Below are 52,267 nucleotides of genomic sequence, written 5' to 3' on the forward strand. Positions count from 1 at the left end.
TAGATTTTTCAAGAATTCTTCCCATACATTTGGTCTTCTAATGTTGCCTTGCCCTACCCCAGGGGACATAAAATCTACACTACCTGAGGTTGCTTCTGAATTAATATTAGATTAAAAGCTCTCCATTGACTAGCGCCAGGACTTGTAACGCCCCTGCCCGGTCCCTGCGTTCAGAAACTTCAATCATCCTCGATTTAAAAAAAAACGTATGGTGAACAGTGGTTTGCTACAGCAGCTCCTGTGCTCTCAAACTCAATCCCATTCCGTATAAGGGACTCAAAACAATATACAAAGACTATAAAGAAATCTTAAAACATATATAAGTGAACGTGATTTTAATTTCTGATCCTACTTCAATAATGAAATCATGCTTCAATTTTTTTTCTTGCTCTATGTTTTAGTCTTCTTAGCGATTACACATTTCTCTATGTCTTTTTAACCTTCCATCTGTAATTTATATGTCTGTTCATAGTATATGTATTTCACTTTTTATGATGTTAATTAAGCGCCATAAGGTATAACATTGTTAAATTTTGGCGCTATATATATGACATGTGAAACGTTGCAATATTCGACTTTTTCCATTTGCATTGTATAATTTTCCATTTGTATTGTATAATTTTTATTTGTTTTGCATAATTTTCTATTTGAATTATATAATTTTTCATTTGTATTATATAATCGTTATTTGTATAGTATAATTTTCTATTTGTATTGTATGATTTTTCATTTGTATTGCATAATTTTTATTTGTATTTTATTTTTTAGTTTGTACTGGATAATTTTTATTCGTATTCTATAATTGTTCATTTGTGTTGTATAATTTTCCATTTGCATTGTATAATTTCTTATTTGTATTGTAAAATTTCTTATTTATTCGCGATAATTTTCATTTGTATTGTATATGAGAATTTGTTTCGTTACGAAGGATTTCATTGGTCAAGTTTTAGCCTGTATAGTGTTGAAAGAGCGAGATGTTCCGGGTGCTCAAAGCATTTGCGTGCATTAGAGGACGGTCATTTGATTCTGAAAAGGGAGCGCTGGCAGATGGCAAAGAAATAATCTGTCCTTAGAAATGTTGAATGAGAAAATAAGTAATTTGACCTTGAGTGGTGGTATCTAGTATCAACCCCCATCCCCCAAGAAATTGAATTGTCGGGTTTGGGATTTTCTTCTTTTCCTTTTTCTTCTTGTCTCTAGTCATACATAAATATTCTCTCCTGCCCCCCCCCCCCCCGGGAGAATCAAATGATCGTCCCTTAGCATGCACGCAAGTAGAGGAATCTAGAGAGTGCACGAACGGAATTGTGGGAGGGTACCAGACATCTCGCTCTACAGACTAAAACTTGACCAATGAAATCCTTTGTAACGAAATAAACAATCCTCGGTTACAATACAAATGAAAAATTATCGCATACAAATAAGAAATTATATAATACAAATAAGGAATGCAAATATAGAATAAATATAGAATAATATAATACAAATAATATATACAAAAATATAGAATACAAATAAAAAATCATACAATTCAAATGATTTTTTTTTTACAATACAAATGGAAAATATAGAATACAAATAAATCTTATAGAATCCAAATGAAAAATTATACAAAACAAATAGAAAATAATAGAATATAAATAAAAATTATACAATACAAATGAAAAATTATACAATACAAATGGTAAATTATAGAATATAAATGAAAAATTAAACAATACAGATATATATATATATATATATATATATATATATATATATATATATATATATATATATATATATATATATATATATATATATATAGATATATATATATAAATATATATTTTTATACATTTGCTGTGTTTTTCTACTAAGCCAACTGTGAAATTGATTTGAAAGTCATTGTTTGTGTATACTCACGCGTAGAAATATACATGGTGAAACACGCGCTAAAGTGACGTCACAATAAGGCTAAAGAGACGTTAATAAAAATGTAACTATATAGGGCAGCAAGGAATTTGAATATTGAGTATATCATTGGTTCTTTTAAACTTGTAAAACGTAAATATAAGGAATTTTTATAAGTTTAGTGTGAATTATTGGTGTGTAAATCACACAGACTTGCACGTAGGCATATTTTTCATGAAGCGCGCTAGCGCGCTTCATGAAATATGCCTACGTGACAAGTCTGTGTGATTTACACACCAATAACTCACACAAAACTTAAAAACATTCCTTAAATATATATATATATATATATATATATATATATATATATATATATATATATATATATATATATATATATATATATATATATATATAAATACTTAAATAAATGAAAACAGAATGCTACAGTCCAAGTTAAATAAAATCTTTGCTGTTAGCGCTTTCAGCCATGTTGGCTCTTCAGACAGTTATGAAATGTCAATAACGTTACTAATGACGTCGTAAAAATCTTAGGTATTATGACGTCACAATGAAGTTTGTGGTAGCGGCTACATGAACTTTTTCAACGCAGTTAAAATACAATATTTACATTTGCTATGTTTTTCTACTAAGCCAACTGTGCAATTGATTTGAAGTTCATTTTTGTGTATACTTACGCGTAGAAATATACACGGTGAAACTCTCGTGTAAATTGACGTCACAATGAGGCAACAGAGACGTTAATAAAAATGTAACGATATAGGGCAGCAAGAAATTCAAATACTGAGCATAATATTGTTGCTTTTGAACTTGTAAAATGTAAATATAAGGAATGTTTTTCAATTTAGTGTGAATTATTGGTGTGTAAATCACACAGACTTGCACGTAGGCATATTTTTCATGAAGCGCTAGCGCGCTTCATGAAATATGCCTACGTGACAAGTCTGTGTGTTTTACACACCAATTACTCACACAAAACTTAAAAACATTCCTAAAATGTATAATTAAAGCATAGAAATAATATAAAATCTCTGAACATATAATCTATCATTTGCGATTTAGTTTTGGATTAAATAGTCTTATAAAATAGCCCTCTTTGGTAACGCGGGCGCTTTCATCCGATGTCCACATTTTGTAGAACGGGAAAATCTTAAATTTTCCTTTACCACACTCAGCAAAATGTTCTGAACATATATATATATAGTATTATTTTATTTTATTGTATTGTAATTATTATTATATATTCATTCATGCATGCTTTTATTAAAAGCTAGACTAGGAGCATCAATTAAAACAAGAGGCCCAAGAGCCTTAACGGTCGACTGATTATACTCAACACTGTAAAGGATCCATGGAAGTATAAAACAAAATTAACGGATAGACGAAGCAATGTTGCCCAAGAATTTCAAAAATCTGGTAAAAATACCCTTGTTTATCGTAACGTGCTAGACCCGAGTGATCTCCTTGGGATCATACTTGGTTTTCCCAAGTCTTACAGGGATGATAATGATTGGAAAATATACAAATACAATGGACACTTGCCTGTTGTGTAAGGTATTCAAATTATACAGATATGTTTTTGTCACTTGGCTAGTTCTACAATTCAGTACATACAGACTTGGGTATACATCGTGGCTATTTGCCACCTGTCACTAATTACAATAAGTCACCCTGGCTCTCTCTCTCTATATATATATAACATTCTTTTTTGTATTCTCATTCAATCAAATAACCTGTTAATTAAATTATATATAAGGTTTTCTTGATCACCAACATTTAGCAAAGGGGAGTAACTCTCATTTGCTTCACTAATCACAATAATTGTGTACTCTGCCTCCTAGATACCCATAAGCAAAGACACATTTACTTATAATTATATTTAATACATTTACATTGATATTATTGGATTTAGTTTGTTTGCTTAGTACTCATGGTGAGAGGAGAAGATTTTCAAAGCATGAATGCATTTTGCTAATTAATCAATAGAACCCACCCAAGCACAAGAACCCCTGACTTAGGGTTTAGTTTGTTTAATCAATACCAAGGGGCAGAGGAGAAGATTTTCAAAGCATTAATTTATTTTCAGTGTATGATAAATAGGCCCCTCCTCTCCACATGGAACCCCTAACCCCGGGGCCATGAAATTCACAATTTTGGAAGAGGCACTCCTGCTCATCATAACTATATAATAAGTTTATCAGCTTAATACCCAGGAGCAGAGAAGATTTTCAAAGCATTAATTTATTTTCAATATATATTAAAAAAAAAATAAGCCCCCCCCCCCCCCCACAGAACAGAACCCCAGACCCAGGGGCCATGAAATTCACAATTTCACAAGGAGAAGGTTTTCAAAGAATTGATGAACTTTCACTATATAATTAATAGAGCCTCGCCCTAACACGAGAACCCCTAACCCAGGGGCCATGAAATTCACTATATTGGAAGAGACACTCTTCTTCATCATAACTATGTACTTAATTCATCGGCTTAATACCCAGGAGCAGAGGAGATTTTCAAGAAATTGATGCATTTTCAATATATAATCATTAGAGCCCCGCCCTAACACTGGAACACCTGACCCTGGGGCCATGAAATTCACAATTTTGGAAGAGGCATTCTTCCTCATTATATCTATAAACTTAGTTCATAGGCTTAATACCCAGAAGCAGAGGAGAAGATTTTCAAAGAATTAATGCATTTTCACCATATAATCATTAGAGTCCCACCTTGACACCTGAACCCCTGCCCCAGGGGCCATGAATTTCACAATTTTGGTAGAGGGCTCAATGTTTATTACAATCATGCCAACAGTTTGACTGCCTGATGTCCAGGAGTAAAGAAGATTTTAAAGATTGCATTAATTTTTATGGTTTTAGTCCCACCCCTCAGGCCCCAGGAGGGCAGGGGCCATGGATTTCACAAAATTTACTCCCCTTTACTCTTAGATGCTATATGCCAAAATTGGTTGAAATTGGTTCTGTGGTTCTAGAGAAGAAGCTAAAAATGCTCAAAAGTTTTAACCGATTGACGACGAACGAAGTACGACGACAGACGAAAACAGATAGCAATAGTGACTCAGGTGACCTAAAAATTGAATTTTCCCCAGAATAAAAACGTTTAATTTCTGGTGACTTTTCACCTTAACGATTTCTGATATTTACATGTACACTGTAAGTAGTTTTCGTCGATTGGTTAGAAATCTAGTGGAACTTGTGGATTCTGCGCAGTAAAAATATATCGTATAATTGAAAAAAATATATATATTTGAAGAAAAACAAAACAAAACAAACACAAAAATAAGTAGAAATAAAAAAAATTAAAGTTCATTATGCAGACAAGAATCGAAGTTAAAAAGTGTTTACTATGTAAGGAAATTAAAACAAAAATGCATACAATAATTTCCTGTTTTTGAATTTTAAAATGATTGTTTAACGCTAAAAACCTTTGACAATACGGCGCACATTCTAACATTTTGATCTTTATCAGAAGATTTCTTTCCCTGCCCATCGGTTTGCCAGTATTGTTGCTAATAACTAATGTTGGCTAGAACTCGAACAATTACTGCAATTATGTCTTTCAAAGTTTTGTTGTCTCCGAGCGAGTAGTGAATTTAACCACACGAATTTTCCCCGTGTCCTGCCCAATCAGTAACGTGTTGCCTTTGAAAATACACAAAGTTTTTAAATTAGGACTCGTTGAATTGTCACCAAAAGGACTCATCAACCTCAAAAAAGTTCCATTCAGGTCAATGATGTGAATAGCGTTACTATTTGAGTCCAGGGATAAGATATTATTATCACAATCTATACAAACGGAAGTGGGACGGAAAGAGTTTTGTCTTCCTTCTCCGCCATCGTAAGCAAATCGGAAGTTGACTGATTGGTCAAATACAGCAATGAAGTGAGACAAGCCCTTCACGGCTGCAATACATATGTCGCCGTTTCCATTACAAATCATGTCTAGCGAACTATCAAATATAACTGTTCCTTTGTTTTTAGGAATGTTTTCTTCGATGCATTTGCCATTATAAGAATATTTCCTGATAGAGGTTCGAACACGTTTAAAAAAGAGGAACCCTCTGTTAATTAAAATGCTTACTACAATTTCTCTGGTTTTTGTGTTGATACATACATTCTTAGGGGTATCTGGGGATACGTTGTCAAAAATTGTTATCACCGGTTCTCCAGTTTCGATCTTCAGGAATCGAATGGTCTTACTTTGAGACTCTACAAGAAATACGGAATTGGAACCAAGTACAGCGAAATCATCGACAAGAACTTCAAAGGCCTGCCTAAAAATAACTTTTCCTGTGGGGTCAACTTGACATATTTCTTTTTTGAAATTTGCCCATACATGTCCGTTATCTGCTGTTTGAAGCACATCTACGCTTTCAAGTCCACTTTCAACATCCGTACCTTCTTTAAAGTATATATCCTCACAAGTCTCTGTTACGGGGGTGTTTACTGGTACCTCTTTCCCTGTCAAACCGGCATGGTTTAGGATTGGCGTCTTTATCGTTGGAGAAACTGATCCGTGTTCTGTAGCAATTCCTGTATCTTTGCATTGTGCAGCAGCATCTTTTTGTTCTGAATTTTCTGCTTCCGCAGAAATACAAGAAGCAGGACTAGGTTTTGAACCATCTAATTCGCCAATCTGTGTACCTACGCTATCTTCATCACTCTCTTCCTGTTCTGTGTCGTTTGATGTTACTCTTTCTGTGTCGTCTGATCTTAAATCTTCCAGAGCGCTTTGCTCATTAACAGGCGAGTCCGGGGCAAGTTCTGAGCTAACCGATTCTCGGAGCGTGCAGATAGGTATGGAGTTATCTAGGGGATCTTTCGTGAAGAAGTCGTTAAAAGTTACAAACGTAGATTTGCCTTCCCTTTTCATTGAAATATTCCTGATGAGTTCTCTGGAGAGCCTTTCCTCACCCTCGCTGTCGGCGGCCATTTCAACAGAAACAGCCTCGTCCATTTTCCCTTATCTGTTAAAAAAAATATTTTACTTACAACTGAAAAAAATGTTCCGGGTTATTTGTATAATTTAAAAGATACAATGTACCACGTAATGGGTATTACTTAATATCCTGTCGTCACCAAACAGGGAACTCTTTCTTTTCAGCAATATACGGTTGTTTTAGTATGTATCATCTCACATTGCATTATAAGTCATTCATCCGTGATATTTTCAATTCGTGCAAATTGTGGCGTTTAATAACCCTAAAAACAAAGATGAGAGAAATATGGTTTTGTTTACCGTTTTCCGTCCGTCTATCTGTTACAAACTATTCCTATTATAAAACTTTGAAGCCTTTGATTTTAATATCGTTGTCCATGATTTATACGCATGGCCGTAGGAACCGGGGTGGGGGGGGGGCCACGCCCCCCCCCCCCCAAAAAAAATTGCCATATATAGAATACTATAGAAAACATAGCTACTACATGCTTGTGCCCCCTCAATAATAACGTCTGATGACCTTTTTTTTTTGTATGGTTGTGCCCCCTCGAAGTGAAATTGCTTCCTACGGGCCTGATACGTTTGTTGCAATTAAATTTCAACACTTTTTATCAATAAGGCGTTTGTTACTTGGCAGTGATTTGCTGAAAGTTCAAAGAGGGTGTTGCAGAAACTCGTGATTTTTCCCTAAATCGAGAAGGACATTTAAATACCCACGACGCATGAAGAGTTATCTCTAAATATAGATAATGCTACGTAGATGACTTTATTTATTCGACGGGTATGTCCAGCTTGTTATAACAAAACATTTCACATTTTACGTTTATTTCATGCTTAGTTTTTTCCTAGCATAGACTGGCGACCTCTAAATAAACTTTTTTCACATCTATGGTCACTGTCGCCATATTGCACGAGAAAAGTTAGAACGATAAAAAGCACAATTAATGCCATTTAATGGCAAGTGCACCTCGCACATCATTTTGAAAGATGTACTGTAGACAGCGTGCGTTTATCTTTTTCAATATATAAAAATGTGTCCAATAATCACGCTGTTGATGCAATATCCAAGAAATCCATTGAGCTGTTGAGTCATTTCAATTTAGTTGTTTCAAGTCAAAGCTGAGCCACTAATTAACAGAACAATAATGAAACGAAATGCGTATGAAAAAAATAAATTATTCAAAATGATAGTACTTTATTTTTTAAGACATCGCCACTAAATAATAACATCAAATATATGTCTTATTAGTTTTAGGTCACAATATCAAGGAAAACAATTTATTATGCATTAAAATAATACCCATTAACTTTCTGACATTCTCTCCTTCCCCCTTTCTCTCTCAAGAGAGATTTTACATTGTATTTCCATTTTATAAGAAAAAAATGTATATATATATATATATATATATATATATATATATATATATACCAGCCATTCCAGGATTCGAATCCATTCTCAAGCAAAAGAATCTTTGCATAAAGTCCACACGCTTTACCACTAGACCAGCTCCGACACTGAAGTATCATGTGCTATTTTATGTGCACATTTTGCATTTCGGGTGGATAATAATTTTATTCGATTTTTGTGATTTTCAAAAATATGCCTCTCTGAAACAAAAATCAGAAATGGCAGTTTTGAAGAAAAATCCTGTCTCTTTATGCGTATATCAAATTCATTCTGTTTCAAGGAGGCAGTTTTTCAGAACAATGGGGATTCCCTATGTGAAAAACAGAAAACGAGACTTATTTTGCTATGTGACTTATTTACCCTTCATTTGATGGCAAATTGGAAGTCGATATGCAGTTTCTAAATATCGCTCTACATTGTGCTGTATATACCGTTGTATCTCAAAAAATTTAAGACCGTTTTCTGATACTTTGAATTTTTCTTGTAAACTGCTACAACTTTAGGGAAAATAACAAAAGAACTGCAACACCCTCTTATATTCAAACTCCTTTTTTCTGCAACAGAAATTTGGGGAAACTTGACTAGAAATTCGTGAACAAATCCATCAGCAAATTCAGAGCTGTGTTTTACTGTTTTAAGAATTTTTGCACATGGAAAAATATGCTGCCTATTCCTAATGTTGACAATATTACATTTAAAACCCATTCCATGTTAAAGGTAATATTACAGGTATACAGAATCTATAACCTTAATGTATATATTCTAGTGAAGAAAAATGCAAATTATACCATGAAAGTCAAACTTACTGGTTAATGTTGAAAATTATACTTCCATTTTAAACTTGAATGTTAAATAGGGTTGCTGGTTTGCCCAGGAAGAAACTCCGGAAAATATCATTTCCTCAGTCTCATACTTACTCGGGAAGATGTCGTGTGCTGTTTTGTTCAGCGATCTCTGACATAATCCAGGAAGGGAAACAGTCACTTGTGACTTGCTTCAGTATTTAACCCCTGTTTAACTCACTGGATTACTAAGTACTGGGTATGGTGATGCAATACCAGTTCTTTTTCTACAAAACTGCATCCTCAGAACGTCAGGAGTCCTGAGTCTAATGGATTGGACTCAGGGCCGATGACATTGTGAGGAATAGACAAAAATGATTCCTGATATTTTCTTTTAAATTCGTTTTAACTCCAGGGAACTTTTACGACGACATATTATCAAATAACAATAGTTACTTCCATTCATATGTCGACTCGATATATCCCAGTGACCTTGAAATAAAAGACACCACAGAGTCTGACATATCTGTTTTATATTTGGATTTTTTTCCTAGAAAAAGACTTTTAATTGTTACCTAACAACAAAGCTTTATGATAAACGTGATGACTTCAATTTTTCAATCGTCAACTTCCCTTACTTATGTAGCAATATACTCTTATCATCTGCATATTGGGTTTTTGTCTCCTAGTTGATTCTAAAACCTATTGACAAACAAGTTGATGAAACAAAGATATCAACAATATCGTTTGCAGTCATCATTTCGCAAGTTTTTTTGGTCGATACAATGACCTTGTCCGAGAATACAACCAAAGCTGACTGACGTTTTTCATACTAATTGTTAGGCCATTATTTACTGAATTTTCTTTAGATATTTCCCTTTTTCTCGATCATGACAAGGAGCACAGGACGGGTGTGACCGGTCGGCAGGGGACCTTGGCATCAGGGGGTCGTAACATAAAGGGTACTTAAATCTAAGACCATGCTTAAATAGGACAGTCTTCGACTTAAGACCGTAACTAGAAGCGTGCTAAGATTTGATAATTTTAGCAAAACTTAGGCGGCCGGTAGAGCCGCTTTAAGTATGTCTCAACTTTCTTATACATATAGTTCGAACTGTTTAATGGTGACTCTCGGCGTTAATACATTCCTCTATTCATATTTTGCATTAAAGAAAATAATTATCTGTATTTAATACTGGTACAAGAATTTTAGTTTTTCAGTGCAGGGGGGGAGGGGGGGGGGTATTGATAACTGATTCTAATAGCACTCTCAACATGGCATAAATGTAAATGCAAAATTTTATTTTTGAACGCAACAAGCCCGGACTCAGACAGGGTTCACTACTGTTCGATCGATCGAGACAAAGAGAGAACTGTTGGTGGTAAGTTGGAGACATATGAAAAATTATCTTCTGAAAACAATTCTTTCTTTTCCTTGATTAAATTGTAAATAAGTATATCATAAAACGTCTACAGTCTTTGCTTGCTGAAATGGGCTTATACATCGGGGGGGGGGGGGGGGGGGTTAAAAAATGCCCCTATTGTTCATGGACCCATTCTAAAAAAAATTGTTATAACTTTCAAATGACTTTTTGCTTGTATAATTTTATTGCCAGAAAAATTACATTTTTTCAGTGCAGGAACATTAATTTGAGACTCTAAATAATTGACCATGCGAAATAATTTGTTGTCACAAATTCTAATGTGTCTATTCAAGATGAAATAAAACTTGTATTTGTTCCCATAATTTATTTGAATAAAAAAAAATATTGTAGGAAAAACTTTAAAAATTAATTTACGTGTTAGACGTAATTACAGTGTTTTGATGTTTTGAACATAATTTTTATTGACATAAGCAAATGGATCAGAAACAAGTTCTTACAGCTTACTGGTTTCTCTCCTTAAATATAACAATTGTTATATTACAGTGCAAAAAGCATTTCGACACTTACCAAGTTAACTGATCTGGCCAGTGACCTATATACAGTGTACTAATACATTATATATACTACCTAATACTAGTAAATGGGCCCCTGGTCTGGTCAAAAGTAACTGGAAAAGTACGTAAGGTTCAATCTAACTTAAGCGGATTCGGAACATCTAATTTTAATAAGATTGCGTTAGGTTTTGATAAGAATAAGATTTTATATTTCTATTTTTATTTCAATGACTTAAACAGACAGGGGAGGTGAATTTTGGGGTTATATTTTGAACACACTTAATTCAAGATCTGCTGCATGCGCGGATCTAGAAGGGGGGGGGTCGGACCCCCCCTCCTGGAATTTAAAAGTATATACTGATCAGAAGCAAATAAATAATGACTTTGAACCCCCCCCTCCCCCCTTAGAAAACCCCACCCTCACCACCACGAAATAGGTATTTTGCAGATTTGAGAAATGGAATTCCATAACTTTTAGCCTTTTTCTTTTCTTTTTTTTTTTGCTTGTCAAGAAATTTTTGGGATGGAAATGTTTTTTTGACTGAGGTACGTGGCCTCCTCCTCCTCCCCCCCCCCCCCCCCCCCCCCCCGGCCACCTCTGAAAAAATTCCTTGATTCGCGCCTGTGCTGTCCATAAAATTCTCATTTTGACCCCTTTTTATAGGGGTAAAATTTTTGTAGACAACCCATGACCAATTACGTTGAGAGATTGGACAGTGTATTGATATCGAGTTGTGCTGTAGTTTACCGGATTTACAGGTCAGAATAAAGTTGATTTTTATATATTTGTTTACATCCGATTTTCGAATTTTCTCGGTAAAGTTGGCGCGAAGGTACTGATGCTCAAATGCTTAATCAGAGCTAAAGAAGTTAACCTGGTTAATGCATACATAATTTGGAGGTAATTTTGTAAGCAAAATAAAGACCATAGATATGTATAGTCCATGATTTATTCCCATTGCCACACTTCATTGAGTTGTGACAAGTCAGCAACTTTCGTTTCATCCCTAAATTAAAATTTTATCCTGGTTCTTGATGACTCCCAAAGTAAACATGATGCAGTATTCATCATACTAATTTGACCATAACATGAACTAAACCAACTGAGAATATATTGTATTTAGAGACCTATGTCATTGTATGTCTCTGATGTAGCTGATGAACACAGATTTTTTTGTCTGTTGCAGTGGTTATATTACGTTTATTACACCAGAATGGCAGAGTCGAAGACAAATCATCCAACAAAGAACAAGAACAGGCAGGGAAATGGCTGGGAAGAAAGAGTAAGTGTTTTGTACACTGTCCTACGTATGCTTGTATAAATTATTTATTTTAATTCAGGGGGTAGGGGTGGGTGGTTGAGTGCCAGATTTATCTGTCCTCGACTTGCAAGAATAATTAATATGTCTTTGAATGGTGCTACCCCCATCCCCCTGAAATAGAATTTTTGAGTTTGGGCATTTTAACCCCCAACCCACTCTAACACCCATGCACGATATAGAATTTTGAGCGTGGGTGTTTTATCTTTTCTTTTCTTTCTTTTTAGGTCACCTGAGTCACTCATGGGTCAGATGTTCTGTTGTAAGGGTGGGGTTCTATTGATAATAAAGTGAAAATGCATTAATTCTATTAAAGAATCCCGTCTGTTCTTTGGTGTTGAGCAGATAAACAAAGTGCGTAGTTTTTATGAACAAGGGTGCTTACAAAATTTTTAAACCTTGTGGTCCCAGGGTCAGGGGTTTTGGTGTTTCTCGGGTGGGATAGGGCGTATTGATTATATAATGGAAATGTTAATTCTTTGAAAATCTTCCATTAAGTGCATAGTTATGATGATTAGGATATCTTCCAAATTTGTGAATTTCCTGACCCTGGGTCATGGGTTCTGGTGGTTGTGTTGATCGAATCTGTAGTGAAAATGCATTATTTCTTCGAAAATCTTCTCTGCTCCTAGGCCTGGACATATCGGAAGCAGAATAAAAGTTTTAATAAGCAAGGATATTTTTAACAGATTTTTGAGCATTTGGACTATTTGGTCAAGTGTTCTAGTCCTGGCCCCAAGATCATGAAACACTTAAGTCAAATTTTCAATCACCTGTAAAATATTTATTAATTATTTAATTAATCTCTAAATTTGCAGATAAAAACACTTTTGTAATGCAGTATTGAAAATTATTCTAATTTTGGTCTACTTTATAATGCCTACAATACTTTAGTACAACATAAAGATTTTGACTTAAGCTTAAGATCTTTCATGATCCCGGGGCCTGACCAAGGTTCTATTAATTTGTTTTCTACTGAGAGAAGTTATTCCCCTTTGCCATTCACTTTTGATAATTAATCACTGTAAATAATGTATTTGAAAGGTTAATAGAGAAAGAGAATTATGCAAGGATTTTTATTGTATAATAATTTATAAGAAGTACCGGTACTTTCATAGTTTTAATGATCATGTAGACTTGTAAATAATAGATAAATAAAAATGAGACAAAAACAAGCATTCTGAGAGTATTGCATTAGCAATACTAGTCCCCTACCGACAAGTGTAATCTGGTTCCCGTCAAAAATTGAAAATGTCATAATTCCGTTAAAAATCATTGAAGCAGAACGAAATGCAAACTTGGTCAATAAGTAATCAAGGTTAATTCACATACCAAAAATCAGCTCAATATCTGCAAGTGAGTAGAAGAAAATTGTGGAAAACCCTTAAAAATTGAAAAGGCCGTAATTCCATCAAAAATCAATGAAGCGGAATGAAATGCAAACTTGATCTGTAACTCATCAAGATACACTCACATACCAAAAATCAGCTCAATATCTGCAAGCGTTTAGGAAAAAAATGCGGAAAACCAAGTGGGACAGACAGAGGGTCAGACAGACAGACAGACGGACAGACAGATGGACGGACAGACACAGAGGAAACCTATAGTCCCCTCCGGCTTCACCGGTAGGGGACTAATAACTTATCAAATGTTCTTCAAAGATCAAGAAAGGCCAATGTGAGAGGTTATAATATTGGGTTTAAATAGTACAGAAGCACAAATAGTTTGTCAATAGTCTGCATTGTGATAGTATTAAATGGGGGACAGATTAAACTTAATTTATGAGTTGTTACTAAATGGTAGACTAATTATTTTGTTGATCCTGATCATCCTATTTCTCTTGCTTTTGGGCAACAAAGCTTCGTCTATCAGTTTATTTTATTCTCAGTATATGGATCCTCTAAATTGTTGTAACTTTTGATCAGTTGGTGCTAGGGCTTTCATACTTCACATATGTAATCCTTATGACAAGACCTTCCATTGGATACCAACCACTTTGACCCTTTGACCTTGACCTAAGAGTTTGACCTACTTTTAAAAAAACTTTAAGCTTGGCCATAACTTTTGAACGGTTAGGACTAGGGCTTTCATACTTCACATATGTTATCCTTGTGACAAGACCTTCCTTTAGATATCAACAACTTTGATCCTTTGACCTTGACCTTGGAGATTGACCTACTTTTAACAAACTTTAACCTTGGCCATAACATTTGAACAAGTGTTGCTAGGGCTTTCATATTTCACAAGTGTATTTCTTGTGAGAAGACTTTGGGTACCAAGATATTTGATTTGCATTTGAGAAAGTTTAACCTTCGCTATAAGTTGCCATACAGGGGCATCAGTGTTTTACAAACACATCTTGTTTTTTTTTTTTTTTGCTCATCAAACTTTTTTATTGAACAAGAAAGTAAAATAAACAAGAAGTGTTTGTGAAACACTGATGCCTCAGTAAGGCAACTTATAGCGACGGTTAAACTTTCTCAAATGCAAATCAAATTTGTTGGTACCCAAAGTAAGGTCTTGTCCCGAGGAATATACTTGTGAAATATGAAAGTCTTAGCAGCAACCATTGAAAGGATATGAAAAAGTTTTTCAAAAGTAAGTCAAACATCAAGGTCAAGGTCAAAATTAATTTTGGCCAAGGAAAGACCTTCTCACAAGAAATACACATGTGAAATATGAAAGCCCTAGCAACAACCGTTCAAAAGATATGGCCAAGATAAAGTCTTTCAAAAGTAGGTCAAACTCTAAGGTCAAGGTCAAAGGGACAAAGTTGTTGTTATCCAGAGGAAGGTCTTGTCACAAGGATATCGTAAGTGAAGTATAAAAGCCCTAGCACCAAATGCTCAAAAGTAATGGCCAAGGTTAAAGTTTTCCAAAAGTAGGTCGAACTCAAAGGTTAAGGTCGTTGAATTACAATTGTTGGTATCCAATGGAAGGCCTTGTCACAAGTAATACACATGTCAAGAATGAAAGACCTAGCACCAACTGTTCAATAGTTGTGGCCAAGTTTAAAGTTTTCCAAAAGTAGGTCAAACTCTAAGGTCAAGGTCAAAGTTGTTGGTATCCAATGGAAGGTCTTGTCACAAGAATTACATATGTGAAGTATGAAAGCCCTAGCACCAATGGTTCAAAAGTTATGGCCAAGGTTAAAGTTCTGTAAAATTTTACAAAACTGGATCAAACTCCAAGGTCAAGGTCAAAAGGTCAAATATAATGGTACCCAAAGAAAGGTCTTGTCACAAGGAATACATATGTGAAATATGAAAGCCATAGCTCCAACCAATTAAAAGTAATGAGCAATGTTAAAGTTTTTGTGGACAAACAGACGGACGGATAGGGCAAAAACTATATACCCCCAAATCTTCGATACAGGGACAGAAAAACATGTTGCTGGAAAAAAAGGCATGCTGCCGCACCATGCTAGCTTGCTTTAGATTTAACACTATTCAACATTTGTACTATATATTCAAAAGATGTTTTGTAAGGAGGGCACCATTGCTGAAACTAAAACTAATACCAGAGCCAATGATGGAAATCAGGGAAACTTCCAGAGAAAATATGACAATTGCAGAAAAAAGTTTAGGGTCTGGGGTATAAAATAGATGGTCGAGTAACTGGAACCATTCAAATTTTTTCATTTGGCCTTATCTTCAAAATAAATAATCTGTCCTTGACTGGCATGAAAATATATGATATATGACTCAAAAAAATATAAATATTAGAGATGGCAACAAATATTCGATTATTTGAATATTCATTCGATGAGTTGATATTCGAATATGAATTTAAGATTCGAATATTCGGTGTTTTTCAGATTTAATAAAAAGAAGTACTGTGATTAATAGATTTTGATTAGGACAATGCTGGAATCATCCCTGTTTAATTTACTTCTTTCACTACTTTCTTATCTTTTAAATCTACTAAATTACATGTATTTTGTTTTGAGTAAGGTGTTAAAGAATTGTACAAAAATGCTTTATGTATAATACAAAATGTACTTCCATAGTTTTTATTAGTTAGATATGATCGGATCTAGAATCGAGGACAAAAATGAAATGTAAGAATGTCTAAAAGGCGTAAAGAGTATACTTAACAAAATAAAATTAATTGATCATTGAATGAATGTCCGATAGAATTAATCTGTAATTAATATTGTATAGGGCTTAATTTCAGAATAAATGTGTAAATTACTTGATTTTCTCGGGTTGTACATAATCCTGAATTTTATATTCATTATCTGGAAATAAGTTAATTACCTAGGAAAATTGTCTATGGAAATATTTGTTATGCCCCGCCATGAATATGGCTGGGGCATATAGTGTTTGTCATGTCCGTCTTCCGTCCTTCTGTCCTTCCGTCCTTCTGTCTGTCCTTCCGTCACACTTTGCATTTAGCTCTGTTCAAAGCTCAGTTTCAAAGAAACTATCCAAGATATTTTTATCAAACTTCATATGCTGATACATACTGATGAGAGCTATTCAACTGCATCAACATTTTTTGACCTTGACCTTTCTTTTGACCTTGACCTCACTTTTCTTAAATTAGTGTTTAGCTCAGTTTTAAAAATACCATCCAAGATATTTTTATCAAACTTCATATGCTGATACATACTGATGAGAGCTATTCAACTGCATCAACATTTTTTGACCTTGACCTTTCTTTTGACCTTGACCTCACTTTTCTTAAATTAGTGTTTAGCTCAGTTTTAAAGATGCCATTCAAGATAGTGTAATCAAACTTCATATGCTGATACATACTGATGAGAGCTATTCAACTGCATCAACATTTTTTGACCTTGACCTTTCTTTTGACCTTGACCTCACTTTTCTTAAATTAGTGTTTAGCTCAGTTTTAAAGATACCATTCAAGATAGTGTAATCAAACTTCATATGTTGATACATACTGATGTAAGTTATTCAACTGCATCAACATTTTTTGACCTTGACCTTTCTTTTGACCTTGACCTCACTTTTCTTAAATTAGTGTTTAGCTCAGTTTTAATGAAACCATTCAAGTTATTTTTAACAAACTTCATATGCTGATACATACTGATGAGAGCTATTCAACTGCATCAATATTTTTTACCTTGACCTTTCCTTTGACCTTGACCTCACTTTTCTTAAATAAGTTTTTAGTTCAGTTTTAAAGATACCATTCAAGATAGTGTTATCAAACTTCATATGCTGATACATACTGATGAGAGCTATTCAACTGCATCAACATTTTTTGACCTTGACCTTTCTTTTGACCTTGACCTCACTTTTCTTAAATTAGTGTCAAACTTTATATGCTGATACATACTGATGAGAGCTATTCAACTTTATCAATATTTTTTGACTTTGACCTTTCCTCTTACCTTGACCTAACTTTTCTTTAATTAGTGTTTAGCTTAGTTTTAAAACCATTCATAATATTTTTATCAAACTTCATATGCTAATACATACTGATGTAACCTTTCAACTGCATAAACAATTTTTTTCTGACCTTGACCTTTCATTTGACCTTGACCTCACTTTTCTTAAATTTGTGTCAAACTTCATATGCTGATACATACTAATGTAAGCTATTCAACTGCATCAATATTTTTTCACCTTGACCTTTCCTTTGACCTTGACCTCACTTTTCTCAATTTGTGTTAAAATGTTGCATTACTAATATACCCTCGGCGGGGCATTCATGTCCTATGGACATATTTCTAGTTTACATTGTATCAAAGATTATAATCATATCTCTTATCAGGTAGATAATTGTAATTCATTACACGTATCGAAATCTGAACAGTGTACCGTTACGACTATCTTGCCTTTTGTAAGACGACTGGTTCCTCAGTTGGAGCTACTATAAATAGGTTTCATTTGTTAAAATTATACTTTTCTACATTTAAATCAATTATTTATTTCAAACATTGACAAATATCAAATGGAATTTCTTATTGTACACCTACAAAAGTCTTCATACAATTTTACTTCCAATATAAGTATACCTACTCTAAACCTTTCATGAGAGTAGGATGATGCATATTTAAAATAAAACAGAGTTATTTATTTCATCGAATATTCGAATATATTCGAATACTTTCATTGAATATTCGAATATGAATTAATGACAAAATTGACATCCCTAATAAATATACATGTATATAGTACACAACCAGTATATCCCCAACCCCTTTCTTGAAAATAGAGGGTATATAGTGAGGATAGTGTCTGTCTGTCCATTACACTTGGGGGTTGGCATCTCTTATCAGCAACTCCACCGATACCACTGAATAAAATTAGGGATGTCAAAATATTTATTTTCCTTAGTCGATTATTCAGTTGCATTATTCGAACGATAGTCGAATATTCGGAACATTTTCTGAAAATAAAAGTTTATTTCAAACTTCACTGGTACATGACGTATTTGTAACTCAAAAAACCTTTTACATAAATCTATTTAAAACGTAACATCCAAATTAATGCAACGTAACGTGTGGATAGCCATGATTATATGAAATAAATTAAGACACCCAATTCTCCAAAATATATAATTTCCCCGTCAATTGAATTCATAAATCGATCTAAACAGTCAATTTTTGTTATAGTAAGCATTATTTAAAAATTGCCAGCCGATATATTTTTAATTTTTTTTATTTATTTATTTATTTATTTAAGCTTATTATAAAATAAATAAAAATTAGGTTCTCATGATATTGTTAAACAGATACTACTTATTCAATTGATTGCCCCGGCTATCAAAATGTCCTTAAAATGTAAGCGGATTGTTTTAATAATAATCGAAGTGTCAAAACATGTCACGGCTATGTTGTGTTCCTTGGATTTGAGCAATCCGAAAATTAAAAAAATATAATTGGTACAGGGTATAAGTATATTAATAATTTTCCAAACAAAGTCCAGTAATTTGATGGGTAATTTATTACAAAAACAACACAGGCAGTAACTGACATATACTTCCCGCGTTGGTGAAGCACTAACAATTACTTTACTTTCTAAATAAGCACACGGAAAGTCAATCGTTTTTTGTTGAGGAAAATTAAAGATGAGAATTCCATCTCGTTAAATCACTCTTTTATTGCATTTATTTAATAATAATAATATTCGAATGTCGTTTCATTATTCCATCGTCGGTCCATTTGACTGATAGTCGAATAGTCGACTATTTGTTGACATCCCTAAATAAAATGTAATGAGACTTTCACTGAATATTAATTACATAGGGCCATTGTGTACCTCATATTTTACATTTTGATTTGGACAGATATATGGGCTTTCCCATAGCAAAAGATGACTTTGCCATTATACTTAAATGGGAGAGGGGGGTATCATTTTGTGAGCTCAGTACTCACAGTACCTCTAATTTATTTTTTAGGTCACCTGAGTCACTCAGGTGACCTATTGCTATCTGTTTTCGTCCAGCATCGTCCGTCATGTGTTAACATTTGAACATTTTCAGCTTTTTCTCTGAAACCGCTGAACCAATTTCAGCCAATTTTAGCATATGGCATCTATGTGTGAAAGGGAACAACATTTGTGAATTTCATGGTCTCTGCCCCCTCTGGGGCCTGAGGGGTGGGGCTAAAACCACCAAAATTAATGCAATCTTTAAAAATCTTCTTCTTTACTCCTGGACATCAAGCAGTCAGACTGCTGGCATGATTGTAATAAGCACTGAGCCATCTACCAAAATTGTGAAATTCATGGCCCCAGGGTCAGGGGTTCTGGTGCTAGGGCTGGGCTATAAAGATCATATAGTGAAAGTGCATTATTTCTTTGAAAATCTTCTTCTCTTCTCCTGGATATTATTGAAACAAATTGAATACATAGTTATGATAAGCAAATGTCAATGAAGTAATGTACCTAATGTAGGTGCTTCGTTTAACCAGAAGGAGTGTTTTGATGGGGTTTAACCAATGAGATTTGTTGTTTTAAAATTGACTGCATTTGAAATGAAAGTAAAACAAGTAAAGAAAGTCATATACAAAATATTTCCAAATAACATCGCTAAAAATTGAATGTGCACTTTGGCACCACCATTTTATGTTGATGTAGAGTGTTAAATCCATGAATAATCTCAATAGATATGATAAGGATGTTGACACAGTAAAGAAATAGAATGGATCTGTAATAAATCTCTATTGTTTGTAAAATATTTAGTTGGTACTAAACAATTGTTATATTTTGTGAGTTGGTACTAAACGGTTGTTATATTTTGTGAGTTGGTACTAAACGGTTGTTATATTTTGTGAGTTGGTACTAAACGGTTGTTATATTTTGTGAGTTGGTACTAAACGATTGTTAAATTTTGTGAATTGGTACTAAATGATTGTTATATTTTGTGAGTTGGTACTAAACGGTTGTTATATTTTGTGAGTTGGTACTAAACGGTTGTTATATTTTGTGAGTTGGTACTAAACGATTGTTATATTTTGTGAGTTGGCACTAAACGATTGTTATATTTTGTGAGTTGGTACTAAACGGTTGTTATATTTTGTGAGTTGGTACTAAACGATTGTTATATTTTGTGAGTTGGTAGTAAACGATTGTTATATTTTGTGAGTTGGTAGTAAACGATTGTTATATTTTGTGAGTTGGCACTAAACGATTGTTATATTTTGTGAGTTGGTACTAAACGGTTGTTAAATTTTGTGAGTTGGTACTAAACGGTTGTTATATTTTGTGAGTTGGTACTAAACAGTTGTTATATTTTGTGAGTTGGTACTAAACGATTGTTAAATTTTGTGAATTGGTACTAAATGATTGTTATATTTTGTGAGTTGGCACTAAACGATTGTTATATTTTGTGAGTTGGTACTAAACGGTTGTTATATTTTGTGAGTTGGTACTAAACGGTTGTTATATTTTGTGAGTTGGTACTAAACGGTTGTTATATTTTGTGAGTTGGTACTAAACGATTGTTATATTTTGTGAGTTGGTACTAAACGGTTGTTATATTTTGTGAGTTGGTAGTAAACGATTGTTATATTTTGTGAGTTAGTAGTAAACGATTGTTATATTTTGTGAGTTGGTAGTAAACGATTGTTATATTTTGTGAGTTGGCACTAAACGATTGTTATATTTTGTGAGTTGGCACTAAACGATTGTTATATTTTGTGAGTTGGTACTAAACGGTTGTTAAATTTTGTGAGTTGGTACTAAACGATTGTTATATTTTGTGAGTTGGTACTAAACAATTGTTATATTTTGTGGTAGGGAGGTTATATGGCTGCAAAGAAACAAAAGTTGACTGAGCAGTTTCTTGGAGGGGGAACAGGAATGGGGACAGTGAAATCCCACATATTCCATGGTATTGTGATTCATGTGGATGGATATACAAGTAAGTTTTTTGTGAAGGATATTCAATAGTTTTGGAAACATGCTGTTTTTTTTTCATTATTCTTTGCTTAATGCAAAGAATAATGAAAAAACAATAAAGGAATTATACTACTGAGTGATAAAATTTGTCTATTTTTTCAATGAAATTAATTTTGCATACTCTTCACTTCTTCCAATATGGCATATCTCTCCTCCCAACCCACAGAAAAAAAATAATATGCAGGCATCATATGAGTTCATCTTTATCTCAAAAACCTGTAGTAGAGTCTGTCTGAATAGCATTGTTAATTTTACAATTCAATTGTTTAATACTTGGACTATAAAATATTTACCACCTACTAACATTCTTTTCTTTAGAGCCATCTTCTGATGAGTTGAAACGGATTATGTACCAATATGGTGGTCATTATGAACACTACCTATCTAAAAGAAGAGTTACCCATATTATAGCTACCAGTCTCCCAAACAGCAAAATTACAAAGGGACTGAAGCATTGCAAAGTGGTCAAGCCTGAGTGGATTACAGAAAGGTCAGTTGGAGATAAGTAAGAAATTGTGTAAAAATAGACAACAACCAGGGTTTGTTTGCTACTAACAGTTGCTTGGTATTATTTAAACAAAATGAATGAGATTTTACTAACTGTGCATATTTGTCTCAGTCAATGGCAGTGAATTTATATTCCCCTAGAAATAAGAAAGAATGCCATAATTCAAGTTGTTTATTTGTAGCAAATAAACAGCTGCAAAGCAGAATTAATAAGTAAGCCAGATACCAAACATTTTGCAGAGTCGGCTTATTGCTTTTCATGAAATGGTTCCTACTTACAAGTTTACCCATATAGAATGTTGGCAAGAAGGTGTCTACAATTTGAAAAAAGAAAACATTCTGAGAGCCTTATTCAGTAATCTGACAACTTGTGTATCTGTTATTTCAGTGTGGCTGCTGGGAGACTTCTATCATACATTCCCTATCAGCTGTACACTGGCCAGACCAAAATCCAACAAGGCATGTCCACTTACGCTACAGAGTCATCAACAAAAATCTGCAACTCCTCCGTTGCAGGCATATGTACCAAAAATGCTTTGAGCAGAAATCTGGTAGGTGAGAGTAGTAGATGTGGAAATTTGGTGGAGAAAGAGGATGAGGAAGAACAGGATATGGATGTGGAGAGGCAAAGTAGGATGGAAAAGATTGTGAGGGAAGTGGAGAGTGGATCAGAGGAGAGTGATTCAGACAATGAGTTTGGAAGATATACACTGGAATCTGATCAAAAACAGGCTATCCTGGATGATTCTTTGGCAAATATTAGTGTAAGTGAAAATGAGGATTCCACTTCAAGCATATTGAATGAAAATGAGACGGAAGGTGCTGGCACTTCAAGGGTAGCAAGTAAGGGTGGAGCCATAGGAGGCCCAAATCATTCAATTTCTAAAATAACAAAAAGTCCTTCGCCTAACAGCAAGCCTCATGGAAGAGCAGGTGATCCAGATTATCTGAATGAGTTCTACAATAACTCAAGGCTCCATCATCTTTCCACATGGAAATCTGAGTGGAGAGAGTATGTCAACAAAACATCCAAAGAGCAGACATGTTATCCAGGCAGACAGGCACTGATGAAGCTTGTGAGTGAACAGGAAGCTGACTTAGAGGCTAGGGACATGGGCTTAGAGGGGTTCAGAAGCACAATGTCAGGGAAACCAAAACGAGTCATAATGCATGTCGACATGGATTGTTTTTTTGTGTCTGTGGGTCTGCGGAAAAGGCCAGATCTTATTGGTGAGATTTTATAAGGACTATTTTTTTCTGAATATGGTGATTATATACTGTATGTGTACATAAATTGACATATTCAAAATTTAGCGCAATCACTGGGTATTGAGTAGTTGGCATAATCATGAATTAGCGCTACACACGTCCGCGTCATATTTTGTATTTAAATGATTTTTAACAGTATATTCATGAATTAGTGCATTGTTGTCCACGTCAAAGCCACTAAAATATGAAGCCCTCTTTTTGTAGTACACATACAGTATTAAATTTCAAGTGCTGACACCATTCATTTTTATTTAGTGTAAATGCAATATTCAGGTTTTTTTTTTATTTTATTAGAATTACATGAACTACCATATCATGGGTAATTTTTGCAATGATTCAATTTTAGATTAAAAAAAAAATAAAATTTGCAGTAAATTGTCATTGATTGTTTACTGTGTAGATTGCACAGATAGCTCTATTAAAACTGGGTTAATCACAAAAATGTTTTGGCATATTTTTGCAAAAATTGTGATATGCTAAAAAACATTATACTGTAGCAAAATGCCCTTTTTCCAGGCAAGCCTGTTGCAGTTACACATTCTAAAGGCCAAGGTAGAAAAGGACCTATTCCTGGGTCAGACATTGAATATGAACAAAAAATGTGGAGAAGTATAAAAAATAAAAGTAAATCCACAAATCCAGACCAGCAGTCTAAGTTGAACAGCAGTGCGGAGGAATTTGGAAGAAAAGGAAATCTGGATGCATTTTCTTCTATGGCTGAATTAGCTTCTTGTAGTTATGAAGCAAGACAGGTGAGTAGATCTTATTAAACCAAAAGACTTACCAGAAGTCAAATATACAGTATAGAGCATTATGAATCCTATTTTGATCATAGAAAGAAGAATCCCTTTAAAATTCTTATCACATATTTTTTAAAGAACTGAATCCCAATTTCATGTAAATATCTGGCTTCTTATACGGTGAATTTCAGGCTGGTGTTAGAAATGGAATGTTTATGGGTCCTGCCAAAAAATTATGCCCTGATCTGCATACAATTCCATATGATTTTGAAGGCTACCAAGAAGTTTCAAAAATACTCTATGATACTGTTTTAAGGTGAGTATCATTAGATTTTTTGAAATCTTACTTGTAAACAATGATAGATAATAAGACTTTTTACTAAGAGTACAACTTAATTTCTCAGCTACACACATGACATCGAGGCAGTGAGCTGTGATGAAATGTTGGTTGATTGCACAGATCTCCTAGCAACCACAGGCGCTAAACCAGAACAATTTGCTTCTCTGTTGAGGAATCAAATACATCAAAAGACAGGCTGCACTGCCTCAGCTGGAATGGGTAGGAAATACTTTACAAGATATTGTTTTCAAGTTATCCAGGAATATGTTCTGAAACAATTGTTTTCTGAATTTCAGGAGGAAATATATTACTTGCAAAAATGGCTACAAAAAAGGCCAAACCAAATGGACAGTTTTACTTGAAGGAAGCAGATGTTATGGACTTCATGAAAGACCAGTCGGTTCAAAATATTCCAGGTAGGTCATATTTCCTTGTTATTATAATTCTCTACCAAAACTTAGAAGTCTACAGTACTATAATGCTCAATTTAATGTCAGTTCATAATCATTTAAATGTTGAAATTTTTATTTCTCATTTTTATATCTTAATTATCACTAAAATTTTAAATTTTTACATGTATTTTGAAAAAGAGTATCTTTTTATATTAATATTATTCCTTTTATAAGGTGTAGGGTGGTCAATGAATAGAAAGTTGAAATCTATGGGGATCATAACCTGTGGTCAACTACAGGAGGTGCCTCAGTCTACCCTACAGAGGGAGTTTGGGCCTAAGACAGGATTATCCCTGTATAGGGGTTGTAGGGGACAGGATGAACGACAGATCAAAACCAACCAGGAGAGGAAGTCTGTATCAGCTGAAGTGAATTATGGGATCAGGTTTAAATCTGTAAGAAACTCATTCACTCAAGAACTTCTTTCATATTATTCGTTTACTGAGCCAATGGCAAAAGTGAGCTTTTCTGATCAAAGAGACAGCATCTGTCTGTCTGTCTCGTGTTGTTTGTAAACTTTTGGCATTTTGAACTTCTTTACAAGAACCATAAAGCCAGTTTTGATCAGTCTTGCCACAAAACATCTTTGGGTGAAGGGATTTGAGATTTGTTCAAATAAAAGGTCTTACTCTCTCTCAAAGGGAGATACTGAAAACATATTTTTTTTGCATAGGATTAATTTACTGTATGAATGTGAAACAAATTTTTCATTGGAATCTACCACAATGTACTTAAAGTGCATTTAAGACATAAAATGACAATAGAAGAAACTGCGTAATTTTTCTCTTGGGATTAAAATGAAATTGTTATTCCGCAGAAAAATGACCATATGGAAACAAATATGTTAATAGTAATAAGGAAATAGCAAAAATTTGGTGACATCTTTTAAAGATTTTATATATTTTTTTATAAGTACCGGGAACATTGTGGCCCATGGAGGGTGGGGATTAGGTGGAGCCAAATTGTGCATAATGCAGAAGACAAAAATATATATAATATGGAAAATTAAAGAATTTAAATACCTATGCACTTGTTAGAATCTTAAGAGTGTTTTGAAGTAAAAATCATTTCATTCTTGTTATAGAATACAGAAGCAGACAAGTTTATAATGGATTTATCACAGGAAGTTCACAGTCGTCTGCATGAAATTGGAATGAAGGGAAAGTCTGTGACCTTGAAATTGATGGTCAGAAGAGAAGATGCTCCACCTGAAACTGCCAAATTCATGGGTACATATATAGCTTTTTTACAACATGTTTAAGTATTTTAAAAATATGAATACTGTCATATGTCAAACTGATGGTAGCAAATGAAGACAAAAACTGAAAATCTATGTATATTTTAAATTTAAGGGTATTTTTCTTCATAGATTTTTTGTTCCCAAGATAGAAGATCACAAGCATATTGGTTGTTTTTCTCTTTTTGATCTTTGTCTTTTCTTGTCAAAAAAACTTTTAAATTAATATTAATGATATATGCATAAACATGTGTACATCATTACAGCTGAAGTGTTCTATGTACTTGGTCATTTCAAGGCTATGATCATAATTTAAAGTCAAAACGGAAATTTTTTCACATGATAAATTTCCACTGCCAGGGCATTGTGCTTTGTAAACATACCTTTTTAAATGCAATATCTTATAATGAAATAAATGTTTCTTAATTACAAGGTCATGGAATTTGTAACAACATCTCAAAATCCACTATGTTGCCAATGGCAACAGATGATGCCAGTTTGATACACCAGGAGTGTATGACTATCTTACAAGGACTGCGACTTGACTGTACAGACTTGAGGGGAATCGGAATCCAGGTGCAGAAGTTAGAGTCAGCAGTTGTTGGTGGAAACAATCAGATGAAATCGCAGAGCATTCTCAATTTTGCTACAAGTAGGTCAACTTAATAGATCATTGACATTTTCTATTGGATGTCTAAAAAAAATTTAAAGCATATTTTACAAGAGCAAGTTATGTAAGAAAATAGTCATATGTCATTATCTCGAACTTGATAAGACCAATGAGAAATTGAGATTTCTGAGGATTCACAATATCAAGGTTTAAAATACATAGAGAAAAAGTGGTTGGGACTAGCAACTCACTTCGACATGTCCATGGTATTCAAGATATTAGTGTTTGAGATACCAGTTTTTTTAAACTGTAGATTTGCCTTCATGTGAAAACTCATAATGAAATAGGATACATGAAAATAAATAATTTGTCCAAATATGCTAATAAGTACATGAAAAAAAAATTTTAAATATGTTTTCAGAAGTGTTGGCTACAAAAACAAGTCCCCACAAGCCAAATGGCATGGAAACCAACAGTCGTGATCAGATTGCAAAATCGACACTCGATGGAAAGCTGAGAGATCCAGGTAACACTGTAAGTCATAAAAGTAAATCCACAGATGTCCAGATTGATGCAGAGGAAAGACACTGGACTGACACACTGCTAAGTCTGGATAGAGAAGTGAGTCCAGATAAAACCAGTCCAGATGGATCTTCGGAACTTTACAAACACATAGAGAATGCTTTTTCCACCAATCAGAACACTGAAGAAGAAAGTTGTGATGGAGAGGGTCATTTTCTAGAAGGGGCAGTTTGTCAAGACCTACTTTCAGAATTGTCTAGGTATGCTAAAACTCTCAGTTGTTCTGGTCAAAATGCACATTTTAAATAGCTTTAAATTTATTGTCAGTTTTTTTTTTGTTGATATTTTTTTTTCATTGCAGTTGGTCCATTGTTATAAAGAAAATTCTATCTGATAAATAATTGTTTTCATCTGACAATATGTATTTGAAAAAACGTATATTGATAACATTTTGATTAATTTTTACAAGGAGAAAAACGGCCAACAGGTTTCTTCCCCCCTTACCGACACTCGACATTCCCTCAACACCTGAGTACAGACACCTACTAATCAGACCCAGAAGCACCTGTACACAGGAGAGTACCTCCGTGGTTAATGGTACCACTGTGGATTATTTCCCATCACCCTCACAGGTATTTATATCTGTACTCTAGAAAACACAAGTGCAATAAATGATAACATCAACATCTAAAGATGTTCAAATCTATAAATTATAAAGAACTTGTTATGTAGTACATGTATTAATTTATGATTAAAGTCATTGCAGTGAAATGGTTACAATGAACACATTTACAATGAATTCATTCTTACAGGGAAGTGATTTTATTCCCTGAAGTTTTAAAATGTATTATAAACTTATCATATAATAATGAAATTTGCTATATTAAGGTAAAAATTCCCAAATGAAAAGCAGATTGAATTTTTCAGTGCTTTTTATATTTAAAAAAAAACCTTGAATTTTGAGAGTTTAATGATTCATAAAGAATGAAAGGGAATAAGTCTTAAATCTAACTCTTTATTCAAGAGTAAAACAATATTTCCAATTTTTGCTACCTTTCCCAATTGGGAGGGTACTAGCTGCAGAACTGTAGCATTATGGTTGTATATTTTATCCACCTCCTAACCATTTATAGTTGTCTCTACAGACCAATAAACTTGTTATGCCATCCAACAACAAATTCACAACAAGCGAGTTCATTGGTCTGTAGAGACGACTATAAACGATTAGGAGGTGGATAAAATATACAGGTTGGTTATAGAATATGTCTAAAATTAGGGGATGAAAGGTTTTTGATTGACCAATGCTGGAAAGTGGCGAAATACATCCCCAAAGTGCGCAGAAAATCTTGCACGGTAAATTGCACTTAATTTACATTACTGGATCTGTAGTGTTAAAGTCAAAGTCTAAAATATAAAACAATAACGCTACATTTCTGCAGCTAGAAGGGTACTGGATCCTGTATTCCTACAAGAGCCTCAGTTAATGTCCCTACACTCCTTACATTCCTGTACTCCTACAAGTAAGAGCCTCGTTTAATGTCCCTACACTCCTTACATTCCTGTACTCCTACAAGTAAGCGTCTTGGTTAATGTTCCTACACTCCTTACATTCCTGTACTCCTACACGTAAGAGTCTCAGTTAATGTCCCTACACTCCTTACATTCCTGTACTCTTACAAGTAAGAGCCTAGGTTAATGACCCTGCACTCCTTACATTCCTGTACCCCTACAAGTAAGAGCCTTGTTTAATGTCCCTACATGCCTTACATTTCTGTATTCCTACAAGTAAGAGCCTCGGTTATTGTCCCTACATTCCTTACATTCCTGTACTCCTACAAGTAAGAGCCTCGGTTAATGTCCCTACACTCCTTACATTCCTGTACTCCTACAAGTAAGAGTCTCGGTTAATGTCCCTACGCTCCTTACATTCCTGTCCTCCTACAAGTAAGAGCCTCGGTTAATGTTCCTACACTCCTTACATTCCTGTACTCCTACAAGTAAGAGCCTCAGTAAATGACCCTACACTCCTTACATTCCTGTACCTTACAAGTAAGAGCCTCAGTTATTGTCCCTACACTCCTTACATTCCTGTACTCCTACAAGTAAGAGCCTCAGTTAATGTTCCTACACTCCTTACATTCCTGTACTCCTACAAGTAAGAGCCTTGGTTAATGTCCCTACACTCCTTACATTCCTGTACCTTACAAGTAAGAGCCTCAGTTATTGTCCCTGCACTCTTTACATTCCTGTACTCCTACAAGTAAGAGCCTCAGTTATTGTCCCTGCACTCCTTACATTCCTGTACTCCTACAAGGAAGAGCCTTGGTTAATGTCCCTACATTCCTTACATTCCTGTACTCCTACAAGTAAGAGCCTCAGTTAATGTCCCTACACTCCTTACATTCCTGTACTCCTACAAGTAAGAGCCTCAGTTAATGTCCCTACACTCCTTACATTCCTGTACTCCTACAAGTAAGAGCCTCGGTTATTGTCCCTGTGCTCCTTTCTTCAATGTACTCCTACAAGTAAGAGCCTCGTTTAATGTCCCTTCGCTCCTTACATTCCTGTACTCCTACAAGTAAGAGCATCGGTTAATGTTCCTACACTCCTTACATTCCTGTACTCCTACAAGTAAGAGACTCGGTTAATGTCCCTATGCTCCTTACATTCCTGTACTCCTACAAGTAAGAGCCTCGGTTATTGTCCCTGCACTCCTTACATTCCTGTACTCCTACAAGTAAGAGCCTCGGTTAATGTTCCTACACTCCTTACATTCCTTTACTCCTACAAGTAAGAGCCTCGGTTAATGACCCTACACTCCTTACATTCCTGTACCCCTACAAGTAAGAGCCTTAGTTAATGTTCCTACACTCCTTACATTCCTGTACTCCTACAAGTAAGAGCCTCATTTAATGACCCTACACTCCTTACATTCCTGTACTCCTACAAGTAAGAGCCTCAGTTATTGTCCCTACACTCCTTACATTCCTGTACTCCTACAAGTAAGAGCCTTGGTTAATAATGACCCTACTCTCCCTACCCTCCAGTACTCCTACGAGTAAGAGCCTCGGTTAATGTCCCTCAACTCTTACATTCCTGTACTCCTACAAGTAAGAGCTTCGTTTAATGTCCCTACACTCCTTACATTCCTGTACTCCTACAAGTAAGAGCCTCGATTAATGACCCTACACTCCTTACATTCCTGTACTCCTACAAGTAAGAGCCTCGGTTATTGTCCCTGCACTCCTTACATTCCTGTACTCCTACAAGTAAGAGCCTCAGTTACTGTCCCTACACTCCTTACATTCCTGTACTCCTACAAGTAAGAGCCTCAGTTAATGTTCCTACACTCCTTACATTCCTGTACTCCTACAAGTAAGAGTCTCGGTTAATGTCCCTATGCTCCTTACATTCCTGTACTCCTACAAGTAAGAGTCTCGGTTAATGTTCCTACACTCCTTACATTCCTGTACTCCTACAAGTAAGAGTCTCGGTTAATGTTCCTACACTCCTTACATTCCTGTACTCCTACAAGTAAGAGTCTCGGTTAATGTTCCTACACTCCTTACATTCCTGTACTCCTACAAGTAAGAGTCTTGGTTAATGTTCCTACACTCCTTACATTCCTGTACTCCTACAAGTAAGAGTCTTGGTTAATGTCCCTACACTCCTTACATTCCTGTACTCCTACAAGTAAGAGTCTCGGTTAATGTTCCTACACTCCTTACATTCCTGTACTCCTACAAGTAAGAGTCTTGGTTAATGTTCCTACACTCCTTACATTCCTGTTCTCCTACAAGTAAGAGTCTCGGTTAATGTCCCTACACTCCTTACATTCCTGTACTCCTACAAGTAAGAGTCTTGGTTAATGTTCCTACACTCCTTAGATTCCTGTACCCTACAAGTAAGAGCCTCGGTTAATGTCCCTACACTCCTTACATTCCTGTACCTTACAAGCAAGAGCCTCGGTTAATGTCCCTGCGCTCCTTACATTCCTGTACTCCTACAAGTAAGAGCCTCGATTAATGTTCCTACACTCCTTACATTCCTGTACTCCTACAAGTAAGAGCCTCGGTTAACCCTTTCAACGCCGAATATAGTTACGTCTATAACATCATGGATGCCGTACTATGACGTCAACTGAGACGTAAAATAATTTGCTTCAGAAAAAAGCGTCAAATTGATAGTGAAACAAGCACCTGTTTAACCAATGTAATAGGATGTTTATAGTTTTCAAGGAAAATTCGTATAATAAAGTCATATTCATTCCAGTAGTTTTTAATCGCCATAAAGTAAATTTAGCCAATATTTATCCTGTAGCTAGCATATGCAAGGAAAGTCTTTAAATATAACAAAAGATTTATTTAATCTTAAGCTTTTTCAAAAAATAAATTAAATGTTATAAATATATGACTGCCGTCACAAGTAAAGGGTCCTTAAATAGCCTGGCCCTTTCTGAATGCAAATACATGTATGAATAACTTTTTTCAAATATCTGATTTTTTTTTTCAGTATTTTATAAGCATTTTAGTAAGGCACTTCAAAATTACGTTGACGTTACTGACTAAAAACCCAATTATGTTGCGTGCGTCAAATTCAGTTTCTAAACATTCTTAGAATTATTTAAATAATTTTAATCGTTTTAACACATAAAAACTTGAGAAAATATTTTATTTTTTCTTCTAAGCTACTAGTATGTCCTAAGAAAAAGATGCCTTAGTTCATACTTCTAGAGGCAGATGCAGTTATTTCGTAAGGGAGGAGGGGGGGGGGTCTAGAAATTTAGGATCTGGAATCGGTTTATTTTCAGTCGAAAAAAAATAATAGAATTCAACAAAAAGTTTTTTTTATGTTTAATACTTTAGCTCAATAAATAAAGTATATAAAGCACCCCCCCCCCCCCCCCCACACACACACACTCCAAAAAAAAAAAGAATACACGGATGGCCCTTACAGAAATAAGAAATCCAACCCAAACAGGGGCACCACGCATAAAGTGGGCCATCCCCTCGCAAAAAAGCAAATTGATTCCGATATAAAAAAAAATATTAATTTCAGTTATAAGCATGCATCCCCCACCCACCACAAGCGTGTTTCTTTTTCCCCTCTAGCTTTGTTAAGAGAAGATAACAACACCCAAGGATCTCTGTATCACCGATGGATTCTAACGGAAAAAAATAATTCAGATGAATTTATGATGCATGAATTTTTTTTTCTTAAAGTTTATTCTGTTCATAAAAAGTCATAAATAAAAAAAAATAAATCTTTTTATACTTCCAAGTGGATATTTTTTTAAAATACATTGATAAAATATTTTAAATAAGTTTCCATTGTTCATACAATTCAACTTCTTCGCCTCTCCTAGATATGGAATAAAAACATATAAAATAGATTCCCTAGACCGCAGAACAGTTTCTGGAAAGATTGGAAATATTCAATTCAATTCACTTTATTGACAATTACCATGTCGGCATACAGTCATGACATAAAACAAATTAACAAGCATCTATACTTATAAATTAATAAATTTTGCAAATAAACTCCGAAACGGGTGCACCAGCGTTCTTACTTACTCCTCTAACAATACACTAGATACAAGCTGATGTCCGTAAACTATATTTAGATTTCACTCGCTTATAGTAAGTACCGTACATTAAATTAAAAGTCTACTTTCATTTTCTATAAACAGCCATGAAATAGCTAAAACGTGAGTACGGTGGCGTTTCCGGTTGGCGGATCTAAGTTACTGGCAATTTTTAATGAAACTGACAACAAGCAGTCGTTTATTTATTACATAAAACGTCATCACTGAATTATTCAATCAAAACTCGATTTAAATGATATAAAAGAAATAAGTTGTGATAACCGATTAAAAAGGGAAATGTGCCTGTGAATTTTTACCCTCCCCCCCCCCCCCCAATCAATTTATTAGTAAAATGTGCATATTCGTTGCTTTTATCCTTGACGGAAATAAAATAAGAGCATCTGAAGTACAATATCCATAACGTAGTGTAACAGGTTTCACAATAAACGTCAATTAATGAAATTGCTATTTTTCAAGTTTTTAAAAAAATTAAAAAAAATAAAAACAAACACAAAAGGGGGGTGTTGGGGTTGGGGGTGTTGGATAGGTTAATCTACTTCATGCGGGATTTTGAACTTAAAGTATTTGTTCCTGCTATAAGCCTGTAGGCTGTCAATAGAGAACTACAATATATTTCCTGTCGGTAGTGGTATAAATTCAATTCCCCGCGCTTGCGCGGGATTTCATCTAGTAATACATACATATACAGTGGCGCCGCGGTAATACGGACGCCAATAATCCGGACGCTTCACCTTCCGGACGATATTTTTTGGGAACCGATTTTTTCCACGTTATTCTGTCTTATTAATCCGGAAATTCGCGTTCCAGATCCGGACGGTCAATTTCTACTACAAAACGCAATATTTCATTGAAAAATGACTCGTTTATCCGGACGGTAATTTTTCGAGGAACGACTTTTCACACCTTTCTTGCAGTAGTGATAATTATTGTAAAAACGTCCGTGGAGTCAGTTTGAACGCGGTTACCTGTGACCTCTAAACAATAGCGTCTATAATTAGCGTGTGTTTACCTCAGCTAAAACACACGTCTTTTATATTATAAAGCCCGAAGAATTTAGCTTATACTGTGCATTAATTAAATTGCTAATGTATATAAATTTATGAGAATTTTGGAGAGTTGTAAATAAAATTTTTACTGAATAATAAATCACGAGATTTCGTCGTGGTATCGAGTTACGTAAGTTTATCAAAATACGATCGTACATTATTTGAAACTTTTTTTTCTTTTCATAAGACAATTTATTATGATACATAATTCAAGAAAATATATTTCTATTAATGCACTAAGAAATACGTAACTGGCGTTAGTTATAAATGCCGATCATGTCTTTTCAAGATATATAACGTGGAGTTTCTAGAAAAAGTATTGATAATCCTGAATATGGCTTGTGTTTACGTTGAATGTTTGCAATACGTACACTGATTGCAGTATTTAGTTACTTACTTCCCTATGTAGTGAATATACGCGGTTAATCATTTGAACATTCTCAATGGTGATAATGAACAGTTCTACTTAATATGAGCTTCAATAAATAAAAAAAAAATGTGCCGAAATAAAACAGTATCAGATCAAAATTTGATCAGCCCATGTAACTGCATGTCAAATAGAAGGCGAATAAAGTTTCCTGTGTTAGAAAAGGAAGTCTCAACATAAAACTGCCTATCCATTTTTCATCGTGTAAATTACATTTTAATTTTTTCTTTTTTTTTAATATCTATTATTTCTTTTAAAACTATAAAAATAAAATCAATAAGTCAAGGTAAAATAAAGGTGTTTTCTTTGTCTTCACGTTTGATACCACTATCCTCATATGTATATGATTTAAGAGGGTACGCCTTTTAAGAAGTGATTCACTTATCCGGACGATTCATTTATCCGGACGATTTCGTTGGGGACGGAGGTGTCCGGATTAACGAGGCGCCACTGTACAAAGTGACAAATGTGAGTTGAACAAAATAATGTAGAGTATATTCACATATTTCTAAGTATTCATTGCTGACTTTCTTTTCTGGTGTCAAAGCACTTTTTCAAAAAACAACATATCTTTCTAGCAGTTGTAATATTTGTAGGATTGACAATTTTTCCAATGGGATTATCACTAGTATATGTGTTTACATTAAATATATCAGTATAATTGCATCTAAATTGGTCATACTTTGAACAGTATAGAACAAAATGTTTTTCATCTTCAATAAATAATTTACATGAATAGCATAAACGTTTTTCTCTAGGAATAGGGGGTTTACAGTATCTGCCCGTTTCAATATACAATGGATGGGCACTGATCCTTAATTTTGTTAATACAGATCTAAAACTTTTCTTTAAAGGCAGCTTTAAATAACTTTGCAATTTGTATTCATTTTGAATTACAATTTTACTATAAAAAGCTAACTTTCCAGAGTTTGATTTGCCTATATTTTTCAGTTGTTCATGTATTTTGTTTTGGTAATGCTCTTGTAATTTGTTTTTCAAGGTTGTGTGAGAAATATCCAAAGAAGTGATATTTAATTTTTGTAGTAATGAAGACAGTTTTCTTTGCAAAGATATTCTAGATACAAGTTTTTTGTCTTCTTTAAATGCAGAAATCACTAAATAATTATTATAATCATGTTTGTTTTCCATTTCCTTAAGTCTCTTAAAATACTTAAACATATAATCATAACATAAATAGTACAAAGGAAAACAACCCAATTCACATAAAACAGCAAGATTTGATGCCTTTCTATGTACCCCTAGTATGTCTTTAAATATTAAGTGTTGTGTTTTTTCAAAAGGAAATTGGTCTGAAGACATTAAATCACATTTGAAGTCAGTTATCCATACTTCAGATCCATATGTAATAATTGGTATTATCATTGACTGGTATAATTTTAACATAATTTCAGCTGAAAAATTAATGTTTGCAGGAAAATTTGATTTAATAGCATAATATGCTTTCCTAGCATGTTCTGCTAGTTCACTGTTCAGCTGCAAATTTCATTTTTCCATCAGATCTGAACACAACACCCAAATATTTATATCTTACGCCATTTCCATCTTATTTGATTATCGATTATGATACAATTCGACACGGACGTCTGAGAAAACAGTGGATTGAAATTCAAGTTTGAGGTTGGTTTTCAATCCACTCAAGCTGATTTCACAGACAAAGTATTAATGTATGCTTCAAAAGTCAAATAGGTTCAATTCCCGAATAGTTTGAAAATTATGTAGATAAGAATTTTCAATCCAATTTCAAACGTATAGATGTATTCTTTCATGGGGCGGCCATTTGATTATAAGGGGGGGGGGGGTTTAAATTTATTTATGTCCATGCCTTCAGAATACATCGTTTATTTATTTCAAGGATGTCAAGAGATTTTATCTTATTTCAGTCTTCTTCACAGAAAAATGGTTGACAAGCAAAAACGGGAAAAGGGGGAGGGGGCTTTCCAAGCTCAAAAACTTTTTGCTTATTTTTAAGGACTAGCCCCCCCCCCCCCCCTTCGAAATCAAATGGTCGTCCTCTTATTATTTCTTAAATCAATTTCGAAATAGTTTGAAATTTATATAAATCAGAGTTTTCTGTCCAATTTTTTTTTTTATGATTGAATATTATCGGCTTTAAACAATATTAATCAATCAATCATAAAACAAAAACATTGGACAGAAAACTCTATCTGATTTTTATAAATGTCAAACTATTCCGAAATTGACATTATATGTCTTCTGGATCTATCATTAACACAGTGCGTACAAGAGTAGCTGAGGTGGATTGAAAATGAATTTCAATCCCATGTTTTCTCAGACCCATTCTCTATCATCAAAATGAATGTTTTGACTCTAACAGATGGAAATGACGTAAGCAGCATATTTTCAATCTTGCCATTTAATGATGTCGGAATGATTTGACCTTTGTGATCTAACTTCACCTGCTGGACATAGAAATATAGCCGTCAGTCACGTGTCATATTCAAGCTTATTAAAGCTCGTCATTTCAATCCCATGAGAAAAGGAATTCCTTGTAGCATTGCGCTTGATCCGATATTGACCTTTCTGCATGGATTCCTGGAATTAAAAAAATCTCGCGAGAGATTAATTACTAATATGTTTACAGCGATTGTCTGGTTTCCAACTCAGATTTACGAAAAGTTCTAAAATAAAAAAAAAAATTGATCAAAGAGATACTTGTACTGCTCTTGGCTCTTTTCTATATAATTATGCACATTTAACGGAGCTGGGCTTTTTTTTTGAGCAAAGTGAATTACAGTTGCATTAAATCTGAAATTGAAACTGAATATCTCGCGAGACTTGAATTTATGTTTATGCAATTATGGTCACCTATTCATCTTCCTCCGTGACATCAGCTAACCTGACATCTTAGCTTTTCATATTTCGATACAATAAAATGGACATATAATTAAATAATATGTCCAACACACATTTATTTTTTTTGTATATGGCAATGCAGTTAATATCCATTTAATGTTTGAAACCCCATCTGTGTACTCGACTCTCTTCATAGGCAGCTTAGCCATTTTCATAGTTATTATTTTAAAAATATCACTTTCTTGGAATCTTGAAATTACAGAACATGAGTTGTATTTTTGGTTGTTACCACACGATTGGATTAGAAACATTTTTTTTTCTCTAAAAGCAGAAAGGTGTGTGTGTAAGGGTGTGCGTGTGTACTTTTTCCGAAAGGTCATGTACAAGTCAACGGAACTTTCAGAAAATGTCGAGATATCCAGGGTGTCGAGATATCAGAGTTGAAACTCGACGTCCAAGCAGGGCTAATTTATTACAATAATCAGTTAAAAAAACCAAAAAAAAAAACGCTTTCTTACATATTATACGGTCATCAAAGTTTTGCACGAATCTGGTTTTTTTTTTCCTTTTTTTTCTTTTGCTAAAATCATCACTGTTGCTTTAATTTTCATCTTTCCCATAATGTATAGATTTCTTGACTGACTTTGTGCCTTCCGATTGGTGTGACGTGGTTGATGATTTTGAACATTTTTTTTTATAATATCTGAATTACACCCATAACCACTTGTTACATGTAAAAGTATTTTTTTTCCTTTTAGATCAGTGATTCATTCTCAAAAGATGTTGCATATGAACTTTTATCAGAAGTTCAATCATACTTTCTTTACAGCGTAATCTATTGTTTCTTCTTTTTCATACATATTTTCAAGCATAATTAAAATGTAAATGTTATTTTCTAATGCACACAGTATAATGCTCTTGAAGATCCATTATTCAAATTCTTTTATGGCAAAATTTTTTTACTTATTTATTCATTTTGCAAAAATTTGTGCCCCAATCCTCTGTTTAATTGTGTGTTAATTTAGTATAGAATTATTTATATAGGGGCTGTTTGTCCCATCCCCTCCCCCCCCCCCCCCCCCCCCAAAACAATCATTTGGAAATCGACGCTACACCTGAGCCTGTGTAATCGATTAACTAGGGAATAAAATGGCTTAATACATTTTATAAGTTGTTATTCAAAATAAAGAACCACTTATAATATAAAGCACATGTATCTCCCCCCCCCCCTTTCTCAAAAATATGTATGCATGTAGGCACGGAGAAAATAAGTGTAAAACTTTCCGGCAACAATGAAACATAAAATTGCTAATTGAAAGTGCGCCATACTTTATTCACAATACTAGAGTACTCCAAAACTGACATCATTATTTAACGTCAACGTAAGAAATATGACGTCATATTTAGACCCAGTACCTATGTAAAAATAAAGACCTATACTTGTGTCAAAATATAAATATCATTGTGTTTAATTACACGTAAGATATATGGTTAATAAAATAAAATGTAAAACATCTATTAAAAACGACATTTTTGTCAGTTTGGCGTTCACAGTAAACGACATTTATGTCGCTTTGGCGTCGATAGGGTTAATGTCCCTACACTCCTTACATACCAGGTACCAAGTCAATAGTATCAAGCCATGAACCTTTATCACGCTGGAGTACAGGATCCTGTACGAAAAAGGCTCAATTAAACCCTGTAACACAGTATGCTTAAAATAATTAAAAATTGTTCATTTCTTGATATAACTTTGGTACTGATAATTTCTTTGAGTATGGAGAATATTATTAATTATATGTAATTGAACTAGAGTGTGTATTTTTAGGCTTTGTTTGTTACACAATTCATACAGATTTTCTGAATAAATATTGTTTAAAGTTAATTGAATCTATGATTTTCAGATTGATCAGGATGTTTTGAGGGAGCTGCCACCAGACATACGAGCACAAGTTGAGAATGAGATGCAGCTCATGAGACGAGGCCCTCGACAGGCCAAACAAAGAGTGTCCAGTTACAGTGAGGAGCCAGGGTGTTCTCACTGGACCTCAGGGATATCTCCTGTTACAGAGGGTACCTCATCCATAGTACCTCTGCCAGACCTGTCCCAGGTTTGTTCTCCAGCTATTAAAATTGAGTTGTTTAAAGTACATGTATTTGCATTTTTATAAAGGTGTAAATAATTTGAATAAAGGTTACTGGTAAATAACTTTATTTATAAAGAAAAAATAATCAAAGTCTGAGGTATATGTAGCAGTTTATGATTCCTTTTTTGTGATAGACTTAGGAGGCAGTACACATGTGTTCATAATCTATAAAAATAAAAAAAAAAGTCTGAAATAGACAAAAAAAATCATCCTGACATGTGGATGTTCCTTATTTTCCTGATATAAGTTTATCTTTTTGTATAAACTATAGCTTGATGAAAGCTGTCTGAATGCACTCCCAGAAGACATGCAGAAAGAAATCCAAGATGCATACGAACATCAGCAGCAACAGAAACAGAGTCTTCAGTGTTTATCCAATGTACTGAAATCCCCAAGAAAGTCCTCCCCTAAGGGAAAGTCACCTCGTAAAACTAGCCCACAATTCAAGGGGAGATCACCAGGGAAATACAGCCCACAGTTCAAAGTTCCCAAGGGTCGACCAGGGAGAGGGCGTCCCAAAAAGCTGGATTTCCATCAGAGAGGGCAACCCTCAATTTTGACAGCAGTTACTGGGAAACAGGTTATACCTGATTTTTACTGACCACACTTTAGATAAATCTGAACATGGTACTTCCTTATTTTCATGAAATAATAGTATTACTAATAATCAATAAAAATATTATACATACTACTGAGGGTTCCTAAATATATGTGAGGTATTATCACATAACTTCACAAGAATCATCACTCGTGAAATAAAGTTACATTTATTTTTATACTGTTATGGAAAAATTCTTGATCAACAATTCACTTACAAATTCATGTTTTATTTTATTTAAAGTCTTTGAGTCATTTTGCAATATTAAATACTCGCTTTAAATAAGGAATCTACAGTTTTTCCTTAAAATTGCCTTTTTTATTTTTAATCACAGGAAGTATTGAAGGAAGACCTCATGCCAAGTGAACAAAGATCAAGAGGAGAGGAGGAGAAAATCAACAACAGTGTAAGAGACCAGCCAATGGAAGTCGAATCTTTGGAGTCAAAGGAAACACGTGTCAATCTCTGTGGTGCTGTAACTATTGCAGAAGTCAGATCTCTACTAAAGGAGTGGATCCACAGTTCTCCAGGTAAAATGAGTACTGTGTAGTTGAGTTAGAATGAAAATCTGAGTCAATGAAATACTAAGGAATTTTTCGATTCACAAACTGTAGTTGCATTATTATATAGTAGATACCTTATATAGGAAAATTTTGTCCCACTTTTATTTTTGCCCTTTTCCCCTTGTCCTGGGCAATTCAAAAGGGGATAAATTCATAAAGGACAAGAGTTATCTCTATAACACAAATGCATCTGGGCAAATTCAAAATGGGGAAAATTGTTTGCAAATGTTTTTGGCCAAAAATAACATGGGGCAAGAATAACTGAGTGTACAATACATGTATTGCATAACGTATTAAAATCAGGTCCTGAAAGCTTTCCATTTTCAAACCATTTTATTTTAATTAAAAGTAAATAGGAATCCAGTCATCAAAATGATTTTTATAAAGATTTAAAATTAATATGATAACTGGAATATTGGGATAACCCTTGAATTTGCTTCATTTCTAATTAAAGTTTCTTTAATGTGTTTTTTATTGCTTTTAGGAATATGTTTTGTTGTGTATTGAAGGTTTTCCTCAATTTAAAATGAATTTCCCTGTTATTTTACTAACATGGTTTGTTTTTTGTTTAATGTCCCTCTCGAGAATTTTTTTACTCATATGGATACTTGCCGGTGAAGAGCTGCAAATTTTTACCTATACTCAGCACTCAGGGCCATTATTGAGTAGTGAGGGATCTTTTTCATGCTAGCACCTACTGCGATATGGGACCTCGGTTTATAATTATATACGGTCTCATCTGAAGAGCAGACGCTCTAACCACTGCGCCACACGGGCGACATACTATAAACATGGTAGTATTTGCTGCATTTGTCTGTCAGTCTGTCCATCTACCTGTGACCCAAAATTCGAGTTAAGTTTCAATCTGTGGACTTCATATTCATCTTAGGTGGAATCTATGTGGAAAATGATTAACAAAAGAAAGGGCAAAATTAGAAGTTAAAAGGTTATAAACATTGACACTTTGTCTAAAACTAGGACTTTCAAAAGACTCTATGCTAAAAAAAAATCTTTCTGCATGTATGTCTTAACTTCTTTGCTCCCTGACTTTTTTTTTAACTTTTCTAAAACATAAATGTTTGTTTTGACATTATCAAAAGTATGGAAGCATACCGTATATACTCGCCTATAAGTCGGTTGTATTTTTAAAGCTTAAATTGAAGGGATTGACCCACTAATATAAAATACCTGTCTTTTTATAACTCGTATAAGTCAGATAATGAGTTTTGGATCAAAGTTTAACTCCCAAAAAAACGACTAATAGGCGAGTATATACGGTAGTTTCATGCAGAAATAAAATTTGATTTAGCAGATAAGAGAAATTCCATCTATAACTTAATGTGATGGAATAACTTGATTTCAGACTTCCTACATTATTGAAGGATTGTAGAAAAATCATCATTTAGAGTTCAAGACTAAAGTAAAATAATCCTTGAATTAACATTAAAAAAAATCTGAATCTTATATTTCAGAGCCTGAAGAAAATGATAAACAGGTGATGATTACCTACCTTCAAGATCTGATCTTGGATAAGAACCTGGAACAAGTTGATCTTGTTATCAAATTTCTAAAAAGGTAAATCATAAAATTCACTTCATTACATATTTTATTCATTGCTCTCTATTCTTTTTAATGGTTATTTGAGTAGATTTATATTATTATCAAGAAATTATTCTGTTAGACATGAAGGAAAAGTGTTGCAAAAATAAGGTTGTTTTCAGAAAATCTTACACTTATGTATCATTATAATGATTATATATACAGTGAAACTTGTCTAATTCAAATGTTGTGTATTCCGAAATCTTGCCTAATACAGTCAATTTCATGTCCCTTTCAATGAATTCATTTGATTAAAATGTTGACTAATCTGGAATGTTGTCTAATCTGGCCAATTTCTTTGGAACCAGTGGTGTCCGAATTAGACAGTTTCACTGTATATACATGTATATATATATACATATTAGGGATGTCAATGAATACCCAGTTAACCAGGTACTCAATTGAACAGTCGAGTATTGAATACTAAAATCGATACTCAGTTACTCAAATGTATTTTTTTAATGCTTCAAAGTGCATATATTTATTAAAAACTTATCAAGAAATGTGATTAAAATATGCATTGTCCATGTCTATACAGTAAATAGCATCACCTACACCATATAATGCACGTTATTGCCTGTGGCTGTGGACATGTATATACAGTAATTACCGCAACAAATCACTGGACACCGTACAAGCTGTTCTCACCTCTTGTGACTCTAATTTTTGGTTGGATGTAACTATTTGTTTTCAGTAAACATCATTTAATTATCCTTAGGTTATTTAATTAGCATACAGTAGCGAAATCAGACATATATAGATACATACATAGAAATACTGCTACCAGTTCACAAGTGATGAAATATTTTAGGAATGACTCTAATTCTTGGCCAAATTATTCGAGTATAACCTGGTTTGGGTCAGTTTACGCTTTATAATCCGCGAAGCGGATTATAAAACAGCGTAAACTGACCCAAACCAGGTTATACTCGAATAATTTGGCCAAGAATTAGAGTCATTCCTTATAATTTAATTTTAAAATCATTAAATAAATATGGGTGTAAAATTTCGTTGCTTTTTATTACTTCAAATTTGCTGCTCAATAATACAACCGTAGTAACGGAAGTAACGGAAGTGATGGGAAGCGAGGGGAGGTAAAAACTGATACATAGGTCTAGCAGCTTGTTTACATGTGGTAAGATCGAATTATTGTTTGAAGTTAAAGGTATATTTATTAAATCTGGAATTTTCCATGAATCCCGAGGACTGGAAATGAAAGGATTGTATGCATACAGATGATTCAGCTGGTTGTCAGGGGGGTGTGTCCCCATACCAAACCAGGTTATACAGAAATAATTTGTGTTCCTTTTTGGATATTAACCAATCAGAGGCTAGAATACAAACAAAATTAAATTATTTAAAAATAACTGAAGGTTAAAAATTTTTTTTAAAGTTTGCTGTGCATAGTAAATTTAATAATGGGTGAAGTTGGAAATATCAAGAAATCAACATACTTAAATTTCAGAGTTATCACAGAGAAAACATTTAGAAATGTAAATAATATAAGACTTGCGAGCACGACAACGTCCATTCCCAAAGATATTCTCTAATTATTACAAAGTTGCGTCCTTCACATCAATGGGGTAAACAGGTCCCAATAAAATCAACATTTTTTTTACATGTATACACACTTTTTCCGACTACCCGGGTACTCGATCAGAAAATCGTCTGAATAACCGATTATCAAATATTGACTGATTTGACATCCCTTATATATATATATATATATATATATATATATATATATATATATATATAATTCAAAAGTAGTTAAAAGATGATGTCACACAGTAAAAATAATCGTAAAAGAAAAAGAAAATGCACAGTTTCCAAATTTCATTTAATTTGTTTATAAACTTAGGAACAATTCAGCCGTAATGAGAATAGTGAAAGAGAATTACTTTATAAATCTATTTTCACCAAAACTGAACAAACATTAATATTTTGATAAGTTCATGTCTTTTTTGTATAATTAATTTCTTAAATACTTTGTTTGTTGAGACTGAGAAAATCATGATTTATTGTCCAATTCAATTTTCCTGAACTTTTACGTTATACTATGACATCATGGATTTATTCCTTCCTTGCAAAGACACTCATGACGTCATAGTTAACGTTACCAAGCAAAACAAATCAGTTCAAAGTATGTACACCTGAAGACGGATTGTTAAATCCAGAAAGCGCTTGTGTTAAATGAAATTTGGAAACTGTGCATTTTCTTTTTCTTTTATGATTATATATATATATATATATATATATATATATATATATATATATATATATATATATATCACATGGCTTCGAGGGTGACATACCAGAATGTTTGCCCCAAGGTGACAGGAAAGTCCTGGAGTGTTATGTCACTCGATGCCGAAGGCAGAGGGTGACATAACACTCCAGGACTTTCCTGTCACCGAGGGGAAAACATTCTGGTATAGTCACCCGAGAAGTCATGTGGTATATGTTATATAACATTTTTAAATTAAAAAATTGTCTAGAATTGTTAAAGTTTAGGCAAATAATCCAAAAATGCTTTCATGATGTTAAGAATTACACTCCGTTGTTTACGTTTGCCTAGCAACCAACAGCATTAAATCTCAAACCCGAGTTACAAATGCGTAACATAAAGACACATGAAAGTGATCGAGAGGGTGTTATAACTGTTTCCGTCGGATGATATAACTGTTTCCAGCATGTGACATAACTGTTTTTGGTGTGATTCAGCATTCTTCAGGGTTAATAGTGAAACTTATTACATTTGTGATATAATAGGAAAACTTATATATATATTCTCTCTTTCAGACGCATTAAGAAGATGGATAATTCAAGCTGGGAAACTTCATTTAAAATGATATTATCAGAAGTTCAGTCATTTATGAAAACTTATCATGGAGCTGAATTGAATGTCTGTTAGTACTGCTGCTGTAAAACTGGCCAAGTTTTACAAATCACTGTAAAGCTATGGAGAACCTTTGAAATATGTGATACAACAGTGCAGCTACTGAAAACTGGCAGCAAATGGTGCTCTGTTTAGTGACAAACATTTGACATTGTTTTCAAATTGTGATAGGTTCAAGTGAGGTTTTCTGATCTTCTGCTGTCCATTGTCATTGTGTCTGTTAACTTTTTACATTTTCAGCTTTTTCTCTTTAACCAATACACAAATTTCAAGATTATCTCCCTTGGTGCACTCTCTCATTACAGAGGGGAGTTTTGTTTCCGCTTAAACCTGCAAGTGGGACAGTTTATAAATATTGGATACCCTACAGCATGGATATGCCTGTCTATCATACTAGTATGCACTCTTCAACAAAAAGATTACCGAATATAAGTAAAGGTGTCAATTTCTTTTTCTACCAAAAAATATCGGAACAAAAGAAAATATCAGTGGATAAGACTTATCAGATGAGGGAAGAGATATGGATTTCTAATAAATAACATGCATGATGCATCTTATCATTGCACGTCGGCATTCTGAATGACACACTGACTATTTCCCTTATAATAATTTCAAAGAGCCCACTAACTTTTTAGCTCACCTGAGCTGAAGGCTCAAGTGAGCTTTTCTGATCGAAATTTGTCCGTTGTCTGTCGGTGTTGTTGTCATTGTAAACTTTTCACAATTTCATCTTCTTCTCCAGAACTACTGGACCAATTTCAACCAAACTTGGCACAGAGTATTCTTGGATAAAGGGGATTCAAATTTGTTCAAACAAAGGGCCATGCCCTCTTCAAAGGGGAGATAATTACAAATTAGTGAAAAATTAATGGCATCTTTTAAAAATCTTCTTCTCAAGAACCACTAGGCCAGGAAAGATGAAACTCATAGGGAATCATCCTCAGGTAGTGTAGATTCAAATTTGTTAAAATCATGACCTCAGGGGTTAGGGTGGGGCCACAATGGACAATCAAAGTTTTACATTGAAATATATAGGAAAAATCTTAAAAAACCTTCTTCTCAAGAACCACTGGGTGAGGAAGGATTAAACTCATGTGGAATCATCCTCAGGTAGTGTAGATTCAAGTTTGTTCAAATCATGACCCCCGGGGGTAGGGTGGGGCCACAATGGACGATCAAAGTTTTACATAGGAGGAAATTTTTTTTTTAAAAAAAAATCTTCTTCTTAAGAACAGCAAAGCCATAATTTTTCATATTTGTATGGAAGCATCCTCAGGTGGTGTAGATTCAAGGTTGTTCAAATTATGACCCCAGAGGGTAGGGTGGGGCCACAATAAACGATCAAAGTTTTACATAGAAATATATATATGAAAAATATTTTCAAGAACAGCAAAGCCATGATTGGTTATTAACTATTCAGAAGCATCCTAAGGTAGTGTAGATTCATATTTGATAAAAATCATGAACCCCCCCCCCCCCCCCCCCCCCCCCGGGGATAGGGTGGGGTCACAATTGATGATTAAAGTTATGCATAGGAATACATAGAACCTTTTTTTTTTAAAAAGATCTTGTTCTCAAGAAGAGCAAAGCTATGATTGGTCATATTTATATGGAAGCATCCTCAGATTGTTTAGATTCAGATTTGTTCAAATCATGACCCCCGGGGTATGGTAGGACCATAATGAAAGTTTTAACTTGTAGGGAAAAAAGTCACAGTTAGTCAAAGAAATATGTAAGTAGCTTTAGTTAGTGAAGATTCAAATTTGTTCAAATCACACACCCCCCTTTTAGGGGTAGGTCGGAACCACTTATGCATTAAAGCTTTTCAATACTGAACTGATTTTTGCTTTTTTCCTAGCCACAGTGCTCAGGTGAGCGATGTGGCCCATGGGCCTCTTGTTAGAAAAGGTTTGTACAATCAAGGAAGCGACTATTTCACAAAGACTATGACAATTCTTTTGTTTCGAAGTATCCTAATTGAAAATATATTTTGTGAAACATGAATCATTATTTGAATCATCGTTTGTGAATCATTACTGCTTGACATTTTCATCTTTCTATAACATTAAATGAATTTTAAATTACCTATTCATCGTTCATTTATTTATTCACATTTGTTACATCAACAGCCTGTCCCACTTCCATGCTGATATGGATACTTTTTGCGCCTCCATAGTTGGAGAGTTACAATCTCAAAACTTGCATATTGGCCAGTTTCAATCAAACTTGGCAGAGAGTATGCCTATTTAAAGGGGATTAAAGTTTGTTTAAATGAAGAGCCATGCCCTCTTCCAAGAGGAGATAATCAAGAAAAGACTAAAATAGGGGGTGAGGTCAACTAAAAATCTGAAGAACCAATGGGTCAGATGAAACTTATGTGAAAGCTTTCTGACATACTGTAGATTCTGACATACTGCAGATTCAAGGTTTTCAAATCATGCCCCGTTTCATAGGTTGGGGCCACAATAGATGCAGTGAAACTGCATGATTATAATAAGCAATGAGCCCTCTACCATAGTTTTGAAATTCAGGGCCTCTTGTTTCAGGGTTCAATTCCCAGGTTGGGGGTAAGTTGGTCAGATATTGAAATACACTACATCTTAAAAAAATCTTCTTCTCTACTCATTAGCATGCAAATTATTTCAATGATTATACACTGTAATAAACATTTAATCCTCAACCAATCATCTAATATTGCTAAATGGTTCAGACCCCAATGTAGAACTAAATAGGCCATATATTAACTGACTTATATATACCTTTGAGGACAATATGTGGTCAACATTTTTCATGTGAATATAGAAAAAAAATTCTATCTTCTTAAAAACAATAGAGGGAAGTTGATTCAGATGAGCAAAGTGGCCTTAAGGTCTCTTGTTCCTATGTCTTGTTCAGGCGTGTAGCCAGAATGGAAGTGAAGTGTACGCAGAGAACGACAGGGTGACGCCCTCTCTGGTGGGGGCCCAGGGGACGAAGCCCCCCCCCCCCCCCCCCCCCCCGAAGCCAAATATTTCAATCACTTTCTTGCAGGAAATATGCTGCTTCGCTTTTCCTTAGAAATAAAAAATCTTAGTAATATTGTTTTTAACGCAAAGTTCAACTTCCACGGAAACATTATAAATGTTCTTGTGGCTGGATATTTTACCGATACATTGGTATCGTCTGCATTTTTTTTATAGTAAAATGTTCAGCAACAAGTATGATAAATGTTAGTAAAAACTATTTTATTTAAAATATATACTATTTGATCAAGCCATTCAACGATATGATTAAAATTCATTTTCTCAACAAATATCTTTAAAAATTGTCAATCTGTTACAGAACACTTACAAACTAACAAATAATTTATTTGGATTTGGTAATATATATAATGCTTTTTATGTATTAGGTCACCTGAGTCACTAAGGTGATCTTTTGCTATCTGTTTTTGTTTATCATAGTGTAATGTGCCTTATTTCAGTATTAAACTTTTGAACATTTTCAGCCTCTTCTGTGGAACCACAGAACCAATTTCCATCAATTTTGGTAGATATCGTCTATGGGCAAAGGAAACAAAATTTTTGGAATTTTTGATTTTTTTTAAGTTTTGCTACTCCTACTGTTTCTGTCTGAACTCATTTAAACTTGCTTTAAAAAAAAATACTACACCAATGTACACCATTCATTGTATAAGTTTTTGATGATTTTTAATAAATTGGGTTGCTATGGTTACTAAAAAATAGAATAATATATTGGATTATCTCAAAATTCCATCCCTCCCTCAGTTTTTGTCTGATGTGTGTAAAGTTTGATACATAATTCTTAATGAATCTGTTTTTTTTTTATACTTGAGTAGACTGTTACAGTTCATAATTCTGTTTTATGATTTTGATGAAACTGATATTGCTATATTTACTAAGAAAGAAAAATGTGTGAAAATCTTTCAAAATGCTTCACTTTAAGCTGTGGTTTGATATTAATAAAACTTCATTAAAAAAAATTTAAAAAAACAAAAAAATTATAGGATTCAGAATGTTGTAAATGTAAAACTAAAGTCGGTGAAGACTAGGAAGTCTCAAGAGAGACTTTATCTTTACTTTCTAGGCCAAGTGCTTAAACAGAGTATTAAATCCATGTAATTACATATACATTTATTTACTTTAAAAATATATACATTTTTAGCTCACCTCAACAAAGTTGGGGGAGCTTGGCGTCGGCATCCCAGGTTAAGTTTTTGGAGCAGATTTGAGTACTTCTATGCCCTATATCAATCAGAGGTGCATGGAGGATGTCTCTAGTGTGTTTCATTGTACCAGTCAAGCTAGGTTTCAAATGCTGCAATTTCAGCTAAAGAATGACCAGGTTAATGTTTTTGGAGCAGGTTAGAGTTTTTGGAGCAGGTTAAAGTTTTTGGAGCAGATATCGTTTCCAAGTAACTATGAGTAACTATGTTGACAAAACTTGTATGAATGATACATCTAAGGATGCACACTACTGGACTTGCTTCAGATGCTGGATCTGACCTACATTTTCTGGATGAGTGACCAGGTTAAAGTTTTTGGAGCAAATCTCATTTCCAAGTAAATGTAAGTCCTATGTTGACCAAACTTGCATTGATGATACATCTAAGGATGCACACTACCAGGCTTGCTCCGGATGCTGGATCTGACCTACATTTTCCGTATGAGTGAAAAGGTTAAAGTTTTTAAATAGGTCTCATTTCCAAGTAACTATAAGCCCTATGTTGACCAACTTGCATGGATGATACATCTAAGGATGCACACTACTGGACTTGCTTTGGTTGCGGAATCTGACCTACATTTTCTGGATGAGTGACCAGGTTAATGTTTTTGAAGCAGATCTCATTTCTAAGTAAATGTAAGTCCTATGTTCATGATGTTGACAAAACTTGCATGGATGATACATCTAAGGATGCACACTACTGGACTTGCTTTGGTTGCGGAATCTGACCTACATTTTCTGGATGAGTGACCAGGTTAATGTTTTTGAAGCAGATCTCATTTCTAAGTAAATGTAAGTCCTATGTTCATGATGTTGACAAAACTTGCAAGGATGATACATCTAAGGATGCACAATACTGGACTTGCTTCGGATGCTGGAGCTGACCTACATTTTCTGGATGAGTGATCAGGTTAAAGTTTTTGGAGCAGGTCCATTGCCAAGAAGCTATAAGCCCTATGTTGACCAAACTTGCATGGATGATGCATCAAGGGACGAACACTTTCCAACTTGCTTCGGATGCTGGATTTGACCTACATTTTCTGGATGAGTGACTAGTTTAAAGTTTTTAGATAAGTCCATTCCCAAATAACTGCAAGCCCTATCAGACAAAAATTGTATAAATGTTGCATCTAGGAATGCACACTACTTGATTATTAGTTTATTGTGGGACTTTGCCTTACTTAAAGACAACATTCGTTGAGGTGAGCTTTGTAAGTTCTGATTACCTATGTTTTAATCTTCAATAGTGTTTTGACTTTCTATGTAAATGTTAATATATTTCTTGTAAACTTTTATAATGCATATAATATGTATCTTTTGGACTGGCAGAAATGGATGCTTAAGAGCTAACACTAATCCATACATTGTCACAGCATGTTCTAAGCTTTGACCACTGGAGAAGGTTAAAATAAAACTTCCAGATCAACTTGTATAAAGATGGTTGCAGGATGTATGGATTAAGAAACATAAATGATTTGAATGGTACATATCAAGGAGTCCAATATTATATCTTATATTTACTTGATTTTCACATTTCATTACCTAGTGTAAGCCAAAATCTTGAAAACTTGAGGTTATGGACAAAAGCATTACTCAAGTTTGCAAGATCACTCAATGTTGTATTGTTGTCTGGGGAGTCAAAATAATCTGCCCTGAGAATTCTTGCTTTTTAGGTGACCCGTGTCACCCAAGTGACCTATTAATTCAACCATCGTATGTAATCATTTGAACATTTTCAGCTTCTCCTATGGATGAATAAACCAGTTTTAATCAATTTGGTATATACACGTGTTATTTATGGGTACAGAGGAATAAAAAGTGAATTTATGGCCTCTGCCTCCCTGGGCCTGGGAGCTGGGGCCAAAACTATCAATATTTTGCAAACTTAAATTTAGTTGTTTGATGTAGATATAAGCCCAGCCCCTGTGTACTTTTACCATAAAGTATTTTGAATTTATTAATGATTGTAATCAACCAAAGTCACCAAACTTAAATAATCTTTATTATGACAATCATTTACTAAAAAAGACTTTACTACAAAAAGTATTCCATTTACCTTTATTTTCAAATTATCAGAAAAGAAAGTTGAGATAAGATTAGATAATTTTATTTTTTAATTTTGGGCCCAGAAGGCTTACAAGCTTTTTTACAATGAAAAGGTAGAAAGTTTTGTCAGTGAATGAAAAGTTACATACACACAGATAAACACACACACATATATACATGCATATACCAGTATATGATATAATCCATACGTCAAGTAACTTTAGGTGCAGCAGCTGGGGTTATCAAACTGCAATTGACATGTGGTCATAAACCTGTATTAACAATATGTACCACAATACAAACATTTTATGTTAACAGTACATACAATTAAGTAAAATACATACCATACAGTCTATATTTAAGTATTCAAAATTATCATTCTTGTAAACACATGGCCTTATGCCTTTTTTGAAAGCTTTGATAAGATATTCACTTACCTTTATAAGAATTAGTTTGTATTCATTAGACATTGTCCATATAAATTTGTCTCTTTTTGTTAATAATCTGAAATTTTTGTTAAGCAATGAGATATCCTGAAAAAAATATATTTCTCTCCTCATTATATAATGGACATTCAGTAAGAAAGTGATATTCATCTTCTATACAATTTTGATTACATACTAGACATTCTTTTGTTTCTCTGTAAAGGAATTCTTTGACTAGCATTTTGCTTGATGTGTCAGTGTGACACAATGCCCTCACTGACAAACAAGTTTTAAAAAAAATGTGAAAGTCTAAAAGTGCAGATATCACAAAGGATGGAAAAGGCACAAAAAATGAAATATCATATTGTCAAGGAACATGTTGGTCAAAAATCACCTCAGTATCTATAAGTACTGGAAAAAGGTCTGGAAAACTGTGAATGATTAGAAATTATCAAAGTCTAAGGGCCATACCTTTCGTAAAAATTTA

The 52,267-nt window shown here is 34.1% G+C and overlaps 2 protein-coding genes across 2 annotated transcripts; one reads left to right on the forward strand and one right to left on the reverse strand.

Annotated features, from left to right (window-relative positions):
* Window positions 1-5,241: 5,241 nt before the first annotated feature.
* LOC133200580 (uncharacterized) lies at window positions 5,242-6,899 on the reverse strand. The gene has a single exon (XM_061336371.1). It carries the CDS (start codon window positions 6,886-6,888, stop codon window positions 5,491-5,493), a length of 1,398 nt encoding a protein of 465 aa, XP_061192355.1. The 5' UTR covers window positions 6,889-6,899; the 3' UTR covers window positions 5,242-5,490.
* Window positions 6,900-11,841: 4,942 nt separating this feature from the next.
* Window positions 11,842-47,167, forward strand: LOC133173091 (DNA repair protein REV1-like). The gene is made up of 19 exons (XM_061308015.1): window positions 11,842-11,900; window positions 12,187-12,282; window positions 21,531-21,654; window positions 22,011-22,182; window positions 22,588-23,429; window positions 23,985-24,220; window positions 24,400-24,524; window positions 24,613-24,767; window positions 24,845-24,964; window positions 25,175-25,395; window positions 26,085-26,229; window positions 26,671-26,889; window positions 27,269-27,629; window positions 27,839-28,001; window positions 39,187-39,393; window positions 39,701-40,009; window positions 40,362-40,557; window positions 42,063-42,165; window positions 44,992-47,167. The coding sequence occupies exons 2-19, from the start codon at window positions 12,214-12,216 to the stop codon at window positions 45,101-45,103; spliced, it is 3,879 nt and encodes a 1,292-aa protein (XP_061163999.1). The 5' UTR covers window positions 11,842-11,900; window positions 12,187-12,213; the 3' UTR covers window positions 45,104-47,167.
* The last annotated feature ends 5,100 nt before the right edge of the window (window positions 47,168-52,267 follow it).

This window comes from Saccostrea echinata, unplaced genomic scaffold, assembly GCF_033153115.1.
Source record: "Saccostrea echinata isolate AGI-Se365-2 ecotype Australia unplaced genomic scaffold, CSIRO_AGI_Sech_v1 ptg000002l, whole genome shotgun sequence".
Lineage (NCBI taxonomy): Eukaryota > Metazoa > Mollusca > Bivalvia > Ostreida > Ostreidae > Saccostrea > Saccostrea echinata.

Bases quoted from the DNA above. Each gene is read 5' to 3' on its own strand.
- LOC133173091 (XM_061308015.1), top strand. From the start codon at position 12,214: ATGGCAGAGTCGAAGACAAATCATCCAACAAAGAACAAGAACAGGCAG. The intron at 22,183-22,587 runs GTCAGTTGGAGA...CTGTTATTTCAG, and splicing joins CCTGAGTGGATTACAGAAAG to TGTGGCTGCTGGGAGACTTC. The intron at 26,230-26,670 runs GTACATATATAG...CTTAATTACAAG, and splicing joins TGAAACTGCCAAATTCATGG to GTCATGGAATTTGTAACAAC.
- LOC133200580 (XM_061336371.1), bottom strand. From the start codon at position 6,888: ATGGACGAGGCTGTTTCTGTTGAAATGGCCGCCGACAGCGAGGGTGAG.